This window comes from Microcaecilia unicolor, chromosome 3 (assembly GCF_901765095.1).
Source record: "Microcaecilia unicolor chromosome 3, aMicUni1.1, whole genome shotgun sequence".
Taxonomy (NCBI): Eukaryota; Metazoa; Chordata; class Amphibia; order Gymnophiona; family Siphonopidae; genus Microcaecilia; species Microcaecilia unicolor.
Window position 1 is genome coordinate 223,335,580 of NC_044033.1, and position 72,089 is coordinate 223,407,668.

General features: G+C 42.0%; 1 protein-coding gene across 1 annotated transcript; it reads left to right on the top strand.

Annotated features, from left to right (window-relative positions):
• The first annotated feature begins 222 nt into the window (after positions 1-222).
• LOC115464405 (vomeronasal type-2 receptor 26-like) lies at positions 223-43,151 on the top strand. The gene is made up of 6 exons (XM_030194788.1): positions 223-434; positions 8,353-8,644; positions 16,221-16,994; positions 30,293-30,520; positions 36,969-37,095; positions 42,253-43,151. The coding sequence occupies exons 1-6, from the start codon at positions 223-225 to the stop codon at positions 43,149-43,151; spliced, it is 2,532 nt and encodes an 843-aa protein (XP_030050648.1).
• The last annotated feature ends 28,938 nt before the right edge of the window (positions 43,152-72,089 follow it).

Sequence of the window (72,089 nt, forward strand, 5' to 3'; positions counted from 1 at the left end):
TGTGCAAGATCAGTATAAGACTTTGCTGTCTTTCCTCAACCTCATATGTGTCTTTTACTGATTTACTGGTGTGCAGTTTGAAAATTCTTGGTCATAATATGACTTCTTCTGCATTTTGTTTTAATATCCCAAACCTCTGAAACTTCCTTCCTCATACCACAACTGCAGAGAAGGGCAAGCAGGAGTTTGTTTCATAAGAAAAGCTGCTTTACAACCTGAAAGATGGCAGCAACTCTGGTCTTGATTTTGATACCTTGCTACATCCAATGGAAGACCACTGAGGGCCAGTATACACCAATGAAATATGGACACGTAAAACCAGGATACCACAAGGACGGAGACATCATGATTGGGGGAATTGTTACAATAAGCAATTTAATAATCTCAGAACCACTGTCTTATACAGATTTTCCCACATGGATATATGACTATGTGTAAGTAGCAGAGTGGCTTAGTTTACGATAGCAACATAGTACCATAGTAAATGATGACAGATAAAGATCTGTACGGTCCATCCAGTCTGCCCAACAAGATGAACTCATTTTACATGGTATGTGATACTTTATAGCCAAGTTTGATTTGTCCTTGCTATCTCAGGGCACAGACCGTAGAAGTCTACCCAGCAGAACTACTTGTACTAAGTTCTGAAGCTAACGTCGAAACCCCTTAAAATTTATACTCCAGCCCATCCTTATCTATTCAGTCACAATTAGGGTGTAGACCGTCACAATTAGGGTGCAGACCGTAGAAGTCTGCCCAGCACCGGTTTTGCTTCCCAATTACAGGCATCACCACCTAATCTCTGCTAAGATTCCAGGAATCCATTCCTTCTAAACAGGATTCCTTTGTGTTTATCCCACGCACGTTTGAATTCCATTATTTTATTTATTTATTTTATTTATTGCATTTGTACCCCACATTATCCCACCTTTTTGCGGCTCAATGTGGCTTACAGAGTGTTGTTATGATGCAGTCATTACATGATCTTAAATACAGTCGATAATAAGCTGAAGGTAGGTGATTTAGATGCAAGGTGCTAGGTAAGGTGTTGTGAGAGGTGTTTTTGATGCACCTGAGTAGTTTGAGGAATGATTTATTAAGGATGTCTTTAGTAGGCTTTGTTGAAGAGATGTGTTTTCAAGGATTTGCGAAAGCTGGTTAGATTGTCCATATTCTTCAGGGCCATGGGTAATGCGTTCCAGATCTGTGTGCTTTTATATGCAAAAGTAGTAGCGTATGACTGTTTGTATTTAATTCCTTTACAGCTGGGGAAGTTCAGATTGAGGAATTTGCGGGCCAATCTTTTGGCGTTTCTGGGTGGTAGGTCCACTAGGTTTAACATATAGAGTGGGGCGTCTGCGTGGATGATTTTGTGGACGGTTGTGCAGATCTTGAACTCGATTCGTTCCTTGAGTGGTAGCCAGTGTAGTTTCTCTCTTAGAGGTTTTGCCCTTTCGTATTTAGTTTTTCCAAAGATGAGTCTGACTGCAGTATTCTGGGCTGTTTAGAGATTTTTAATGGTCTGTTCTTTACAGTCTGCGTACAAATTGTTACAGTAGTCCAGATGACTTATTACTAATGACTGTACTAGGGTACGGAAGGTGTTTCTTGGGAAAAAAGGTATTATTCTCTTGAGTTTCCACATCGAGTAGAACATTTTTTTCGTTGTATTCTTCACGTGGGTATCGAGTGTGAGGTATCGATCAATAGTGACTCCAAGAATTTTTAGATTTTCTGAGATAGGGAGTGTGCAGTATGGTGTGGTTATGGTAGGGTAGTTGTTTGTGTTGTATTGGGAAGTGAGAACTAGACATTGAGTTTTTTCTGCGTTCAGTTTTAACTGGAATGAGTCCGCCCAAGAGTGCATGATTTGGAGGCTCTGGTTGATCTCTTTGGTTATTTCGTTTAAGTTACTTTTGAACGGGATGTGGATCGTGACATCATCCGCATATATGTAGGGGTTAAAGTTCTGGTTGGCTAGACGTTTGACTAGTGGTATCATCATAAAGTTGAAAATAGTTGGCGAAAGGGGGGATCCCTGAGGAACTCCACATTCTGGTGTCCAAGGTGGTGATCTATCATTATTCGTTGTTACTTGGTAGAATCTGGTGGTGAGGAATCCTTTGAAGCATTTGAGAACTGGGCCTCCAATTCCAAAGTATTCTAGCAGGTGTAGTAATATTCCATGATCTACCATGTCGAAAGCACTAGACATGTCGAATTGTAGTATGAGTATGTTCTTGCCGGTTGCAATTGTTTTTTTGAATGAATTCACTGCAGACACTAGTACAGTTTCAGTACTATGATTTGATCTAAATCCTGATTGAGACTCATGTAGAATTGAGTGTTTGGTTAGGTATTCCGTGAATTGTTGCGTCACTATCCACCTTATAATTGAAAGAGAAAAACACCTAGATTTCAACCCAAATCGGGAGATAGACGTTTATCTCACAAAAACGAATTAATCGGTATAATGGAAAGCCGATTTTGGACGTTTTCAACTGCACTCCATCGCGGAAGCGTACAAAGTTGACGGGGGCGTGTCGGAGGCTTGGCGAAGGTGGAACTGGGGCGTGGTTATCGGCCGAGGAGAGATGGGCGCCTTTCGCCAATAAAGTATGCGTTTGTAGCTAGAATTTAGGACACTTTTCCTGGACCCTGTTTTTTCACGAATAAGGCCCCAAAAAGTGCCCTAAATGACCAGATTACCACCAGAGGGAATCGGGGATGACCTCCCCTGACTCCCCCAGTGGTCACTAACCCCCTCCCACCACAAAAAATGATGTTTCACAACTTTTTATTTTCACCCTCAAATGTCATACCCACCTCCCTGGCAGCAGTATGCAGGTCCCTGGAGCAGTTGTTAGGGGGTGCAGTGGACCTCAGACAGGTGGACCCAGGCCCATTCCCCCCTACCTGTTACAATTGTGCTGCTTAATGCTTAGTCGTCCAACCCCCCCAAACCCACTGTACCCACATGTAGGTGCCCCCCTTCACCCCTTAGGGCTATAGTAATGGTGTAGACTTGTGGGCAGTGGGTTTTGAGGGGGATTTGGGGGGCTCAACACACAAGGGAAGGGTGCTATACACCTGGGAGCTCTTTTACCTTTTTTTTTGTTTTTGTAAAAGTGCCCCCTAGGGTGCCCGGTTGGTGTCCTGGCATGTGAGGGGGACCAGTGCACTACGAATCCTAGCCCCGCCCACAAACAAATGCCTTGGATTTATTCGTTTTTGAGCTGGGCGCTTTAATTTTCCATTATCACTGAAAAACAAAAACGCCCAGCTCACAAATTGTCGAATAAAACATGGACGTCTATTTTTTTTGGAAAATACGGTTCGGTCCGCCCCTTCACGGACCCGTTCTCGGAGATAAACGCCCATGGAGATAGACTTTTTCGTTCAATTATGCCCCTCCACGCCTTCCATCAGTTTTGTTATGAGTGGGATCGAAGCAACTGGTCGGTAGTTGGTTAGGTCCATTGTGCTTTTCTTGTCATCTTTTGGCAGTGGAGTGAGAAGGATATTTCCTTTGTCCGTGGGGAAGAGACAATTTAGGAGTCTGTAATTTACTTGGTTCGTGAGGTCTTCTGTGAATTGTTTGGGGGCGGCTTTTAATAGGCTAGTAGGGCAGATGTCAAGTTTGCATTGAGATTTGGCATATTTCCCGAGCCAGTGTGTGAGTTCGTCTACTGAAATCAAGTCAAAGCTGGTCCATGATCGATCGGCTGGATATTCCCCAGGTTTCGGGTCTAAGCATTCAAGGATGCTTGTGTACTCAGTGGTATCATGCGGCGGAGCTTTATGATTTTTTCCTTTTGATTTTTTCCTTTTTTTTCCGTTTTCATCTCATGATTCATATGTAAAGGATGGACTATGACTTCAGTTGCAAATTTGATTTGTAGCTTAATGAAGGATCTTTAGATAAGGGAGTCCTTATTGGGATTTTACATTTGTCTATCAGTATTCAATGGGATGCTAGGAATTTAATCTTGATCTGAGGGTTTACAGTTATTAATCAGGGTCTGTCAGAAAATTAATTGCCTTTTCCAAAACACACAGAAGTAGATAGTCAAAATGATTTAAGCAGCTAATGTCTGTTTTAACCACATTAGCAACCTGGTAAATTAGGTCAGATATCTTCTGTGAGTTATATGTATGAAAGGAGATGACAACAGAATTCTTCCCATGGCATAGCTTAAATTCAGCTGGACAGTAGCGATATTCATCCCCTTTAGAACAAATGTAGCTATTTTTAGTAGGATAATAAATAGCTGTCCTAATGTATACAGATAAAATCCATTTAAGTTTAGGACTACATATTCATTAATCCTATATAAATGTATATTATGATTGAAACAAGCAGAAAGGGAAAGGGGATGGGACTGGATATACTGCTTTTCTGTGGTTACTATCAAAGTGGTTTACTATTATATATAGGTCCTCACCTTGTACCTGGGACAACAGAGGGTTAAGTGACTTGCCCAGATTTACAAGGAGCTGCAGTGGGAATGAAACCCAGTTTCCCAGGTTCTCAGACCTGCACTAACCACTAGGCTACTCCTCATCAAGGCAAGTGGATCAGTCATTTGCTTATCTTTATTCAGAGACCACCCTGCTGAATGTCAACTTCACACTGTCCAGTTAGACGGAGGCAAAACTGCTCATTTGAATTCTTACTTAGCTCAAGGTATGAAATGTGCAAAACTAGTGACCTTGAAAATATCATATAAGCAAATTTTGTCAACACCATAAAAATCTAAGAGGTTGGTAATCAAAGTGATTTAAATGGTCATAAAATGGCTCTTGGCCTTTTACATCTCTTGTATTGGGAAATCCGCTGATATTCAGTGGCATCTAACCTTGTTTCTTAGGTATCTTGTACAGATCTGTACACAGAAAGTTTTCAGTTTGGTTTCCTCTTTCATTTGCTTTTGAATCATGAAAGTTCATTTGGTTCCATCAGTGTCCTGGTTAATCCCCTTTTGAAGAAACCTTCACTTGACTTTTCAATTCCAGCAACTTATAGGCCTTCTAAATTGATTGAGAAGTTTTCTACCAACTCCTATGCCATGCTGAAGCCACAAATATTTTCCATCCACGCCTATTTGTCTTTTGTGCAGGCCATATGATGGAGTCCATTCTGACTGGTTCTTGGGTGAAATTTACTCTGTCCTTGATAAGGGTCAAATTATATGCCTCATCTCTTTAGATTTATCATTGGCTTTTGATTTCATGGATCACAAGTTTCTTCTCTGCCATCTTGTAAATTTTGAGCTCCCTGTCACGATATTAAAGTGGTTCAACTCTTTTCTTAGTGATCGTTCTTCTCGGTCTGTGCCCGTTCTCCTCTGTCCACCCCTCCCTCTCACCTGTGGTGTCCCTTGGGATCACCCCTTCTTTTCAACATATTTCTTAATCCTTTCTTTTGAAGCTCCAACCTCTCATGATATTCATATCTGCTTATGAGCATTGCAGAAGTTTAGATAAATCAGGTCTTATCTTAACCAGGTATCATTATGTTCCTGCATGCTCACATCACATCTCTGCTGGATTACTACTGAGTATGTCAGCTTCCCACAGTTACTCCTTCAATGTCTTCAATCAGTACAAAATACCATAATCTGACTTCTTTTTCATACAGATAAGTATGATCACATCTTACCGTTCCTCTGTCACTATCACTGGTTTCCAGTCATTTTTCAAACTCTTGACTGTGGCACATAGAGCTGCCTATACCTGTATCCCTCCCTGTTTGGCTGAATTCATCTTCCCATACTCATCTTCCCATCTTTTATATTCATCATATTCCTTGTTGATTTTCATACCTCTACCTTCATTCATGCATTTTGATACCACTAGACATGTAACACTTTTCTTTTTTGCTTTTACTTTGTGGAGTTTAAGTAAAAGGTATCAATAGGGGCAACCATTAAGACAGGTTATTTTACTGTTAAGCCAGGTTATTTGTTTCTGTTGTATAAAATGGGACAATTGCTCAAACAACAGGAGTTAGCAGTAGAATTACCCATCCTAATGGTAGCCCACATTGATAACTTCCTGCATTCGTATCCATGTAGCCATTGAATGGGGTATTTACCTGCTGAAGAGAGAGAAAGTAAAAGACATCTATTTTGAACTATATAGAGAGTAACATTTCATAAGTACATAAGTATTGCCATACTGGGACAGAACGAAGGTCCATCAAGCCCAGCATCCTGTTTCTAACCGTGGCAAATCCAGGTCACAAGTACCTGGCAAGATCCCCAAAAAGTAGAATGCATTTTATGCTTCTTATCCTAGAAATAAGCAGTGGATTTTCCTCAAGTCCATTTTAATAATGATATATGGACTTTTCCTTTAGGAAGTTATCCAAACCTTTTTTAAACCCCACTAAGCTAACTGCTTTTACTACATTCTCTGGCAGCGAATTCCAGAGTTTAATTACACACTGAGTGAAGAAACATTTTCTCTGATTCATTTTAAATTTCCTGCTTTGTAGCTTCATTGTGTGCCCCCTAGTCCTAGTATTTTCAGAAAGAGCAGACAAACAATTAACAACCTTACTTGTAACCAGATGGAAGGATCTACATATTTCTCTAAAGACTACAATTAATGAATTGTAGATCAATTTTCAGAAGGATTTATTAGACTTCCAATAGCAGGCAAATACATAAGTTCTCTCTCTGTATAATTTCAATACAGCATACAGATAGTAGGTGTTGAATTTTTGACTGATCGGCCTCATGACATCTATATAACCTGGGGGCGAGAGAATGACTGAGCCAGGGCAGTAATAATACTTATCCCTATGCTGGAAAATTCTATAAACAAAGCACCAAGATTTAGGTAACAAATATGCATGTAAGTGATTAGCGTATTGGCATATTGAGTTGTATGTTCATACATAAAAGCCAATATTCTTGTAATTCACTGTTCTATAACGATATGAATATATTTAATAGTGCATTGTTTAAAGGTAGCACATGAGTGGAGTCTGTGTGGGTCACAGGCAGGACTCACATTTATACACAAGGATAGATTCAATATATGATGGGTATTCTATAAGCTGTATCTAAGGTTAGGTATGGTTAATAGAATTAGTGCTTATAGCCGGGAATCATGTCTATTTTTAGGCTTGGCCATTTACACCAACTTTAGGAATACGTAACCCTAGTAACATAGTAGATGACGGCAGAAAAAGAGCTGCACGGTCCATCCAGTCTGCCCAACAAGATAACTCATATTTGCTACTTTTTGTGTATACCCTACTTTGATTTGTACCTGTGCTCTTCAGGGCACAGGCCGTATAAGTCTGCCCAGCACTATCCCCGCCTCCCAAACACCAGCCCCTCCTCCCAACCACCGGCTCTGGCACAGACCGTATAAGTCTGGCCAGCACTATCCTCACCTCCCAACCACCAGCCCTGCCTCCCAACCACCGGCTCTGGCACAGACCATATAAGTCTGCCCAGCACTATCCCCGCCTCCCAACCACCAGCCCCACCTCCCGATCTTGACTAAGCTCCTGAGAATCCATTCCTTCGGCACAGGATTCCTTTATGCTTATCCCACGCATGTTTGAATTCCGTTACCGTTTTCATTTCCACCACCTCCCGCGGGAGGGCATTCCAAGCATCTACTACTCTCTCCGTGAAAAAATACTTCCTGACATTATTATATATTTTACGTGTACATTTTTGGAACGCCACAGAACCAACTATGACCCTCCTATTTCCATACCTCCATGTTAGCATCACATGTTAAATTTAGACATGAATATTTTAATTAAAATCAATTAGCACTACTAATTGCTTCTTAGCATGCCAATTATCCATGTTAATTGGATCATTATTTCGGTAAAATGCGTTTCCAAATTGGATGGATGAATGATTTTTAGCACTTTTTACAGAATTAGGGGGATAACTTATAGTGCATATCTCCACAATTTAGGTGTGAGCATTTACCCCAGCTCTGTCACTGATGCATGTGCACAAATAGATACATTCCCACTTATACTAGTTTTCTACAATGGAGTGCAGGCGACTACCAGTAGCCCTCCAGTCATCTATGTTCAGGGTCTGTTTTATAGAATTGCTCCCATAGTGGTGATATTCATCCTGTAAACAGATAGTCTGTGAATTTAAGTTTAGGCCTAAAACTATAGGGATAATGACTGGCAGCCTGAGATTAATCTGTATATTCAGTGTCACTGCCTATCCATATAGCAGTGCTTAATATCAAACTCTGCAGCTGGCTTTTAAAAACACATACTGACCATTGGCTTTGAAAATAGTTCCTCATCTTTCTTTCCATCTTTCAATGAGTGATTGTTGATCTTCATTGTCCTTACAGATATTATGAAGAAAACTATTTCGACTACCTGGCATTTGTTTCTGCAGTGGAGGAAATTAACAATAGCTCAGAGCTCTTACCCAACATCACCCTAGGGTTTCATCTTTATGAATCTTACCTCAATTCATTCTTTGCATTTGGGGCTGCCATAAATATATTTACTGGTATGGACATCTGGGTTCCTAATTATCGCTGCAAAACATCTGGCACATTGGCCGCTATCATTGAAGGCCTTCAATCAGAGGAATCAAGACAGATGTCCAATATTTTCAGGATATACCACTATCCACAGGTAAAGGGACTGTTCTGTTTTCTTTTACTGTATAATCCATTAGGAAAGAGTGAAGGATGGTGAAGCTGTGATGCATCATTTTGATTTGAAAAGACCATTGGGAAGAGGCAGTGTGGCTAATTGCATTTAGGTCTTTTTTTCAGTGCCTACGTTCGGCTTACCAAGGGGTCCTTTACTAAGTTGTTACAAAGTGGCGTTAGAATGGTCTTGCATGGATTTTTCCTTTGTGCTAAGGTCAATCTCAAAAAAGATATAGTGGAATTAGAAAAGGTGCAGAGAAGGGCGATGAAAATGATAAAGGGGATGGGACGACTTCCCTATGAGGAAAGGCTAAAGCGGCTAGGGCTCTTCAGCTTGGAGAAAAGGCGGCTGAGGGGAGATATGATAGAGGTCTATAAAATAATGAGTGGAGTTGACGGGTAGATGTGAAGCATCTGTTTACTCCTTCCAAAAATACTAGGACTAGGGTGCGTGTGATGAAGCTACAATGTAGTACATTTAAAACGAATAGCAGAAATTTTCTTCACTCAACATGTAATTAAACTCTGCAATTCGTTCTCAGAGAATGTGGTAAAGGCGGTCAGCTTTGCGGTATATAAAAAAGGTGTGGACGGCTTCCTAAAGGAAAAGTCTATATACCATTATTAAATGGACTTAGGAAAATCCACTATTTTTGGTATAAGCAGTATAAAATATTTTGTACCACAGCCATAACATGGCCTTTTTCTAATTTTTGCATTAATGACCAAGCGTTGATGTTGTGATTAGTATGCAGCGTTTAAAAAATTTGGATTTAAGAACTCACATACAACTGGCTTGGCCACTGTTTGGAAAACAGGATACTGGGCTAGATGGACCATTGATCTGACCCAGTATGGCTACTCTTATGTTTTTATGCTATTCCTGCGCTAATCAATAAGGAGGGAATTCAAAAAATAGCACTAAAATTTTGGGGGTGATAAAAGTGAGAACTATGCACAGACAGTGGATAAAGCGATCTCTCAGATTCTCAAACCAGATGTATCCAGGATGCAGGACCCCACACTGGGCCAAGCTGGAACAGGCATCCACCTCAATGCCTGATGTCAGAAAGCAGTGGATAAAGCAGTCTCACAGGTTCTCCCTAATTTTCAGGTCCTTTTACCATGTGCGGTCAAAAAGGCCCAGCACTAGAGGCGGGCCCCAGGTAAAAAAGGCTGAAGATAGCCATGCCATGTGTTAAGACTGCTCTTACTGAGTGGCCATGCGAGGGGAATCATTTCCTGCCACCCACTGAAGTGGCGGTAAGGGCCCCCGCGCTATCCCAGCAGTAACCGAGTACCATGTGTCACTGCCCAATTACTTCTGGGTTAGCGCTGCTAAAAAAATACTGCCCTATTTTCCCCAGCATGGGAAATGGCACACGCTGGGGCTGGGGCTGGAGCTATCGCCGCTGCTCCTGTTGGGCCGGTAGTAGCTCCAAATTTGCATGGGGTAAGCCCATGATGGGCTTACTGCCGCTTTGTAATAGGACTCCTTAGGTTCCTAACATTTTAACCTAGTTTTAGTGAAATATTTTATTTATTTATTGCATTTGTATCCCACATTTTCCCACCTTTTTGCGGGTTCAGTGTGGCTTACAATAAGAAATGAATGATGGAAGTACAATTTGTTACAGATTGGTTATGGATTACATTGTGCAGAATTATGCGATACAATTGAAGTGTCGTTAAGGAGTGCAACAATGGAACACAAACATTGACCATTGGAAGGAGACAATGGGAGCTTGAAGGGCAATATAAAGGCATAAGACATATGGTATACATATTTCTGTGAGTAAAGGTATGAGTGATGTGGGATTACGGGGGATGAGAGTTCAGAAGTGGATTACAGGGGATGAGAGTTCAGAAGTGGATTTATAGTGCATTACTAAACAGTAAGTGTGGATTTTATGTGTTTTGGCTCTTTCCGTAACTTTTTTCAAAAAGATGGGTCTTCAATGATCTGCGGAAGGAAGCTTGCTCGTGGATTGTTCTTAAGTTGCGCGGCAGTGTATTCCAGAACTGCGTGCTCATGTGAGAAAAGGTTGACGCATGTAGCGTCTTGTATTTCAAGCCCTTGCAATTGGAGAAGTGGAGGTTGAGGAAGGTTCAGGATGATCTTTTGGCGTTTCTGGGTGGTAAGTCTATTAGCTCAGACATGTAGGCTGGGGCTTCGCTGTGGATGATTTTGTGAACTAATGTGCATACTTTAAAAGTGACGCGTTCCTTGAGTGGAAGCCAGTGCAGTTTCTCTCGTAATGGTTTTGCACTCTCATATTTTGGCTTTCCAAAGATGAGTCTGGCTGCCGTATTTTAATACTAATGTTTCTGCTGAAAAATCACCTTAATATAGGAGCTTAAAAATGTACAGAAATTATTTAAAATGTGATCTCAACATGGCAAAGATGATGATGCATTAACTATTCTCTTACCTATCTACTGTATATGTTCCATCTTTGCTTATATCCTACGATGTCAATTTTAATGTTCTATTTCGTATTGTGTTGACATTGTAAGTAGTATACTATCTGCCTCATAATCGAAAGTGATGGGTGCCCAGATTTCGACCCAAATCGGGAGATGGGCGCCCATCTCGCAAATGCCCCCAAACCGGTATAATCGAAAGCCGATTTTGGGCACTTTCAACTGCACTCCGTCACGGAAATGGGCAAAGTTGACAGCGGCGTGTCAGAGGCGTGGTGAAGGCAGGACTGGGGCGTGGTTATCGGCCGAGGAGAGATGGGTGTATTCGGCCGAGAATTGAAAAAAAATGGGCGTTTTTAGGCGGAATTTAGGTCACTTTTTGGACCCTTTTTTCTCACGAACAAGTCCCAAGAAAGTGCCCTAAATGACCAGATGACCACCGAAGGGAATTGAGGATGACCTCCCCTGACTCCCCCAGTGGTCACTAACCCCCTCCCACCACAAAAAAAGAAGTTCAAAAAACATTTTTTTCCAGCCTGTATGCCAGCCTCAAATGTCATACCCAGCTCACTGACAGCAGTATGCAGGTCCCTGGAGCAGCTGTTAGTGGGTGCAGTGCACTTCAGAAAGGTGGACTCAGGCCCTTCCCCCCCCCCCCCCCCCCACCTGTTACACTTGTGGTGCTTAATGCTGAGCCCTCCAAAAAAACCCAAAACTCACTGTACCCACATGCAGGTGCCCCCCTTCACCCCTTAGGGCTATGGTAATGGTGTAGACTTGTGGGTAGTGGGTTTTGGGGGGATTTGGGGGGCTCAGCGCACAAAGAAAGGGTGCTATGCACCTGGGAGCTCTTTCAAGGCTTTTTTTTTAGGTTTAAACAATTTTTATTGATGACTGTTCCAATTACATAAATCCAACATTGTAAATAATATGTACAGGCAATCTTCCTATCTATTACAGCAAGTTCTTTTTTAGAAAAAGTCGCCATCAAGTTTTAAACTATAACAGAAGGACCCCCTCTATCCTTGTCCATCTGTGTTATGCATTTAAACTAAAAGTAAAGTTAACAAAAACATCATCAACTAAATCCAAACAAACTATAACACCCTATCCAGCTTATAATCGAAAGAGAAAAACGCCTATATTTCGACCCAAATCGGGAGATGGGCATTTTTCTCACAAAGGCGCCCAAATCGGTATAATCAAAAGCCGATTTTGGGCGTTTCCAACTGCACTCTGTCGCGTAAACGAATAAAGTTGAAGGGGGGGTGTCAGAGGCAGGACTGGGGCGTGGTTATCAGCCAAGGAGAGATGGGTGTCTTTAGCTGATAATCGAAAAAAAGGCATTTTGACCGCAATTTTGGGTCACTTTTTGTGGACCCTTTTTTTCACGAACAAGTCCCAAAAAAGTGCCCCAACTGCCCAGATGACCACTGGAGGGAATCGGTGATGACCTCCCCGGACTCCCCCAGTGGTCACTAACCCCCTCCCACCAAAACACCCCCACTTTAAAAACTTTTTTTCCAGCCTCTATGCCAGCCTCAAATGCCGTACCCACCTCCATGACAGCAGAATGTGTTCGATCCTGTCACAGCCTTTCCCTGGGTCAGATGTGGCTCTCGGGTACAATACAGGGTCACATCAGCATTGCATTGTGGTGGGTGTAGGGTATTGGGCTCCGTGATTTCATTAGCTTGTGTTACAGTCTCACGATGTTGGTAGTTGGTAGGCTGTACTCCCATAGTGCTTTTCCTCCTGCCTACTGGGTCAGAATGTGTCCAGTTTTGTTTCCAGTAGTCCATGGGGTAGTGGCCATTTTTGTAAGCCAGTTTTAGATCCCTTTCATGTGTTAGCCACGTTAGAGAACTTAGTTCTTACCTTGAATGTGGCTGAAAGAGGGCATTGTACATCATTTTGCCAGCTCTGACCTACTGCTAATCTCAGTACCAGGGAGACTCGTTGCCAGTGGGGCACAACCTCTGATCTGCAGTTAACTGTGAGTAAACGTGCTTATTCCAATAAAGGACGTTTTCGGAGAGATTAGTCTTCAGGTGTCAACTAGTGTGCCAATGTTATACAGCAGTAACAAGTCCTAGAGGCCTGCGTGTATGCAGGTCCCTGGAGCACTTTTAGTGGGTACCGCAGTGCAATTCAGCCAGGTGGACCCAGGCCCATCCCCCCCACCTGTAACACTTGTGCTGGTAAATGGGAGGCCTCCAAAATCCACTGTACCCACATGTAGATGGCCCCTTCACCCCTAAGAGCTATGGTAGTGTTGTACATTTGTGGGTCGTGGGTTTTGGGGGAGGGGGTTAGGAGCTCAGCACCCGTGGTAAGGGAGCTATGCATGTGGGAGCTTTTTCTGAAGTCCACCACACTGATCTCTAGGGTGCCCAGTTGGTGTCCTGGCATATCAGGGGGGCCATTGTACTATGAATCCTGGCCCTTCCCACGACCAAATGGCTCGTATTAGGACGTTTTTGAGCTGGGTGTTTTTAGTTTCCATTATCGCTAAAAAAAACAAACGCCCAGCTCAAAAACGTCCATTTTTTCAAAAATACGGTTCGGCCCGCCCCTTCACGGACCCGTTATCGACATGTATGTAACTTTTCCAGGTAAGATATAGCTCTTTTTGTCTTTTGAATTTCAGAGCGACAGCTCGTACTTCCATTAACAACAAGGCATGAAATTTGTTACGCCATTACCAATATGTGGGAGGTTCTTGTTTAACCCAATTGACCAGTATGCATTTTTTACCAACTAAGCAGGCCTTATATACCAACAAATTATGGTGGACAGCACCAGCCCCCAACATGGCATCCATCCCTAATAGGGCGTGTTCCAGTTTCAGTGAGATGTGTTTATTCTCCAAATATCCTAGAAACCCAAAGATTTTGGCCCAGAACTGTTGGATCACCTGGCACTCCCACAAAGCATGATAATATGTACTTGGATTTCTTCCACATCTCCCGCATGTTGGCTCTTCTACCCCTCCCATTTTGAAAAGCCGTAGTTTAGACGTATAGGCCCTAAAAATCACCCTTCCTTGACATTATCTTAATTCTGCGCTTTCTATTCGTCTGGGGATCTGTCGTATACTACTCAGCAACATGTGTGGTGTAACCACTCTCTTAAGATCTGCTGACCATTTCAGTATGAGATGGTTCATAGTCTTGTGTGTTTCACTTTGTAGGAGCCTTTTGTGAAGGAGCGATATTGATATCACTTCCTCAGTAGGCATTTCATATAGCTGATCTATTTTGTTGGGCACATCCATGGCAAGAAACTGTTTGGGGATCCCTATAACATAGTGAGAGATCTGTTGATATGCAAAGGCATCCATCCACGAGATCTCTCCTATCCCCAGTGAATCTACCCCTTTAAGCTTACCAGTGGATTCTACTAGGTCTTGTGTAATATTAAGCCCCTTTTGCCTCCAAATTTTAAATCTGAAATTATCCATTCCTGGAAGGAATTCTCCATTCCCCACTATAGGTAGTAATCCACTCTGATGTGCATTGAATGCCCATTGATGACTTAATTCTCTCCATTCCAGTCTAAGTGGTCGAACCAACAAGCTGTTCCTTACATTTTTCGGCAGTAAGGACTGTTTGGCCTGCAACACATAGTGCAGTTGCAGCGGTTTAACCCACATCTCCTCCACTTCTCGTGTTGTGTAGTAGGATGTGCCCATGAGCCAGTCCCCCAAATGCCTCAACAAACAAGCTCTGTTGTAGCTTAATAGGTTCAATACCCCCACTCCTCCTCTTTCCCAAGTATCCAACATACTTTGCCAATTTATCTGCGGTCGTTTCTGATTCCAGAAAAATTTTGAAAGCATGCTCATCAATTTCCTCCAATCTTTTTTTAAAAGAAAGAGTGGTAAGACCTGAAAACAATACAGCCACTTTGGGAAGAGAATCATATTAAATAAGGAAATTCGGCCCAACAAGGATAGTGGGAGGTTGGACCATCTGTCTAGGAGACGTTTTGTAAACTCAAATAATTTAGCTATGTTCATCTGGTAAAGCTTGGAGGGATCCCCCGGCAATTGTATCCCTAGGTAGCTGAACGAATTGTTTGTGTGCTTTAGTGGGCAGTCTAGCCGAGACTACTCTGCTTCTGTCATATTTATCGGTTGGATCTCAGATTTGTCCAGATTGTCCGAAACCTGAGAAATCACCGAATTCTTTAAAAGTCTCTAGGACCACTGGCAAGGATATGCTGGGCTGTGTGAGAATGACTAATAAGTCATCCACAAAAGCAGATATCTTAAAATGTTCAGAGCTCATATACACCTCCTGTATCTCTGGTGATTCCAAGATATCCCGAATTAGAGGGACTATCACCAGCACAAACAGGAGTGGGGACAAAGGACACCTCTGTCTAGTGCCCCTGGCTATGTCAAATCGTCTGGATGTCAGTCCATTTATCATCACCTCCGCCATGGGACCGTTATATAATGTTTTAATGGCCTCCCCAAAAAACCCAGTGATCCTATATGCCCCCAATACCTCAATCATAAAGTCCCATTGCACTCGATCGAATGCTTTATGAGCATCGAAACTAATCAGTATTGATGGGTCTTTACCCAGTTTTATCTGTTCCAGTGCCAGTAAAATTTTTCTCAGATTTTTTGCTACAAAAGTGCCCCCCCCATGGTGCCCAGTTGGTGTCCTGGCATGTGAGAGGGACCAGTGCACTACGAATCCTGGTCCCTCCCACGACCAAATGCCTTGGGTTTGTTCGTTGTTGAGCTGGACGCCTTCGGTTTCCATTATCGTTGAAAACCGAGGGTGTCCAGCTCAAATCCGCCCAAATCCTAGGCATTTGGCCGGTTCCAACTGTATTTTTGAAAGAAAAGATGGACGCCCATCTTTTTTGAAAATACACTTTGGACTGCCCCATCTCATAGACGCTCCCGGAGATAGGCGTCCTTAGAGATGGGTGGCCCGTTTCGATTATGCCCCTCCACGTCATACTTTGTTATTTGAATATTTTACTGATGTAATTGTCTATTGCTCATGTTTGATTTATTCTTACTGTACACTTGAGTGAATTCCTTGAAAAAGGCGGAAAATAAATCCTACTAAATAAATATTATTATGAATTTTTTTTTTTTTTTTTTACAGATCAGTTTCATCTCACAGAGTCTTTTAATGAGTGACACATTTAAGTTTCATTTTTTCTACCGAACTGTCCCCAGTGAACTGCACCTTTGTGCTGGGATTGTCAGGTTATTGAAGCATTTTGATTGGACCTGGGTTGGTATCATTGCATCTGATGATGAAAACAACCTGAGGATGATTCAAATCCTGAGAGAAGGGATTGAGCAAAATGGTGGCTGCACTGCATTCATAGAAACCTTCAGTCGGAGCAATTTAATAAAAATATATAAAATAGTAATGGACATGCCATCAATTAAAGTGATCATTCTCTGTTCTAATGAAGAACTTTTATTCTATCTACCCCTTCTTGTGTTGAACCCTGGGAAGATATGGATCACCAAAACTGAACTGAATTTTCTCTTGAAAGCTAAAAAAAAACTTTATATAACAAACACCATCTTGTCATTTGCAATTGTAAAGAAAAAGATACCAAGCTTTACAAAATTTATCCAGGAGGTGAACTTTACCTTGCTTCCAAGTGATCATCACACTAAGATGTGGTGGACAGGCCTATGTGACAGCCAGTGTCCAAAAAACATCAAACGATCCTGCAGTCCTGATGTAAAATTGTCATTTGTCCGACCCTGTAACACCAACTACATTGGGAAGAGCATTAGTGTATATAACGCTGTGTATGCCCTGGCACACGCACTGCATGACATGCTCATGTCTGGCTCTAGAAACACCACCACAAGGACTACAGAAATGTGGAAATTATCTGATTACTTGCCATGGAAGGTAACATCATTTGTTGTGTTGTTCAGAAGAAAGAAAAAGTGAGACAAAACAAAATGTGAAAGGAAAGACTTTGAGGAAAAGGAGACTGTATGATCTCAGAAAGGCACTGAAACCCCACGATCACAGAATGTTTTTCATGATACGGTTCTTTATAAGAAGAATAGATAAAGAAGTGGGGAAAGTATACAAAGCATAGCTAATGGAATTCTTTTCACCTTTTCTACACATATATTCCTAATTCTATAAAAGGAGTGCACATCTCAGCCAATTTGCACCAAGAATTGGCTTTTTAACATGCAATTATTGATGCTAATTGGAATCAATCAAGATGTACGCTCATGAATTTAGGTGCATGATCTCTGCCTAAATTTGTATGCACATCCTGGAAAAGGGGTCAGAAAAATGAGAGGTTAATGGGACGTTCAGGGTAGAGCGCAGGTGTGGATTTGGGTTATGCGTTTTATTGTAGAATAAGGGGCTCCATGCCTAAATTTAGGCACTGGCATTTCCACCTCATATAGGGAAATGATTAGCCGACCCGGGCACGGGAGGGGGGCAGGAGAGAGACATGTTAGATAATGGGGGGGGGGGGGGGGAGGGAGGGAGGGAGACTGAAGTATAGGGAAAGCCCAATTCTGTCTGAGGGATAATAAGTTTGGATTTTTCATGACCTCTCTAGGGCGACCCAAGTGAGACAAAAGATGTTTGTGACAATGTGCCAGGCTACTTTCGCTCTTAGAGGCCCTTTTACAAAGGCCTGTGGTACTAGGGGTAGATGTATTGAATGTGCACTGGACCATTTCTCCACCGTGTCTGGAAAAAAGGGAGGGGTTGGGTTGGGAAATGGATGTGCGGCGAAATTAAAACCAGCGTGTGTCTATTTACGCTGGCTGAGCCCTTATCACCACCCATTGACTTAGCAGTAAGGGCTCATCCATTACCCACGTGCTAACCACCCAGCATATGCCAACTGCTGATTCCAGCCGGAAACATGCAGATATCATGTATATTGCAACCTCTGACTTTTTAACTTAACTGTTCACTCTGTGAGAAATTCATGGTTTGACGTGAAATTTTATCTTTTTTTGTAATTTATATCAGCCATTCATGATATACAAAAATCATGACTATTCATTTATGAATGTTAACTCTGTGGGATTTTGATGTTATAGATTTTGATGTTACAGATTTATATGTGACCATATTTTTAATGTGACCTTATTTTTGATTTCCTTTATTTTATAATTTATGCAATTTTTATGTCATTATGATGTTGTTTTTATTATTTAGATGTTAAGATTTACTACTTATCATTTATTATTTTGTCTTTTATCCCCTGAAGCAGCCCAGTTGGGCGAAACACGGCCTGTGTCGGGCTATTGTATGCATATTTTAATTTGTTTACATCAATAAAATATATTTTGGGTTATCAATGATCTGCTTTGTATAGTTTCCATCTTGGAGTTTGCGGATCGTCTGCCCCTTTGCTTTCTTTCACCCTGTATTTGTTCACACCAGAGCCTGGAAATCCTCTCCGGTACTATGTAAGCCACATTGAACCTACAAATAGAAGGGAAAATGTGGGATACAAATGTAACACATAAATAAATAAGTCCAGAAGAGATTATGGTCTGTTAAGTTTGACTGCGAAACCTGCTTACAGTTGGTTTTGTTTTTGTTTTTTTTTTTCTTATTTAGCTCCCTGGCTATTGCATTCTCTGTACTCCCCATTATTTATGCGTTAAATTTATATAGAAAACAGTTCCCCCCCCTGTTTATTAAGCTCCATGTGGCTTAGTAAAAGGGGCCCTACATAACTATAAAGTTGTCTATATAATACAAATAGCAAGCTACATTAATTTAAACCACATTATAAAGAGAAGTATTAGAACATAATTAGACTAGATTTGTTTTTCCTAAGGCACAGATTTAAGTCTAGTGCTAACATAGACAGTATCAGAATGCTGAGTCTATCGCAGTGCAATCCAGCATAGTGGGCAGTAGTTAGAAGATGGAAACGTGAGAAGCTTGATTGTATTCAGTTATGAAATTCATAGATGGTTCTTATAATATCCTATTGATTGTATCAATGAGACCGAATATAAAGTAGAACAATTGAGAAATCAATAGTAGTAATGATAGAGAAGCCAATTATACTAAACTAACCCACTTGGAGAAATTGCTGCAGAGAAATCATTGCAATATAGATGTCATCTAGCACATTACATATTAGGTTTGTCTATATATTTTTGTAGTTTATACAGATCTACATATGAGGTAGTTTTGTTACCATACGTCACGAGCATTCTTGTTGCATAAAGCAACCCAAAATTTGCACCCAGATCCTTTAGATTAGCTCTCATATTTAAAAAAAAAAAAAATGTCTGTTTCAGAGTGATTGTCTTAGCAAGATCAGGTACAATCAATATCTTCTTACCTTGAAACAGCAACAGATTTTTTTATTTTTTAAAATTTTTAGCCATTGTTAAAATCTTTCAAGTGTGCTGGTATTGCAGAACTTTTTTCACTATGGGTCTTCAATGCGACCTGGATAACGGGTGAGACCTTACCGATAAGTGAATGGGTGGCGGCAAGGTCTCAGAACCAAAATGGGCACATGCCAATTTTGATTTTGCAAGCGTCCATTTTTGGAAAAAATAAAGAAAGGCCTTTTTACAGGCGTGCTGAAAAATGGATCTGTGTATGCCCAAAACACATACCTACACTAGCGCAGCCCATTTTTCAGCGTACCTTAGTAAAAGGACCCCTCTATTTCCAGTTCAGGTTCAAAGGAGAGTTCCAGAAATTTCGGTAACCATGTAGTTAGAAATGCAATCATATCATTTCCCTCAGATAATTCTGGTAAACTCAGGATTCTGATGTTACCTCTTCTGCATCTGATTGAAAGCTCTTCCAGGTCTAGTTGTAATTTTCTGATCCCTGTTCTTTTTTTCTTACTGAGTTGCATTGGACTCAATGTTGGCAGTTTTGTGTTGAGAAATATTTAGCTTTGCATTAAAGTTTGTTTTTTTTTAGCTCTTTTCGTATAACTCTGGTGAGCTCTAACTACATTTTAAGAATGTCCTTAAGCATCTGTATCTCAATAAGTCTGGATCTTCACATTCAGAGTTCTTGGAATCAACTATGAAAGAAAAGAAGGGATCTTATTTGTTGATATGTTTGGTGAAAAAAATCCAGCAAATTTTCAAGGAAAATTGTCTCAGTTCAGAGGATCTCTCACACCATACTTCTGTCTGGGTCAAGCTCCCTAGGTCCATCTCATCATGAAGTTCTAGCAAGGCAGAGAGAAGTGATTTTTTTGTTCAGCTATTATACCAAATTAAATTACTATTTATCCTGGTACGTTTGCCTTGACAATAACCCTCAATATCTCTCGCTTGGTCCCTCTCTTTCTTTCCCTTTCTTTCTCTGTTTTTCTTTTTCTTTCATTCTCTCTGTGTTTTTTTCAGACTATGAAATCTGAATAAGCATGCATCTGGTTCTTCTGTAGCCGTATCTCTTTATTTTTTTAAATATTTTTATAATAATAATCATGCTGTCACCTGGTATTGATAGGTCAGTGATTCATATCTGCTTGTTCTTCTTTTCAACCACTCCCCTAAATCACAAAACATTTTTCCAAACAGCATTTTCTAAACGAAAAGATAGACTTTTTTTTTTTTGTAGAAAATGACCTTTCCTGTTCTGATTTTGGAAATTTTACAAAAAATGTCCAAATTCAGACATTATTTAAATTTTTTTTTTTATTACATTTGTATCCCACACTTTCCCACCTATTTGGATATGACTTAGATGTCATATCCAAAAACACCCCTTATACATATGACTTGCCCAAAGTCACAAAGAGCAGCAGTGGGAATTGAACCCATGTTGCCAAGATCAAAGCCCACTGCATTAACCATTAAGCCACTCCTGTTATGTTTAGAACAGCTTGCATGTGGAAGTCTTTTGTTTGAAAATGGACCAAAAAAAGGACATTCAAATCACAAGACGTCCATAGCATTTTCCAACACAAAAGATAGACGTCCATCTTTTTAAAAAATGACCTTCTTTCCTTTTCATAATTTGGACGTCTTTGTAAAACATACAAATTCTGATTTAGATGTTTCTTTCGAAAACGTCCCTCTTGGTGAATGATGTAGAGAGAGGGGAGATCCTCAAGTATCTAGAAATGCAGTCTGAAACTAAGAAAACGTGACAGAAAGATACATATTTCCCATTGTTTTGGGCGACTCCGGCTTGATCAAAAAGAACTTCTAAATGCACCTGATAAGATGCCTATATGTGCCTCGTCTTATGAACTCCAGAAAGAAGCTCTCTTTGGCACAAGGCAGTTATTACAGCAAGCATTAGTAGTAAATCTGAGAGACTGAAATCATACTCCACATGCCCTGGCTAAGCAGTGAGGTTCATTCCTGTCATGGTATATGTAAAACAAATCCATTTAACTAATCCACTTGGAGAAACTGCTGCAGAGAAAGCAGACAAAGCATTGCCATATAGATGTAGCATATTACATCTATACATTTTTGTAGTTCTTCTGGATCTACATACAAGGTATTTTTGTTAGCATAAGTCACAAGCATTCCAAATCCAGCAATTTTCTAGCATAATGGTCTCTGTGAACTTTTAGCAAGGCAGAAAATGGTGATTATTAACTCACCTATTTCACCCAAGTAAATTATTGTTTATCCTGGTAAATTGCTTTGACAATCACCTTCAATATTATTAGATTTTATCCCTCTCTTTCTTTCCTTCTTTCTGTTTTTCTTTTTCTTTCATTCTCTCCATTTTTTCAGACTATGAAATCTAATCAGATTTTAAATATATAATTCTTCTATAGCCCTCTCTCTCTTTTTTTGTAAATATTTTCATAATAACAATCATACGGTTACCTGGTATTGATAAGTCAGTGATTCATACCTGCCTGTACTATTTTTCAAACACTGTTCAGTCTCGTATATTATGTGCTAAGGGATTTTAGGATACAAATGGACAAGTTCCTAGCACATATAAAACATGATTTAACAGTGGTTTTAAGATAAGAAAAAGCAGGTATGAATCGCTGAGTGACAGTAGAGCTGAAGAGAAATGTCTGTAGCAGGGGCGTAGCCACGGGTGGGCCTGGACGGGCACAGGCCCACTCATTTTCCCTCCAGGCCCGCCCATCCTTCGCACGCTGTCGCTGCCTTTTTGTCCTGTGGAGGCAGCGTTCAGCGTTTCCTTCCTGCCCTGTCTTTTCCCCAAGCTCCGCTGCATCGTCCCTGCAAGTGGAATCCTTCTCCTTTTTGGCCATCGCGCTGAGCTGCCATTCACACAGGCAGCTTCGCTCTCCCCCACCGCGTTCATCCGGCCCTAACAGGAAGTGCATCAGAGAGGGCCAGAATGGATGCGGCAGGGAGTAGCGAAGCTGCCTGTGTGAACGGCAGCTCAGCGCGACGGCCAAAAAGGAGAAGGATTCCACTTGCAGGGACGATGCAGCAGAGCTTGGGTAAAAGATAGGGCAGGAAGGAAACGCTGAACGCTGCCTCTGCGGGACAAAAGGGCAGCGACAGCGCGTGAAGGTTGTGGATGGGCGGGCCTGGAGGGAAAATGGCTGAGCTGCTGGGACATGGGAGGGAGAGAGGAGGAAGGGAGAGAGCTACTGGGACATGGGAGGGAGAGGAGGAAGGGACTGGAGGGAAGGGAGAGAGCTGCTGGGACATGGGAGGGAGAAGAAGAAGGGACTAGAAGGAAGGGAGAGAGCTGCTGGACATGGGATGGAGAGGAGGAGAGGATTGGATGGGAGAGAGCTACTGGACATGGGAGGGAGATGAAGAAGGGACTGGAGGGAAGGGAGAGAGATACTGGGACATGGGGGGGAGAGGAGGAAGGGACTTGAGGGAAGGGAGAGAGCTACTGGACATGGGAGGGAGAGGAAGAAGGGACTGGAGGGAAAAGAGAGAGAGAGCTGCTGGACATGGGATGGAGAGGAGGAGGGGATTGGATGGGAGAGAGCTACTGGACATGGGAGGGAGAGGAAGAAGTGACTAAAGGAAGGGAGAGAGCTACTGGGACATGGGAGGGAGAGGAGGAAGGGACTTGAGGGAAGGGCGAGAGCTACTGGACATGGGAGGGAGAGGGAGAGGAAGAAGGGACTGGAGGGAAGGGAAAGAGCTGCTGGACATGGGATGGAGAGGAGGAGGGGATTGGATGGGAGAGAGCTACTGGACATGGGAGGGAGAGGAAGAAGTGACTAAAGGAAGGGAGAGAGCTACTGGGACATGGGAGGGAGAGGAGGAAGGGACTTGAGGGAAGGGCGAGAGCTACTGGACATGGGAGGGAGAGGGAGAGGAAGAAGGAAATGGAGGGAAGGGAGAGAGCTGCTGGGACATGGGATGGAGAGGAGGAGGGGATTGGATGGGAGAGAGCTACTGGACATGGGAGGGAGAGGAAGAAGGGACTGGAGGGAAGGGAGAGAGCTACTGGGACATGGGAAGGAGAGGAGGAAGGGACTTGAGGGAAGGTAGAGAGCTACTGGACATGGGAGGGAGAGGAGGAAGGGACTTGAGGGAAGGGAGAGCTGCTGGGACATGGGAGGGACTGGCGGGAAGGGAGAGAGCTACTGGACATGGGAGGGAGAGGAGGAAGGGGCTGGAGAGCTGCTGGACAAGGGAGGAAGAGGAAGAAGGGACTAGAGGGAAGGGAGAGAGCTGGGAAAATGGCTGAGCTGCTGGGACATGGGAAGGAGAGGAGGAAGGGACTTGAGGGAAGGGAGAGAGCTGGGAAAATGGCTGAGCTGCTGGGACATGGGAGGGAGAGAGGAGGAAGGGAGAGAGCTACTGGGACATGGGAGGGAGAGGAGGAAGGGACTTGAGGGAAGGGAGAGAGCTGCTGGACATGGGATGAGAGGAGGAGGGGATTGGATGGGAGAGAGCTACTGGACAAGGGAGGGAGAGGAAGAAGGGGCTGGAGGGAAGGGAGAGAGCTACTGGGACATGGGAGGGAGAGGAGGAAGGGACTTGAGGGAAGGGAGAGCTGCTGGGACATGGGAGGGACTGGCGGGAAGGGAGAGAGCTACTGGACATGGGAGGGAGAGGAGGAAGGGGCTGGAGAGCTGCTGGACAAGGGAGGAAGAGGAAGAAGGGACTAGAGGGAAGGGAGAGAGCTGGGAAAATGGCTGAGCTGCTGGGACATGGGAAGGAGAGGAGGAAGGGACTTGAGGGAAGGGAGAGAGCTGGGAAAATGGCTGAGCTGCTGGGACATGGGAGGGAGAGAGGAGGAAGGGAGAGAGCTACTGGGACATGGGAGGGAGAGGAGGAAGGGACTTGAGGGAAGGGAGAGAGCTACTGGACATGGGAGGGAGAGGAAGAAGGGACTGGAAGGAAGGGAGAGAGCTGCTGGGACATGGGAGGGAGAGGAAGAAGGGACTAGAGGGAAGCGAGAGAGCTGCTGGACATGGGATGAGAGGAGGAGGGGATTGGATGGGAGAGAGCTACTGGGACATGGGAGGGAGAGGCTGGGACATGGGAGGGACTGGCGGGAAGGGAGAGAGCTACTGGACATGGGAGGGAGAGGGAGGGAGAGGAGGAAGGGGCTGGAGAGCTGCTGGACAAGGGAGGAAGAGGAAGAAGAGACTAGAGGGAAGGGAGAGAGCTGCTGGACATGGGATGGAGAGGAGGAGGGGATTGGATGGAAGGGAGAGAGCTGCTGGACATGGGAGGGAGAGGAGGAAGGGGCTGGAGAGCTGCTGGACAAGGAAGGAAGAGGAAGAAGGGACTAGAGGAAAGAGAGCTGCTGGACATGGGAGGATAGGGAGAGAAAGAGGGGAGATGGATGAAAGGATGCAGAGAGAAAGGGGAGAAACTAGAAGGATGTGGAGAGAGGGAGGAGACTGAACAGAAAAGGGTAGAGAGATAGACACTGGATAGAAGGAGAGGGGAGATAGAGACACTAGATGGAAGGATCAGGAGAGAGGGTAGATGAGTGGAAGGATAAGGAGAGAAAGAGGGAAGACACTGGATGGAAGGATAGGGAGAAAAAGGAGACGCTGAATGCAAAGAAAGAGGGGAGACACTGGAAGGATGGGGAGAGAAAGAAGGGAGCTGCTGGATGGAAAGAGGGAGAGGGCAGAGCAGGGAAAGACTGGAGAATAAGAGGAAGGGGCATGTGGTGAACAAGGGTGAGGAAAAGATGAAAAGCCATAGGTGATGAATGGACAGAAAACCCTGGCAAGAGAAAGACGAAGGAAAGCAGAATCTAGAGACTGGGAGCAACACAATGAGAAAAAGTAAATGGCCATACAACAAAGGTAAAAAAAATAATTTTATTTTTTAATTTAGGATAAAATAATATGGTACCTGTGTTAATAAAGTTTCAGAAACCAATACTTCCTTCCTTAGGTCAGGAGAGGATACCGTAACAGCATTATACTGACCTGAGGCAGGAGGTTTTGGCCTCTGAAAGCTCACTGAAAAGTGTGACTAAATTTTGCTGAAGGAGGGGGATAGAGAGAAAATTTTGTGCCCACCCACTTTGGGTTCAGGCCCACCTAAAATTGGTCTGTAGAGGAAAAAGGCAACAGTAATGCTAATAGTAATCAACACCTTTGGTGCAACCCCCAATAATCTGGACCAGTATCTAAACACATTAGGCAACCACATTCCTCGAGAACCACAACCCAGTTAGGTTTTCAAGATGTCCACAACAGATATGCATATGATATATTTGCATATAGAGGAACCATTACATGCAAATCAAACATATGTATATTCATTGTGGAGATCTTGAGAACCCGACTGGTGTGTGGACCTCGAGGACTGTGGTTGTCCTTCCTTGTGTTATTTATTGATTTATATATTTATTTATTTATTTATTTATGCATTCTTGTATCCCATTATTTTCCAAAAACTGGTTTCAGTTCAAAGTGTCTCTCAGTTTTACGTTCAGATGAAGTTACAGTAGTGTCCACTTCAAATAGCAGCACTACTGATGATACCTAAGAACTGGGTCAGACCAATGGTCCATCTAGTCCAGTATCCTGTTTCCAACAGTGGTCAATTCAGTTCACAAGTACAAGGCATAAACACAAATAGTAGCAACATTCCATGCTACCATTCCTGGGGCAAGCAGTGGCTTCCCCATGTCTGTCTCAGTAGCAGAGTATGAACTTTTCCAAACTTTTTTTAACCCCAGATATCTAACCACTGTGACCACATTCTCTAGCAATGAGTACCAGATCAGGCGACCCTCAGGGGGAGGAATGCTGGCTTCGGCCTAACCCCTGGTAAGCCTTTCCTCAGCTGAGAGGTGCCCAGCTCTACCACCGGCTGCCTTTCAGGTGCTGTGGAAGACTTGCAGCTCATCTGCATATCCTTACAGCCTTCTCCAGGTCCACTCCAATCCACTCAGGGCCTCCGCTCCAGGGGGCATTTTTCTCTTTACATCTAATCTTCTTCTCAGTTGCTAAAGTACCTCAGTCATTTATGGCCCCTATTCACATTCTCTTCCTAGCCCTGTCCCTTCCTAATCTTTTCCCTCTCCCCCTACCTCTCTCCGCTACAGGAACTCACTGCCCATCCATCGACTTCATCACCTCACCTTCTCTCCTACCCTCTTCCTCCCTCTTGGCTTTTAATCTCCGCCTCTTTCTTCCCTCCATTTTGCCTTCCCCATTCCACCTAAATACCTCTCGCCTTCGACGCTTTCGTGGCCACACCTCTCCTACTCTCCTCCGCTCTCTTTTACTCCTCTTACTCTCAGCCGGTGACATCAATCCCAATCCTGGCCCCCCTCACCAACTATTATCTCAACTCTACAGATCTCACCGCGACCTCTCTAACCTCATCTCTATTTCTCTACTCCCCTCCTCTTCTCTGCCCTTCTCTTGTGTCCTATGGAATGCCCACTCTATCTGTAACAAACTCACCTATATCCAGGACCTCTTTATCTCACGTCACCTCCATCTGCTCGCCATAACAGAAACCTGGCTCTGCCCTGATGACTCTGCTTCAGTCGCAGCCCTGTGCCATGGCGGTTATCTATTTTCACATACTCCTCGCCCTGCTGGCCATGGGGGCGGTGTTGGACTACTTCTCTCTCCCTCCTCCAGATTTCAACCCCTTCTTCCACCTCAATCTCACTGTTTTTCCTCCTTTGAAGTCCACTCTATCCGCCTTTTCTCTCCTCTGCCTCTTCGAATAGCGGTCATTTATCGTCCCCCTGATAAGTCCCTTTCATCCTTTCTCAGTGACTTTGACGCCTGGCTTGCCTTCTTCCATGATTCTTCCTCCCCCTCTCTCATCCTTGGTGACTTTAATATTCCTGCTAATGATCCTTCCAACTCTTATATTTCCAAGTTACTCGCTTTAACGTCCTCCTTTAATCTCCAACTATGCTCCACCTCCCCCACTCATCAAAATGGTCACTGTCTTGATCTCATCTTCTCCTCCAACTGTTCACCCTCTAGTTTCCTTGCCTCTGATCTTCCCTCCTCTGATCACCATCTTACAACTTTCACACTTAAATCTCCTCCCTCCCAGTCCCGTCCTATCTTATCTAATTTATCTAGGAATCTTCACGATATTGACCCTTCATCTCTATCCTCCCATGTTTCAAACCTCCTCTCTACTGTGGCACCATCCACGTCTGTCAACGAGGCTGTTTCTTCTTACAACAATACTTTATCTCTGCCTTAGACACTCTTGCACCTTTGATGACCCGCCCTGTAAGGCGTACAAAACCCCAACCTTGGCTGACTTCTAATATCCGCTACCTACGTTCCTGTACCCGCTCCGCCGAACGCCTCTGGTGGAAATCTCGGGCCCTTGCTGATTTCTTACACTTTAAGTTCATGCTGACCTCCTTCCAATCTGCTCTTTTACGTGCCAAACAGGATTATTATATCCAACTGACCAACTCTCTTGGCTCTAATCCTCGACTTCTCTTCACCACATTGAACTCTCTCCTCAAGGTGCCCCCCTCCCCCAACCCCCCCTTTATTATCTCCTCAGACCCTTGCTGAATTCTTTCACAACAAGGTTCAAAAGATAAACCTTGCTTTCTCTACCTCATCACCTCTCCCTCCACTAGTCCGTTCCCCTCTCTCTCCTTCCCCTCATTCCCGTTCCTCCTTTCCTGAAGTTACTATTGAGGAAACTACACTTCTCCTTTCTTCCTCAAAATGTACCACCTGTTCCTCTGATCCCATTCCCACCCACCATCTTAATGCCATCTCTCCTGCTCTTATTCCTTTTATCTGTCACATTCTCAACCTCTCACTTTCCACTGCGACTGTCCCTGCTGCCTTTAAACATGCTGTGGTCACACGTCTCCTTAAGAAGCCTTCACTCGACCCTACTTGTCCCTCTAATTACCGACCCATCTCCCTCCTTCCTTTTCTCTCCAAATTACTTGAGCGTGCTGTTCACCGCCACTGCCTTGATTTTCTCTCCTCACATGCTATTCTTGACCCACTACAATCTGGTTTTCACCCTCTCCACTCAACCGAAACTGCGCTTACTAAAGTCTCCAATGACCTGTTACTGGCTAAATCCAGGTCAATATTCCATCCTCATTCTTCTTGATCTTTCCACTGCTTTTGACACTGTCGATCACAGCATACTTCTCGATACCCTGTCCTCACTTGGATTCCAGGGCTCTGTCCTTTCCTGGTTCTCTTCCTACCTTTCCCTCCGCACCTTTAGTGTTCACTCTGGTGGATCCTCTTCTACTTCTATCCCTCTGCCTGTCGGTGTACCTCAGGGTTCTGTTCTTGGTCCCCTCCTCTTTTCTATCTACACTTCTTCCCTTGGTTCATTAATCTCATCCCATGGCTTTTCCTACCATCTCTATGCTGATGACTCCCAAATCTACCTTTCTACCCCTGATATCTCACCTTGCATCCAAACCAAAGTTTCAGCGTGCTTGTCTGACATTGCTGTCTGGATGTCTCAATGCCACCTGAAATTAAATATGACCAAAACCGAGCTTCTCATTTCCCCCACAAACCCACCTCCCCGCTCCCCCCGTTTTCTATTTCTGTTGATGGCTCTCTCATTCTCCCTGTCTCCTCAGCTCGAAACCTTGGGGTCATCTTTGACTCTTCTCTCTCCTTCTCTGCTCATATCCAGCAGATTGTCAAGACCTGTCGTTTCTTTCTTTACAACATCCGTAAAATCTGCCTCTTTCTTTCCGAGCACTCTACCAAAACCCTCATCCACACCCTTGTCACCTCTCGTTTAGACTACTGCAATCTGCTTCTTGCTGGCCTCCCACTTAGTCACCTCTCCCCTCTCCAGTCGGTTCAAAACTCTGCTGCCCGTCTCATCTTCCGCCAGGGTCGCTTTACTCATACTACCCCTCTCCTCAAGACCCTTTCACTGGCTCCCTATCTGTTTTCGCATCCTGTTCAAACTTCTTCTACTAACCTATAAATGTACTCACTCTGCTGCTCCCCAGTATCTCTCCACACTCGTCCTTCCCTACACCCCTTCCCGTGCACTCCGCTGCATGGATAAATCCTTCTTATCTGTTCCCTTCTCCACTACTGCCAACTCCAGACTTCGCGCCTTCTGCCTCGCTGCACCCTACGCCTGGAATAAACTTCCTGAGCCCCTACGTCTTGCCCCATCCTTGGCCACCTTTAAATTTAGACTGAAAGCCCACCTCTTTAACATTGCTTTTGACTCGTAACCACTTGTAACCACTCGCCTCCACCTACCCTCCTCTCTTCCTTCCCGTTCACATTAATTGATTTGATTTGCTTACTTTATTTATTTTTTGTCTATTAGATTGTAAGCTCTTTGAGCAGAGACTGTCTTTCTTCTATGTTTGTGCAGCACTGCGTACGCTTTGTAGCGCTATAGAAATGCTAAATAGTAGTAGTAGTAGTTAACTATCTGCCAAGTGAAAAAATATTTCCATGTAACTTCATTGAGTGTCCCCTAGTCTTTGTACTTTTTGAAAGAGTAAAAAAATCAATTCACTTCTACTAGTTCAACACTACTCACGATTTTGTAGACGTCAATCATATCTTCCCTCAGCTGTCTCTATTTCAAACTGAAGAGTCCTAACGTTTGTAGCCTTTCCTCATATGAGAGGGTTCCATCCCCTTTATCATTTTCGTTGCTCTTCTTTGAACCAATACCTAGAGATCTACATCCAATCTCTAAAATCTGGTAGCTTGTGTATATAATTATATAATAATATTAATAATACTAATAACAATAAAGTTGAGCAGAAATATGTTGTTGGAAGTTAACGACAAATAAGTTCACTATTGAAATTCTAATTTTTAGCTTCATCATTATCTGAGGAACGTCCACTTTAAGAACAATCTGGATGAAGAGATCTTTTTTAATAAGAATAGGGAACTGAACACTGACTACAATATTATAAATGTGGCCTATTTACCCAATGGAGAGCAGCATCGTGAAATTGTTGGAAGTTATAATACTTATGCTTCCCAAGGGCAGGATTTCATCATCAATGAGAAGGCAATTCTATGGGACAGTAAATCCAACCAGGTCAGATTTAAGAAATATTAGAGAATGAAGGAAGACACTGGACCATGTTGCATCATACATGTTGTTAACTGTATTATCACAATTTTACCTGGTGCAAAAATAATAGAGCATTAGACCTTGCAATTAGTTTTTGAATTGATAATGAACAACTCTGGATGAGGATATTAGAAAAGTTCAAAAAGAGACTAGTTTAGAGAGGAGAAAATCAGTTTTCAACTGATTTATTTGTCTAAGTAAAGATTTAGCTAGATAGACAAAAGTCTATGAAAATTGCACCAGATATGGCGGTCTTTGTTGGATCTAAGGGGTAAGGTTCTGAATGTTTAAAGTGGTATAGAAGAAGGGTCTGGACTAAAGGGGGTAGATTCACAAAGCACTGACGTGGCTTTAACTCATTTTTAATATCCAAGCAATGGGTTTCACTACAGGCATTAACATTTAAAAATATGCTAATGTGGTCAATTTCCCTAGCCAAGGGAAACTTTTCACCAGGTGTGGGGCAGCATAGAAGAGTTGGTTGAGAAGATCATTGTCTAACAGCACCCCTTCTTTCTGTTCAACCTAACTACCATTCTCTGGACTGCTTCATATACCAGTCAAAACCCTATCTAAACAATCCCCCTCCCCAGCTTAACAATGACTCCAACCTGACCTAACCCTCCTTCCACTAACATTAAAAAAATGCCCTGGTGGTCTAATGGCCCCAATCCCTCCCATCTTCCACCTCCCCACACACAAATTTTCTGGTAGTCCATGAGAGAGTAGCCCATTGTGCCGTGGCAGTTGCAGTGGCTAGTTGAACTCTTAGAAAGATTGCACATTTTTTTCCTATAACATAGACTTGGGACTGTTCTGAATTATTGAAAGGAAGAAGGGTGCAGCATGAGTGGATGTGAACAGCTTAGTAAGGAGGGGCTTCAATTTTAAATGTCACAAAATGCCTAGCCACCCACCTGGGGTTACAACACTGCCACTTACATAAGAACATAAGAGTAGCCATTCTGGATCAGACCAATGGTCCGTCTAGCCCAGTATTCTGTTTTCCAAACAGTGGCCAAGCCAGGTCACAAGTACCTGGCAGAAACTCAAATCGTGGCAACACTCCATACTACAAATCCCAGGCAAGCAGTTGCTTTCCCATGTCTGTCTCAATAGCAGACTATGGACTTTTTCTCCAGGAATTTGTCCAAACCTTTTTCAAACCCAGGTAGGATAACCACTGTTACCACCTCCTCTGGCAAAGAGTTCCAGAGCTTAACTATTCGTTGAGTGAAAAAATATTTCCTCCTATTTGTTTTAAAAGTATTTCCATGTACCTTCCTTGAGTGTCCCCTAGTCTTTGTACTTTTGGAACAAGTAAAAAAATCAATTTACTTCTTGTTCTACGCCACTCAGGATTTTAAACACCTCAATCAAATCTCTCCTCAGCTGTGTCTTTTCCAAGCTGTAGAGCCCTAACCTAACTTGAGAGGAGTTCCATCCCCTTTATCATTTTAGTCACTCTTCTTTGAACCTTTTCTAATTTTGCGATATCTTTTTTGAGATACGGCGATCTGAACTGAACACAATTCTCAAGGTGCAGACGCACCATGGAGGAATACTAAGGCATTATAGTATTTTTGGTCTTATTCATCATCCCTTTCCTAATAATTCCTAGCATCCTGTTTGCTTTTTTGGCCATTGCTGCACACCGAGCAGAAGATTTCAGCGTATTATCTACAATGACACACGGACCTTTTTCTTAAGCGCTGACCCCCAAGGTGGACCCTAGCATCAGGTAACTGTAATTTGGATTATTCTTTTGCAATGTGCATCACCTTGCATTTGTCACATTAAATTTCATCTGCCATTTGGACACCCAGTCTTCCAGTTTCCTAAGGTCTTCCTGCAATATTTCACAGTCCGCACAAGTTTTAACAACCTTGAATAGTTTTACGTCATCTGCAAATTTGATCACCTCACTCGTCGTTCCGATTTCTATATCATTTATAAATATGTTAAATAGTATTGGTCCCAGCACAGATCCCTGCTGCACTCCACTCTCCTCCACTGAAATAAATGGCCATTTAACCCTATCCTGTGTTTTCTGTCCAACAACCAATTGCTAATCCACACCAGAATCTTGCCTCCTATCCCATGACTGTTTAATTTTCTCAGGAGTCTCTCATGAGGAACTTTATCATTAGCGTTATGAAAATCTAGATACACTACATCCACTGTCTCACCTTAATCCACATGTTTATTCATGCCTTCAAAGAAAAGAAGCTAATTGGTGAGGCAAGACTTCCCTTGGCTGAACTCATGCTGACTCTGTCCCATTAAACCATGTTTGTCTACGTGTTCTATAATTTTATTCTTTATAATGGTTTTAACTATATTGCCCGGCACCAACATCAGGCTTACCGGTCTATAATTTCCCAGATCACCCCTAGAACCCTTTTTAAAAATTGTTGCTATATTGGCCAACCTCCAATCTTCAAGTACTATGGATGATTTTAACGAGAGGTTACATATTTCTAACAGCAAATCAGCAATTACATGCTTGAATTCTTTGAATACCCTTGGATGTATGACATCCAGTCCAGATGATTTACTACTCTTTAATTTTTCAATTTGGCTCAGTACATCTTCAAGGTTCACTGAGATTTCTTTCAATTCCTCCTCATCATCACCCTTGAGAACTATTTCCGGTACAGGCAGATTTCTTACATCTTCTTCCATAAAGACAGAAGCAAAGAATTCATTCAGTTTCTCTGCTATGGCCTTGTCTTCCCTGAGCGCCCCTTTTGTTCCTTCGTTATCTAACGGTCACACGGATTCCCTCATAGACTTTCTCCTTCTGATGTACCTGAAAAAGTTGTTACTGTGAGATTTAGCCTTTGTGGCAAGTTTCTCTTCATATTCTCTTTTAGCCTTCTTTATTAATGCATTGCATCTGACTTGCCAGTGCTTATGTTGCTTCTTATTTTCTTCATTTGGGTCCTTTTTCCATTCTTTCAAGGACAGTGTTTTGGCTGTAATGTACTCTCTTACTTCACCTTTTAACAATGCAGGCTGACGTTGTCTCTTCTTTCCACCTTTGCAAATACCTGAAATGCATCTGGACTGGGCTTCCAAGATAGTGAAGTTGAATAATGTCATTGCCTGATGTGGAGGGGCATAATCAAACGCAAACGCCTATCTCCATGGGCATTTATCTTCGAGAACGGGTCAGTGAAGGGGCGGGCCGAACCGTATTTTCGAAAAAAAATGGTTTTTTTTAGCGATAATTGAAACTAAAAACGCCCAGCTCAAAACGTCCTAATCCGAGCCATTTGATCATGGGAGGGGCCAGGATTCATAGTACACTGGCCCCCTTGATATGCCAGGACACCAACTGGGCACCCTAGAGGTCAGTGTGGTGGACTTCAGAAAAAGCTCCCACATGCATAGCTCCCTTACCACAGGTGCTGAGCACCCAACCCCCTCCCCCTAAACCCACTACCCACAAATGTACAACACTACCATAGCTCTTAGGGGTGAAGGGGGCACCTACATGTGGGTACAGTGGGTTTTGGAGGCCTCCCATTTACCAGCACAAGTGTTACAGGTAGGGTGGGTGGGCCTGGGTCCACCTGGCTGAAGTGCACTGCGGTACCCACTAAAAGTGCTCCAGGGACCTGCATACACGCAGGCCTCTAGGACTTGTTGCTACTGTATAACATTGGCACACCAGTTGACACCTGAAGACTAATCTCTCCGAAAACGTCCTTTGTTGGAATAAGCATGCTTACTCACAGTTAACTGCAGATCAGAGGTTGTGCCCCACTGGCAACGAGTCTCCCTGGTACTGAGATTAGCAGTAGGTCAGAGCTGGCAGAATGCTGCATAATGCCCTCTTTCAGCCACATTCAAGGTAAGAACTAAGTTCTCTAATGTGGCTAACACATGAAAGGGATCTAAATTTGGCTTACAAAAATGGCCACTACCTCATGGACTACCGGAAACAAAACTGGACACCCTCTGACCCAGTTAGCAGGGGAAAAAGCACTCTGGGAGTACAGCCTACCAACTACCAACATCGTGAGCATTTGCCACAAGCTCGTGGAATTATGGAGCCCAATACCCTACACCCACCACAATGCACTGCTGATGTGATTCTGCAGTGCGCATAACAGAAAAGGTGTTTTTAAAGTGGCGTTTTTTTGGTGGGAGGGGGTTAGTGACCACTGGGGGAGTCCAGGGAGGTCATTCCTGATTCCCTCCAGTGGTCATCTGGGCAGTTGGGGCACTCTTTTGGGACTTGTTCGTGAAAAAGAAGGGTCCAAAAAAAGTGATCCAAATTTTTTTTTGATTATCAGCTAAAGACGCCCATCTCTCCTTGGCTGATAACCACGCCCCAGCCCCGCCTCCACCACACCTCCAACACGCCCCCGTCAACTTTATTCGTTCCTGCGACGGATTGCAGTTGGAAATGCCCAAAATCGGCTTTCGATTATACCGATTTGGGCGCCCACGGGAGAAAGACGCCCATCTCCCGATTTGGGTCTCAATATAGGCGTTTTTCTCTTTCGATTATAAGCAGGTTAGTGTCCTAACATTTGTAGCCAATCCTTTTAGTTTCACTTTAACCATTTTCTTCATTTTATTATAGTCACCCTTTCGAAAATTAAATGCAGCTACAGTACATTTCTTTTGCGGGTTCATCCCAGATAGTACTCAAATTTGATCATGTTATGATCACTGTTTCCCAGGGGACCCAACACTGCCACCTCTCACACAATGCGCTGCACGCCACCAAGGACCAGATGCAAAATGGCTCCCCCTTTCATCGGTTCCTGGACCAGTTGCTCCAAAAAGTAGTCATTTATTACATATCCCTGGCACTCCCTGACGTAACATTTATCTAGTCAATTTCAGGGTAATTGAAATCACCCATTATTATAGCATTGCCCAATTTGCCAACTTTCCTAATCTCTGTAAATAGTTCTTCATCCGTCTGTTCGTTCTGTCTCAGCGGACGGTACTACAGCCCTAGAAGAATACTCTTTCCCTTCACACATGGAATTTTTATCTATAATTATTCCACACTGCTATCTGCGTCATGTGGAATGTTTATTTTATTTGACTCAATTCCCTCTTTAACATATAGTGCCACCCCCCCCCCTCCAATTTGATCCTCTCTATCATTGCGATACATTTTGTACCCTGTTAACACAGTGACCCATTGATTGTCCTCTTTCCACCAAGTCTCTGAGATGCCTATTATATCTACCTCAGCATTTAGTGCTATATATGCTAACTCTCCCATCTTATTTTTTCGGCTTTTAGCATTTTTATTCAGGTGTTTTTTCCTTTGATCTAAAAGCTGCTTAGGAGTTGAAGGGGACAATGTGCATTTTTTTTCCTGCTCTCTCTCATTAAGCTCAGGTCCACCTGCAGCTGTCACTTATACTCTACACTAGCACCCTCCTTCCACCGACTGGGTCACAATCACATTTGGGCGAGTCTCCCACTCTCAAATTATCCCCAGTGATTTATAGGTTCCTGAAGCTTCAGTCCTAGTGGTCCCACAGTTCCCAGAAAGCACTCACAGATCCAACACACAAACCAACATGATTCTTTATCAGTCCAGGCAAGCAGGGTGAAGAAACAATTGTGTTTATTTAATCACTGAAGACTTATCTCGTCAACAAGGCATACCACAATGATCCATAATGGGAATTGTAATGCATTACTATTTACCTGATATTTTGAATGTTTTCTCCCTATACCTGATTGCTTAATTTTATTATGTTATCCATGTTTTTTGTAATATCAATTGTATCTTTTACTCTGGATTGGGGAATGCCATTACGGAACATTGTAAGCCACATTGAGCCTGCAAATAGGTGGGAAAATGTTGGATACAAAAGCAACAAATAAATAAATAATATTTTTAGAAAGTACTTGGGGAGATCAGGATATATAGCTGCTCACCAGTTATCAAATATAGCAGTTTTACAGGGCTTCAGCAAACAGCCTTCTCTCTCTCTTCTCCAGAGTTGAGACGGAGGAAAAAGCACTACAGTCCAAATGAAAAAAGCTTCTGGGCCAGTCAGAGCCCAGTCAGGAAGTTTTAAAAGTATACTGCAGACTGCCCTTCCAAAAGGCTTAAACAAAAAGATTAGTCGTGGATCTGCAGCAGCTTCGAAACATAAACATGCACCACCTGCTGGACAAACTAGAGAAATACACTGCAGGAAATACCCAGTACATTTTACAAGCATTTTACACACTGTTCTGTCACAGAAACCTGTAAAATAAGAAAGATCAGTACACATGACATTGCCATTTCAAGCGAAATTTCAGATTCCTGATGCTTGAAAGCATGAATTGTTCCATAGGTGGACAGATATAGCAAACTGCATTTTAACAATCATTGGTGAAGGTTATGTCAAATTACCCAGATTTTTCTTTCATTATTCAGACACCTCCTCAAGCCAAATGCAGTGAGAGTTGCCCTCCTGGCTTCATGAAATTAACCAGGAAAGGAGAGCCCATCTGCTGCTTTGACTGTATTCCATGTCCACAGGGAGAAATCTCAAACCAAAGCGGTGAGTGGTATCATGTGACATGCCAGTGAATGTGGATTAGTTGCTATAGTGCTTATTTTCAAAAGAGAAAAACTTCTCAAAAGTGGCACAAAGTGATAGATGGACCCTTTTCTCACCAAAATACCTAACTCATGATTTTCAAAACTCAGAATTGGGATGTTTCATTCTGCAGTTCATCTAAATTGCATGGGGGCATCTTGTAGGTATGCTTTAGGTGAGACTTGGTTTGACTTTAGATCTGGATGTTTTTCTGCTATAATGGCACAGAAAAAAAAGGTCCAGGGCAGAATAGAAATACGTTTTTATCTAGACTTTTTCTAGTCATGAATAAGTCTGAAAAAGTTGCCTTAAATGATCAACTGAACATTGTAGGGATGAAGGCATGACTCCCCCTAAATCCTCCAATAGTCACTGACCCCTCCCATCCCCCAAAGATGTGACAATAAATACATGGCTCTGCGACAGCTGGGCGAGTTTTCCTGGAACACAGAAATACTACATTAACCATACCTCAATCCTTCCCCCACTTCTATTCCCCCCACATCTCTTCTTCTTATCCTTCTCTATACAATTGTGTTATCTCTGTGATACTTTTCACACATACATTGTACCACCAATACATTGTAAGTCGCACTGAACCTGCTATTGAGCGGGAAAGAGCGGGGTATAAATGCTACAAATATATATATATTAGGGACACCCATCGCTTAAAATTTCTAATCGCACAATTTGGATTTAGCTGGCATCTTTCTCAGTAGTAGCTATAGGTGAGCTACATTCAGGTACATTATGTATTTCCCTGTCCCCTGGCAGCTCTGAGTAGCAGCACTAATTGTGCAGCCTTACCAAAATAATATGTATTTTTTAGTACCTTTATTATCTGGTGATTTTATTTTATCATCTTCCCTTCCCTGCCCTCCTCTCCATTCTATGGGCACCATGTCCTCCCTTCCCATGAACTAAGTCCAGATTTAATGTGTCAGTAATTAGAGCTTTTAAATATATATTAGGGCTGTACATCAATTAAAAGTTTCAATCGTACAATTGAGTGCAAATAAATTTTTTATTTGCACAATTTATCGCATGATATGAATGGGCACCATATCCCTTCCTCCCCTCTCCCTCCCTGGGCACCATCTCATCCTTTCCCTTCCCTTCCTCTCCACTCCATAGGCATCATCTCCTTCCCCTCCCCTCCATGGGCACCAAATCATCCCTTCCCTTACCCTCTACTCACCTAAATAGGCGCCATCTCCTCCCTTCCCTTCTTTCATTATCACCATTGTTTTCCTTCCCTTTGCTTCCCTCCCCTATTTACAGCATCCTTCCCTGCCCCCCCCACATCTCTCTCTTTCCTCTTTCTCCCCCCCCCCCTCCCCGGGTCACATATTTCTCTCTGTCATCTTTTTCTGCTTCCTCTTTCTCCCATGACACCTGCTGTGGTCTCCATCTTTCTGTCTGTCTTTTCTTTTTTCTGCTTCATCTTTCTTCTGTGCCCCCTCCCCACCCTGTCTGAATCTTTCTCTTTCTTCTTTTCTTTTTCTGCTTCCTCTTTCTCCCATGTCCCCCGCCCCGGTCTGCATATTTCTCTCTGTCTTTTATCTGCTTCCTGTTTCTTCTATGCCCCCTGCTGTAGTCGCATTCTCCCAGCATGGTACTCCAGCGGGCCCCCCTCTCCTATGCAGCTCCTCACCATTGCAGGCTGCACTGAAAACAGTGCTGCTTCTCACCCAGCCCAAAGCATCTCTCTGCAACAGGAAGAGCTGGGGCGGAACTTCCTATTACAGAGAGACACTGTGGGCAGGGTGAGAAGCAGAACTATTTTCACTGCAGCGGTGAGGAAGTGGTGGACCTTTAAGTACAGTAGGTTTTCTCTGTTCCTGGAAGGTTCACTATACAATATGAAAAGGCTTATGTGGGAATTGTACCTGGATCCCTTATGTGAAGCTCACTGCGCTGAACACTAGGTTGCCTCTCTGCACTGCTGGGATGTCTGTGTGGTCAGTTCAGTGGGAGTTTTGCCAGACAGACCTCTCTATGGCTTGTTTATCTCTGTTTTTTTCCTGGGACCTTTTTTTTTTCTCCAAAAATGGTATTTACAGATGAAATTTAGATGCTTTTCTCGTTTGATTATGCCTGTGTGTTAGACCGTTAGATTGAAATATTTTCAGAAAAACGTCTGGATTCGGACATGGATGTTATATCGAAAATGACCCTCCACAGCTCCTGCTGTGTGAAACTCAGACATATGTAAACCATTATGGAAAATAAAAAATCTGTATTGGTCATACTCATCCATTTTTCTTGATGAGATCATTCTTATTTTGTAGTTTGAGGAAAATTGCCCTGAATAATAATTCCCACAACACAGGACTTAACAAAGATCTGTTTTTTTTAAAAAAAATTCCATTATAAACATTGAAATTCTTCTGCTATGTTATCCTCTTATCAACCATCCATCTCTCCTTGTCTCTCCCGATGGGAATGAAAAATGAGTGTCTGCATCAGAGGATTAAAAGCAGGCAAATGCTAACAAATCTGAAACCCTGTCAACAATAGCAAGAGGCAGTCACTGTATTTTGAGTTGTATATTGTTTAGTCAAAGAAGCTTCTAATGCCAGAGAACTCAAACAGTAATATTGAACGGTACAGTTTAAAATCATTAGCAATACTCAGTTTTATTTATTTTTAATTTATGTATTTATAATCATATATTTCATACTGTACGAATTTTACTGTACGAATTTTACCACTCCACTTATAAGTAAATGTACTTCTACCCTTATCCTACTCTGTATTGCTCACTAGAAGCTGTAGTTCCATCCCAGGAGACTTAGCAGCCTCATTGGGATTACTTTTCTCTATATGCTACTATATATTTGTCCTTTTCTGGGATCTTATCAGCTTCCTTGCACCTACTGTTACTTTGTTTTTCCATTGTTTTTCCACTCTGTATATATTCCCAGAGTTGGTACTCTCCTCTCCGGACCCTGTAAGCCACATTGAGCCTACTGCTATGCAGGAAAATGTGGGATACAAATCTAATAAATAAATTAAAATAAATAAATAAAACTATGTTCCATGGAAAGGTCAATGCAGTTTACAGCCAAAAACATAATCGGTCATCAATTTAAATCACTCCACCATGAACATCCCTTCACATTTAGCCCCAAAATACTTAATAAACCCCAAAACTCCCAGAATTTACAAAAAAGGCCTTATCCGCCAAAACCTCAATAACTGCGTGATAGGATCAAAATGCCTTCTGGCTAATCAAATGATTTTGTTCCTAGAAAAGCTCCAGTGGAAAGTTTTCTAATTGCACAGCAACCACACAATTGAAGGCCCTTTATACTCCAGCTGAATCACCGGGAGGAATGGTTCAGCTAGATGATTCTGCTGTGAGGAATGCAGATAGCATCCTATTGACCACTACCATTCAGGTGGTCTTTTAACGTTTTTATCGCATGCTAGATGCTAGAGATGCCCATAGGAATATATGTGTGTCTCTAGTATTTAGCGCATGTTAATCATTAGCGTGTGCTAAAAACACTGCCACAGTTGAGTAAAAGACTCCCCCTCAAACCCTTCCAGCCAAAAACTGAAAGTTTAAACTGTTTCCTCCATTTTTTCTAAAGCCAATTCAAATCCTCAGCCTTCTTGCCCACCAATTTTTGGTTGAATTCTGCAACAGCTGCAACTGACATAAGATGCTCAATGGTAATCCTTAGTACAAAGAATTAGAGTTATCCAGCCTGGGGGTAATTGACACTTGCAAACTGCAGCTATATATTTCTAAATAGAAAAAGACAGGGGTGCTAAATCAATCCTAGGCTTCCATAAGTTGGCTGAACTACAGAGAAGATTGGGTTGTACCGTCAAATCAAGCTGTACTTCTTTGGGAACCAACGCCTGATTATCAATGTGAGAGGCCACTGAAAACACTCTATCATATTTAACATTTCCAATTTATCTGGATTCATTTTTTGTCTAGCCTTAGCCAATCATAAGTGGCAGAAGTGACAGGCTTAAAAAAATCAGTGCTGAAAGAAATAGCACTTACTGCCAGATTTTATATATGGCGCGCAGAGTAGCACGTGTAAATTTGTGCAAGCATCCAATTTACACTTGCTACTAAATTGTTTAATGAGTCACCTTATCATGGTAAGTGGTCGATGATGACCACTTCTCATCTCTAATTGGACTTAATTGGAATTTACGCATGCTTCTTTCTAGGCGTATTCTATAAAAAAGGCATGCATAAAATCTAATAGGTGCAGCACACATGGGGGGTGTGGTCAGAGAAGGAGCTTTGGATGTGTCTGTTCCATCAATTAAATCTATGTGTGTTGTTATATTATTCAGGGCTATGCCCAAAGTGCAGGCATTTACACCAGCTTTGCACTAGTGTAAAAGCCGCACATAAATCTATACACATCCACTCAGCCTAAGCATATTCTATAAACCGCATCCAAACATTAGACGTGCCTAGGTATAATGTGTCACATATGGGTCCAGTGCTTAGTTAGGTGCCATTTAGAGAATAGCGCTTTGTGGAAAGATAAACAAATACATTTAGGCGTGATCATTTACACCAATAAAAACTTGCTATAAATCCCTTTGCCTAAATTAGGTATGGACCCTCTTTAATGCATAATAATGCATATAAATTAAAGGAACACCCCTGATCCTCCCATGACCCTCCTATAGCTGTGCCCCCTTTTTGAACCCACTAACCAGCCAGTGCCACTGAATATCAGCAGATAGCCCTGCACAAATGAATTAACCAACCAGAAGCCTTTTACGGCTGGTTAAATCATTTTGGATATCAATCTTACAGTGTTAATGTTGCTCACTTTCTAGAAAATAGATGCAAAACAAAAGAAAAAAAAGGAGTAAGATAGCAGCTATGTAGTTTTTATTTAGTGAGATGAGTTGAAATTATTCTTAGAAAAGTGTCTGTCTACAGTACATACCGATTCCGATTTGTAACTGGTTGATGTGCAATAAAACTGCTTCACCATTCTAAACATCAGGATATTATAGAACAACATTATCTGCTGTAGCCTGAAGTATAGAGAATTAATTTAATGTTCATGCACTATCCCAAAACCAATGATGTTTATGAGATATTGAGACAATATTAATCTTCCTCAGATATGGACAACTGTATGAAATGTCGAGAAGACCATTGGTCCAATCATAAGAGAGATACCTGTATCCCCAAATTGATAATTTTTCTGTCCTATGAAGAAGCTCTGGGGTTGGCTTTGACTACCAGCAGCATTTTCTTCTCTTTTATCAATGCAATCATTCTGGGAATCCTCATTCATTACCGAAACACATCTATTGTGAGAGCCAATAACCGGGGCATCAGCTATATCCTCCTCATCTCCCTTATGATCTGCTTTCTATGCTCTTTGATTTTCATTGGCCGTCCTGAACCCGTGACCTGCATTCTCCGTCAGACTACCTTTGGGATGATTTTCTCAATCTCTCTCTCATCTATTCTGGCAAAAACCATCACTGTGGTTATGGCCTTTCATGCAACCAAGCCTGGAAGTAAGCTTCGGAAATGGATGGGTTCCAGAATCTCCTATACTATAATACTTTCCTGCTCTCTTTTTCAATTTACTCTCTGTCTCATCTGGTTGTTTACTGCTCCCCCATTCCCATATCATAATATGCAATCAGAAACTGGGGCAATAGCAATAGAATGTAATGAAGGATCAATGATTGCATTTTACTGTGTTCTTGGTTTTCTGGGATTTCTGACTGGTATCAGCTTCATCACTGCGTTCTTATCAAGAAATCTACCCCACAGTTTCAATGAGGCCAAGTACATTACTTTCAGCATGTTGGTGTTCTGCAGTGTTTGGTTGACTTTTATCCCAACATATTTGAGCACAAGAGGAAAATACATGGTAGCAGTGGAGATATTTGCCATACAAGCTTCCAGTGCTGGACTGCTGGGATGTATCTTTATGCCCAAATGTTGCATTATCCTATTGAGGCCCGATATGAATAGCAGGAAATATCTTACAAAAAAGAACTGAAATGAATGTTTTTTTGACATTCTTTGGAAGATATGCTGTGTTCATTCAAATTTGTGGGTGTCTTTAATAGTCAATGCTATCACCCTCATTGCTTAGTGGCCTAATTTAGGCCAGCTCAAAAGCTGTCATATATTAGGCCACTAACGGGGCTCATTTTCAAAGCACTTAGACTTACAAAGTTCTACAGGTTACTATTGTAACTTTGTAAGTCTAAGTATTTTGAAAGTACGTCTCCACGAGATGAAGGTGTCAGCACTGAATATTGACCAGCACCCGATTAAATTTTTTAATGTGCTTTTATTGCCATGATCCCCCTCCCAGCCTCCCTCTCCCTCTAGCCCAAGCCATGTAGAAACCAAGTGCTCCCCTCCGAGCAGCCACAATGGATCATGGCAGGTGGAAGCAGACCTTTATAAGTTTAACTTATAAAATGACATGTATATTGTCTGTATTTGGTTATAGATCATTAAATAAAGTTGTAAAGAGTTCTTTTTGTTGACAAAATTATGAGCAGTACAAAGAAATTTGTTTCTTTCCAAGTTAGATTATTGCAACATTGTATATATAGGATGTACAGTATGATTTTGAAAAAACTTCAGACAGTTCAAAATTTAGCAATTAGACTAATTTTTTTCACTATGTTGTGATAAACCAATATCTCCATATTTTCTTAAACGTCATTCATTATCTGTGGTAGCGAGGTCTTATTTTAAATTATACTCTACGGTCTTTCAGTCCTTTTATGAGGTACTCCATCCCACTTTATTGGGTTCTTCTCTCTTTTAAATATACAACTAGCATAAAGTCCAGTTGGAGTGGAGGAGTAGCCTGGTGGTTAGTGCAGTAGACTTTGATCCTTGGGACCTGAGTTCAGTTCCCACTGCAGCTCTTGGTGACTCTGGGCAAGTCACTTAACTCTCCACGGCATCTGGTTCAAAATAAGTATCTGAATATTTGTAAACTGCTTTGAATGTAGTTGTAAAAACCTCAGAAAGGCAATATATCAAGATTCCTTTCCCTTAAAATTTCCTTCAGTTGGTTCATTTAAGTCTATTAAACAGTTAGGCAGCATTATAAAACATGGATGCACATAAGTTTGGAATTCCTTTCCTATTTCAGTCCATGCTCTTAGAGACTACTTAAGTTTTTAAAAAGATCTACAAACTTTTAAATTTAAGAATGATGTATAACTCTTCACAATGTAATCCATAACCAAGTTGTAACAAATTGTATTTCCATCATTCATATCGTATTGTAAGCCACACTGAGCCCGCAAAAAGGTGGGAAAATGTGGGATACAAATGCAATAAATAAATAAATAAAATGTGGGCTAATGTATATCTCTCATAATGATGTAGATTGTAATTCCTGGATTATTGTTTGGGCTCTTGTTATTGTGATCCACCTAGAAGTATACAGGCTTTTCAGAAGAATAAATCTGATACTTATTTATTTGTTGCACTTGTATCCCACATTTCTCCTCCTTTTTGCAGGGTGAATGTGGCTTACATTATGCCGTAATGGTGATCACCATTTCCGGAATGAAAAATACAAAGTGGTTTTGCATTAAAGTTCATAAATGATAGAGTAAATTATAGAGTAAGTTAGATAATGCAATGTACTATAAACTCTCCTGGAAGGGATTTCCATAATTCAGCCTCTATACCAAATAATGTCCATTGTTCTGTACCTACCAATCGACAGACATTTCTTGATGGTCTAATTAGTTTCAAATCATGAACTGAGCATACATTTCTGTGAGTGGTCTATATTGCCATAAAATCTTTCAGTTAGCCCTGACTTAAACCATAAAGAATTTTAAAAATAAAAATTAAAACTTGAAATTCATAGGATTTCTGTGATGCCAGGCCTTGAGTAAGCTTTGTCATTGAATTTCCTGTTTTTGTAATGCCAGCAAGCAAATGACCAGTTAAGACAATATTCAGACTTAACCGGTCATGGGTTAGCAGATAAAGATAGGACTGCTATTTATGCGGTACTATTTATCCACTTATCCTAGTTAGTTAGTTAAGTTCTGAATATTCTACTTTAACCAGTCACACCCACAAAACTACCCCAGAATGCCCATGACATAGCCTTCTTTAAGATCGCTAAACACATATTTTCAGCAGTGATAAGCAGTTAAGTGCTTCTGAAAATAACCAGTTAGCCACAGAATGGCAGTATAACAAATGCATTACCCTCACCCTTATCATTACATATACCTGGTTCAACTATATTCAGTCTGGAAGCTGTATTCTGCAACAACTGTAGTTTGGATAAAAATTTAACCTAAATCTCACTACACAACAAATTACAATAATTGAAAGGGGGATAGGAACAGCCTGAGTCACAATTCTAAAGTTGTCTTGGGTCAGAGATGATCGAATACTGCTTGACTGACACAGCTTAAATCTTTTAAAGATTATTTTGGCCTCAGAAGTCAAATTAGAATCTAGTATAATACCAAGGACCCTCGATTGGGAGTCTATTGAAAGAATCTTATCTTTCTAATACATTATTATTCAAATTTGCCATGAGCTAACCACTTTCCCTGATCTGCTCATAATTTGCTCAACTAAATTTAACTAGGAAAAATAGATGCAAGTGCACCACAGGAAAATATGATTAAAACAGAGTGCAAACAGAAGAAATCAACTGAGCTCTGTGTTTCTATAGTGAAAACCATTTATTCTGGGACAAAAACATAACATGTTTCGCAAACAGTCTGATTCAGGGGTTATTGAATTATACACAAAAGCTGTAGAAACATAGGAACGTGACTGCAGATAAAGGCCATATGACCCATCCAGTCTGCCCATTCTCTGTAACCCCTAATTCTTCCTGTTCCTAAGCGATCCCACATGTTTATCTCATGCCTTTTTAAATTCTGGAACAGTCCTCGACTCCACCACCTCCACCGGGAGGCCATTCCACGCGTCCACCACCCTTTCTGTGAAATAATACTTCCTTAGGTTACTCCTAAGCCTATTCCCTCTTAACTTTGTCGTATGCCCCCTCATTCCAGAGCTCTCCTTCATTTGAAAAAGGCTCTCTTCCTGTACATAAATGCCCTTGAGATATTTAAACGTTTCTATCATGTCTCCTCTCTCCCTCCTCTCTTCCAGCATATACATGTTGAGGTTTATAAGCCTGTCCCTATAATGTTTGCATTCAAGACCCAGTGGCGTCGCGAGGGCAGCTGACACCTGGGGTGGGTCGCCGCTGTGCACCCCCCCTGGGTGCAGCGTGGCACATCCTCCCCCCTCCGGAGCGCAACACCCCCCCCCCCCCCGAGAACATACCTGGAAGGCGGTGAGAGGCGGGCGGGAGAGCCAATCCGCCGAGTGCACGCTGCTGGGGGGTGTTGGCACCTTGCTGGTTCCCTGCTCTCTTTGCCCCGGAACAGGAAGTAACCTGTTCCGGGGCAGAGAGAGCAAGGAACCAGTGAGGCGCCGACACCCCCCAGCGGTGTGCACCCGGGGCGGACTGCCCCACCGCCCCCCCTTCCTACGCCGCTGTCAAGACCACTTACTAATTTCATAGCCGCCCTCTGGACTGACTCCATCCTGTTTATATCTTTCCTTATGTGCAGTCTCCAGAACTGCATGCAGTACTCCAAATGAGGCCTCACCAGAGACTTATACAATGGCTCTATCACCTCCTTTTTCCTGCTGGTAATGCCTCTCTTTATACACCCAAGCATCCGTCTGGCTTTGGCAGTTGCCTTTTCTACCTGTTTGAAAGCTTTAAGATCGTCAGACACATTCACCCCCAAGTCCCGCTCTTCCTTCACACACTGAAGCACTACACCCCCTATACTGTACCGTTCCCTCGGATTTTTGCGACCCAAGTGCATGACCCTGCATTTTTGGGGATTAAACCTTAGTTTCCAAATATCGGTCCATTCCTCTAGCTTCGCTAGGTCCTTCCTCATATCATTCACACCCTCCAGGGTGTCCACCCTGTTGCAGAGTTTAGTATCATCCGCAAAGAGACAAACCTTACCTCACAAAGAAGTTAAAAAGAGGCGGCCCTAGGACCGATCCCTGCGGTACTCCACTGACGACATCCTTTTCCTCAGAGCAAGCTCCATTTACCACCACCCTCTGTCTCCTACCATTCAACCAATTTTTTACCCAATCAGTTACTCTAGGTCCCACACCGAGGGCACTCAATTTATTTATCAGTCGCCTGTGCCCAACTGTGTCAAAGGCTTTGCTGAAATCCAAGTATACCACATCAAGCGCCCCTCCCACATCCAACTGTTTGGTCACCCAGTCGAAGAAGTCAGATTCATCTGACACAACCTGCCACTAGTGAAGCCATGCTGCCTCGTGTCTCGCATTCCATGTAGTTCAAGAAATGTCACAATCCTCTTTTTTTAGAAGCGTTTTCATTAGCTTACTCACCAGCGAGGTCAGACTGACAGGTCTGTAATTCCCAACCTCTTCCTTACTTCCACTCTTGTGCAAAGGAACCACATCCGCCCTTCTCTAGTCCACCGGGACCACTCCAGTTTCTAAGGAAGCATTGAAGAGGTCCACCAGCAGATCCGACAGAACTTCTCCGAGTTCCTTAAGCATCCTCGGGTGTATCCCATCAGGCCCCATCGCTCTGTCAACTTTTAGCTTGGCAAGCTCCTCACGAACACAGTCCTCCATAAACAGGTCTTGGTCTACCATCCATCCATCCCCTTTAACCTTTGTTTTCTGCAGCCCTACCCCCCCCCCCCCCCCCCGGTTTTTCATTGGGGGAACACAAAACTAAAATAATCATTAAGCAGTTCAGCTTTTTCCTTATCATCTTCCACATATTTCTCTCCCTCAGCTTTTAGCCTCACAATGCTATTATGGCACTTCCTCTTGTCACTTACATATCTGAAAAAGGTCTTGTCCCCCAATTTTACCGTATTAGCTATCTTTTCCTCCATTTGCTGCTTCACTTTCCTGATAGCTTTTCCAGCTTCTCTTCGCTTATTTAGATATTCTCTCCTGTCTTCATCTTTTTGAGTTGTCTTACAATGTGCAAAGGCTAGCCTCCTTTCCCTTATCTTTTCAGCTACTACATTTGAGTACCAGAGAGTACCAGAGGAGTAGCCTAATGGTTAGTGCAGTGGACGTTGATCCTGGGGAACTGAGTTCAATTCCCATTGCAGCTCCTTGTGACTCTGGGCAAGTCACTTAAGCCTCCATTGCCCCCTGTACAAAATATGTACCTAAATATATGTTGTGACAAAGCTAGCACTCTGGGCCCCACAGAGAAGCAGCTAATCCCTGGACTATGGTTCCCAGAAGCCCTTGCAAGCAGGAGAGAGGAGGGTAGCCCAAAAGGGTGGAATGGATTTCCAACCCCAGCAGGGGGAGCAGTGGCTCAGTGCTAGGGGAGCCAGTTACTCCCTTCCCCACTAGGGGGAGAAGGGGAGGTGAAGCTCAGTTCCTTAGCTGCATCACCAGTATATAATTCACTTCAGCTGTGAGAGGAGAGAGAGATTTCCAGGTGGCTCTCAGCCACCAGGAGGGAGAGGAAACTGATTGAGAGAGAAGCTGCCATGGAGTAGGTGGAGGATGGAAAGGGCCTGCCACTGGAGCTTCCCTGGGGGGGGGGGGGGGGGGGGGGGGGGGGGGAAGTAAGCTGCCATGGAATGTGAGAATGTAGATGTAACCCTGACCAGCACATGAAGGCAGTGTGAGAGGCCACAGGGGTGTCTTGCTGTGAGGTAGGAGGAAAGCCGCCAGCCCTGTTTGGTACAGGGTCCTCTGGGATGCTGTGAAGAGGCAGCCATTTTTTTCGATATGCGTTTACAAGTTTTCAGATGCGAACCTCTTCCCTGATGAAGATTTTCGAAACCTGGCCATATTGGCGGGGGTTTGACTCAGGAGAAAAATCGCTGCTGAACGTTATTTAAAAGCTTAAGTGTCATGATCATTATATATTTGTAAAAAATCTAAAATAAGAAAGTAAAAAAATATTTTTTAGGGGAACAAGATGGAGTTTTTGAAAAAAATAGATCGTTAAGGATTTGAAGAAAAATTTAAAATGGTGGATCAATGAGGATGTGATTAATGAACACCAAAAATGTTGGAACAAGTTTCCTAGGTGTATGCTGCTAGTTCAAGATCCACATTTATCACATGGTGTTGTGTTATGAATACATATTGGAGAGAGAAGAGAAATGCCACTGACTAATTTTGAAAATTTTTTTTAGATAAAATTCTTAGCTATAGTGTTTGAGATATTTACAGAAGGGTTGATGTATAATCTCCACATGTTTGACTAGAGGTCTCTTTAATTTGATTGAAGAGGACAGGGGCATTAAGTAGTGGTTTCCTTTGAAGAGACTGTTTGTGAAAGGGTTGAATTATTGGGATGTAAAGAACAGCAGGCTGAACTTTGACTGAGCCCTTCTGAGGGAGAGGGGAAGGTAGTGCAAAGGAAGTGGGCCTGAACTGTTAAGGAACTGAATGTTGGCTGGAGTTTGGAACCCAGCCTGAACCCTGTTTGTGAACTGCATTTCAATTTTGAGAGTGGAACTGAATTGAGAATAAAGCACTTTGGTCTTAAGTCCGTATGGCAGTCTGGTTCTTTGCTGGAAACCTGTGAGCCTAACAGAGCTGCCAGCCCCAAACCAGTGTGGAGGAAGCAGACCCCTATACAATGTAAACTGCTTTGAATGTAGTTGCAAAAACCTCAGAAAGGCGGTATATCAAGTCCCATTTTCCTTTCCCTCTTTCTTTTATGTAATTTTCTAACATAAAGGTTAGTCGCCTTTAATATAGCTCCTTTCAGTCTTGTCCATTGCTATTCTACATCCTTCAGCTGTTCCCATCCCACTAACTGTTCCTTGAGAAATTCCCCCATCTCGACAAAGTTAGTTCCTTTGAAATCCAGGACCTTCAATCTCGAGCGAGCCCTTTCTTCTGTTTTAATATCAAACCATACCATACGATGATCACTAGATGCCAAATGGTCCACCACCTTGACGACAGAAACGTACTCACCATTCGTAAGCACCAGGTCCAGAACAGCTCCATCCTGCATCGGTTCCAATACCCACTGCCAGAACAATTCTTCCTGTAGGGAATCTAAGATCTCTTTGCTTCTAGATGACCCCGCAGCCGGGACACCCTAATCAACATCCGGCATATTGAAGACATCTGCTATCTTCCGGATGTCTTCAATTAAGTCTCTGACCATTTCTTCTGACTGTGTGGCAGTTCTTTTGCTAACAGAACATTGCTGTTGATTTTATAGAATTTCTTGTACATGTTTGAAAGGACAATTATATCATTTATTGATTTATGTTACAAGAACCCTTGAAGCAGCCTTGATTCATTTGCATGAGATTTGCATGGACAAATTATATGAGGAACATTGAGGGTTGACAAAAGAATCTGGGAGTTTCAGCGAAAGATGCCAGAAGTCAGAGAAACTGTTGGGACCCTTGGGGGTTTCTCCCCTGGAAAGTACATGAGGAACTTTTGGATTGTATCTCCCTCACTCTGAGAGGAAAGGCAGTGGTGATACAGGACTCTCTGGCAGAAGGAAGCCAAAAGAGAACACAATCTCTTTTGGGGTTCAAATTGGCTTGCATTTTGGCAAGTACATCTGTGGATTAGATTTGGATTGCATTTTCAGCAAGTGGGGCTGGAATTGAAATCAGTATTAATTCTGCAAGCAAAACTGTGGACATGGCATTCCTCTGCCTACAATTTCAAGTAAGCAGTGCAGGACAACATACAATATGCCCCCTGATATATTAAAATCCATCAATATCTTTAATTTTGGATGTAAAAGAGCAACATGTAATAACAATCCGTTACTTACTGAACTGAACTATAGCCAGTAATTTATTTTTTTTAGAACAGCTTTTATCAGTTTTACCTGAGCTGATCTTTAACTCATTCTTGGAATTCTTTTTTTGTTCCATTTGGGGTTATATTGACTAACTTCCAGCCATTAGATATTGCCACTGTTTTAAATAATAGGTTGCTACTAATATATTTGAATTCTTTCAGAACTCTGAAGTCAATACCATCTGGTCCTGATGATAAACACTTATATAGAGGTGTATTTTCAGAGCACATAGACTTACAAAGTTACATAGAGAGGCATTTTCGAAGGAAACGTCCAAGTTGCAATTTGGTCGTCTTTGTAAAATGTCCAAATCTGGGGGCAGGGAAAACCGTATTGTCGAATAAGATGGACATCCATCTTTCATTTTGAAAATACTGTCAAAGACGTTCAAATCCAAGGACATCCTTAAATTTGGACGTCCCTAGATTTGGATGTCCTTGGATTTGGACGCTTTTGACTTTCGGCGATTTTTGAAACCAAAGACGTCCAAGTCAAAAATGTCCAAATGCGAGCCATTTGGATGTGGGAGGAGCCAGCATTTCTAGTGCACTGGTACCCCTGACATGTCAGGAAACCAACTGAGCAACCTAGGGGGCACTGCAGTGGAGTTCATAAAATACTCCCAGGAACATAGCTCCCTTACCTTGTGTGCGAAGCCCCCCCCCCCCCCAAACCCACTGCCCACAACTGTACACCACTACCATAGACCGTACGGGTGAAGAGGCACCTATATGTTGGTACAGTGGGTTTGTGATGGGTTTTGGAGGGATCGCTGTTTCCTCCTTAAAATTTACACTCCAGCCCATCTATATATATTCAGTTACAATAAGGGCGTAGACCATAGAAGTCTGCCCAGCACTGGTTTAGCTTCCCAATCACCGGCGTTGCCACCCAATCTCCACTAAGATTCCATGGATCCATTCATTCTAAACATGATTCCTTTGTGTTTATCCCACGCATGTTTGAATTCCATTACCATTTTCATCCCCACCACCTCCCGAGTAAATCAGCGCTGTTAATAGGATGTTATTAAACAATTATCAGTAGTAATAGCCATTAATTGAGATTTATGTGCACAACTCGCTTAAGTGTATTCTATAACGTGATGCACCTAAATTCTAATTTGCATAGTTAAAAAGGGGCCATTGCCATGTGCGGGGCATGGGCATTGCTAAAATCTATTCATGCTGTTATAGAATACACCCGATCTGCACCTAGTTTAGGCATTGAGGTTTACACCAAGTAAAGCATGGCCTAAATGGAAGTAACCAAATATAGTAGCCTAGTGAGCCGCTCAGTGTATTCTAAATACAACATGGAAATTTAAGTCTATTCTATAAAATTTAGGCGTACATTAGAGAATGCGCATAGGCATAACTATTTTCTATGCGGAGTTTTCAGGTGCCATATAAAGAATCTAGCCCATAGTGGCTAACCAGCTATATTACGTGATATTACTGGATAGCAGCGAATATTCAGCACTTGGCCAGCTAAGTTTGGCAGCCAAATAGGGCCACCTAAATAGCAGGCCTATCTTTGGCCACTATAATCGTAACCACCCAGCGCTGAATATCGACATGGCCAGTTAAGTTTAAGTCAGCCAAAAAAAACCAGATATTTAATGCTGGTCACTGAAAATGACCCGACATTGAATATCCTGGCTCAGCGCTGATTCTGGTTCTTAGCTGGCCTGCCTCCCGCAAGTCAATTTGTTTTTATTTGCATTATTTTAAATTAAATTGAATTGTGAACTGTGATAGTCCATTTGCTTGCATTGTATTCCAAAACATGGCAGACCTTGCTATCTTGGACTTTGTTTTGTGAATCCTCCCTATCCCTTAAAATACCTTTGGGACTGCATCATCCAGTCCCTCCCAGTTCTAGGCCCTCCTCCCTCCCTCCCTTCGAGTTCCAGGCCCCCCAACCTCCCTGTTCCAGGCCTCCCTCCCTCCACGTTCCAGGCCCCCTCCTCCCTCTATCCGAGTTCCAGACCTGTCCCTCTAAGTTCCAGAGGCCCGTTCCTCTGAGTTCCAGGGCTGGCCCCCATCCCTCCAAGTTCCAGGGTCCCTCCAAGTTCCAGGGCCCTCTCTCCCTCCTTCCAGGGCCCCCTCCCTCCCTTCCTTCGAGTTCCGGGCCACCTCCCTCCAAATTTTAAAACTCATCTTACCTCGTCGGGGTTACCAATGACATCAGAGATTACAATGTCGTGGCTGTTTGCACCATGTGGGCATTTTTGAAAGGGACGTTCAAGTTTTGATTTGGACGTCCTTGCAAAAAGTCCCAATCCAGGGGCAGGGAAACCCATATTATAGAAACAAGATGGATGTTCACCTTTTGTTTCGAAAATACCGTCAGGGACGTCCAAATTCTTAAATTTCTGATTTTCAGCGATTTTCAAAACCAAAGACATCCATCTCAGAAACGACAAAATGGAAGTCATTTGCTTATGGGAGGAGCCAGCATTTGTAGTGCACTGGTCCCTCTGACATGCCAGGACACCAACCGGGCACCCTAGGGGGGCACTGCAGTGGACTTAATAAAATGTTCCCAGGAACATAGCTCCCTTACCTTCTGTACTGAACCCCCAACCCCCCCCCCAAAAAAAAACCTACTATCCCCAACTGTACACCACTACCATGGCCCTTACGGTTGAAGGGGGGCACCTAGATGTGAGTACAGTGGGTTTGTTGTGGGTTTTGGAGGGCTCGCTGTTTTCTCCACAAACATAACAGGTAGGGGGGAATGGAGCTGGGTCCACCTGTCTGAAGTGCACTCACCCATTAAAACTGCTCCAGGGACCTGCATACTGCTGTGATGGACCTGAGTATGACTTCTGAGGCTGGCATAGATGCTGACACAACATATTTTTACAGATGTTTTTATAAGGGTGGGAGGGGGTTAATGACTACTGGGGGAGTAACGGGAGGTCATCCCAGATTCTTTCCGGTGGTCATCTGGTCATTTCGGGCACCTTTTTGTGCCTTTGTCGTAATAAAAACAGATCCGGGTGAAAACGTCCAAGTGCTCGTCTCGGACGTCCTTTTTTTTTATTATGGGTCAAGGACGTCCAAACGTTAGGCATGCCCAAGTCCCACCTTTGCTATGCCTCCGACACGCCCCTTTGAACTTTGGCCGTCCCTGCAATGGAGTGCTGTTGGGGATGTCCAAAATCGGCTTTCGAATACACCGATTTGGACGTTTCTGGGAGAAGGACGTCCATCTTCTGTATTATGTCGAAAGATGGGCATCCTTCTCTTTTGAAAGTGAGCCCAATAGAGGCTGTAAAGGGGTTCTAATATGTCAGACTGCATGCCAATTTGATGCTGACTAAGGGACCTGACACTTTAAAGATAAGTAAAAGATAACCAGTTTATTCACCAGATGAGCCATTCAAAGAATAGAGACCTCCTGTGATCAGATCTGAACCTGCCTTAACACTTACCTGGTCAATAGCAAGCCCATGCTGACAACCTCCTTAGTCTGGCCCAAGACCAGATGGGCACAAGGTTGTTTTGGTTTGGTTTGCAGAAAAGTTGTGATTTCTATTTCTGTCTGAATCTCTCTTTGTAGTTGTCAAGTATATTGTTTTATCCATCATGAAGTTTACATGACAACCACACTACTTTATAAAAACAATATGAAAGAATATGTAAAAGAAGAAAAATGCCAAAAAACCACTATGATTGATTATAATTATTTCTTCTCACAAAGACTTTCTATATAATTAATAATTGTTTTCTAATTAATGTGCAATTTATATTAATTATATTAAGAAAGAAAAAAAACACAAAATACAACCTATATTTAATGCTAAACACACATAACTGGAGAAAATATCCCTTGAGGCTGAATCTTTCAGGAGCTGGACTCTATAAAGATTTAACAGTGCCTTCATGACTTGCTGAATCACAGCTAATAATACAGAGATCTGTGCAACATCAGTATAAGACTTTGCTTTCTTTCTTCAACCTCATATGTGTCTTTCACTGATTTACTGGTGTGCAGTTTGAAAATTCTTGGTCATAATATGACTTTTTCTGCACTTTATTTTAATATCCAAGACCTCTGAAACTTCCTCCCTCATACCACAACTGCAGAGAAGGGCAAGCAGGAGTTTGTTTCATAAGAAAAGCTGCATTACAACCTGAAAGATGGCAGCAACTCTGGTCTTGATTTTGATACCTTGCTACATCCAATGGAAGATCACTGAGGGCCAGTGTACACCAATGAAATATGGACACGTAAAACCAGGATACCATAAGGATGGAGACTTCATGATTGGGGGAATTGTTACAATAAGCAATTTAATAATCTTAGAACCACTGTCTTATACAGCTTTTCCCATATGGAGAAATAAGTATGTGTAAGTAGCAGAGTGGCATAGTTTACATGGCGACATAGTAACAAAGTAAATGATGGCAGATAAAGACCTGTACGGTCCATCCAATCTGCCCAACAAGATAAACTCATTTTACTTGGTATGTGATACTTTATACCCGAGTTTGATTTTTCCTTGCTATCTCAGGGTACAGACCTAGAAGTCTACCCAGCAAAACTACTTGTACTAAGTTCTGAAGCTAACGTTGAAACCCCTTAAAATTTACACTCCAGCCCATCCTTATCTATTCAGTCACAATCAGGACATAGACCGTAGAAGTCTGTCCAGCACTGGTTTTGCTTCCCAATTACCGGCGTCACCACCTAATCTCCGCTAAGATTCCATGGATCCATTCCTTCTAAACAAGATTCCTTTGTGTTTATCCCACGCACGTTTGAATTCCATTACTATTTTCATCTCATGATTCATATGTTTAGGATGGACTCTGACTTCAATTGCAAATTTGATTTGTAGCTTAATGAAGGATCTTTAGATAAGGGAGTCCTTATTGGGATTTTACATTTGTCTATCAGTATTCAATGGGGTGCTAGGAATTTAATCATGATCTGAGGGTTTCCAGTTATTAATCAGGGTCTGTCAGAAAATTAATTGCCTTTTCCAAAACACACAGAACTGGATATTCAAAATGATTTTAGCAGCTAATGTCTGTTTTAACCACATTAGTCTTTTTTTTTTAATTTGGGGATAGCAAACTGGTAAATTAGGTCAGATATCAAGATATCTTCTCTGAGTTATATGTATAAAAGGACATGACAAGAGAATTCTTCCCATGGCTTAGCTTAAATTCAACTGGACAGTAGCGATATTCATCCCCTTTAGAACAAATGTAGCTATTTTAGTAGGATAATAAATAGCTGTCCTAATGTATACAGATTAAATCCATTTAAGTTTAGGACTACATATGGATAGTGTGATTGAAACCAGTGGAAAGGGAGAGGTGATGGAACATGAAATTCTGCTTTTCTGTGGTTACTATCAAAATGGTTTACTATTATATACAGGTCCTCACTTTGTACCTAGGACAACAGAGGGTTAAGTGACTTGCCCAGATTTACAAGCAGCTGCAGTGGGAATTAAACCCAGTTTCCCAGGTTCTCAGACCTGCACTAACCACTAGGCTACTCCTCATCAAGGCAAGTGGCTCAGTCATTTGCTTATCTTTATCCAGAGACCACCCTGCTGAATGTCAACTTCACATTGTCCAGGTAGATCGAGGAAAAACTGCTCATTTAAATTCTTAATTAGATCAAGGTATGAAATGTGCAACACTAATGACCTTGAAAATGTCATATAAGCAAATTTTGTCAACCCCATAAAAATCTAAGAGGTCGGTAATCAAAGTGATTTAAATGGTTATAAAATGGCTCTTGGCCCTTTACATTTCTTGTAATGGGAAATCCGCTGATATTCATAGGCATCTAACCTTGTTTCTTAGGTACCTTGTACAGATCTGTACACAGAAAATATTCAGTTTGGTTTCCTCTTTCATTTGCTTTTGAATCATGAAAATTCATTTGATTCCAACAGTGTCCTGGTTAATCCCCTTTTGAAGAAACCTTCAATTGACTTTTCAATTCCAGCAAATTATAGGCCTTCTAAACTGATTGAGAAGTTTTCTACCAACTCCTATGCCATGCTGAAGCCACAAATATTTTCCATCCATGCCTATTTGTCTTCTGTGCAGACCATATCATGGAGTCCATTCTGACTGATTCTTGAGTGAGATTTATTCTGTCCTAGATAAGGATCAAATTATGTACCTCATCTCTTTAGATTTATCATTGGCTTTTGCTCTCATGGATCACAAGCTTCCTATCTGCCATCTTGTGAATTATGAGCTCCCTGTCACGATATTAAAGTGGTTCAACTCTTTTCTTAGTGATCGTTCTTCTCGGTCTGTGCCCATTCTACTCTGTCCACCCCTCCCTCTCACCTGTGGTGTCCCTTGGGGTCACCCCTTCTTTTCAACATATTTCTTAATCCTCTTTTTTGAAGCTCAGATCTCTCATGCTATTTATATCTGCTCATGAGCATTTCAGCAGTTTAGATAAATCAGGTCTTATCTTGACCAGGAATCTCAGATTATGTTCCTGCATGCTCACATCATATCTCAGCTGGATTACTATAACACTGAGCATGTCATCTTCCCACAGTTACTCCTTCAATCAGTACAAGATACCATAATCTAACTTCTTTTTCGTACAGATAGGTATGATCACATCTCACCACTCCTCTGCGGCTATCTCTGGTTTCCAGTCATTTTTCAAACTCTTGACTCTGGCCCATAGAGCTGCCTATACCTGTATCCCTCCCTATTTGGCTGAATTCATCATCCCATACTCATCTTCCCATCTTTTATATTCATCATATTCCTTGTTGCTTTTCATACCTCTACCTTCATTCATGCATTTTGATACCACTAGACATGTAACACTTTTCTTGTTTGCTTTTACTTTGTGGAATTTAAGTAAAAGGTATCAATAGGGGCTACCATTAAGACAGGTTATTTTACTGTTAAGCCAGGTTATTTGTTTCTGTTGTATAAAATGGGACAATTGCTCAAATAACAGGAGTTAGCAGTAGAATTACCCATCTTAATGGTAGCCCACATTGAAAACTTCCTTCGTTAGTATCCATGTAGCCATTGAGTGGAGTATTTACCTGCTGAAGAGAGAGAAAGTAAAATACATCTATTTTGAACTATATAGAGAGTAACATTTCATAAGTACATAAGTATTGCCATACTGGGACAGACTGAAGGTACATCAAGCCCAGCATCCTGTTTCTAACCGTGGCAAATCCAGGTCACAAGTACCTGGCAAGATCCCAAAAAAAGTAAAATGCATTTTATGCTTCTTATCCTAGAAATAAGCAGTGGATTTTCCTCAAGTCCATTTTAATAATGATATAAGGAATTTTCCTTTAGGAAGTCATCCAAACCTTTTTTAAACCCAACTAAGCTAACTGCTTTTACTATATTCTGTGGCAACGAATTCCAGAGTTCAATTACACACTGAGTGAAGTAAACTTTTCTCCGATTCATTTTAAATTTACTACTTTGTAGCTTCATTGTGTGCTCCCTAGTTCTAGTATTTTCGGAAAGAGCAAACAAGCGATTCACAACTTGTTACTTGTTATCAGATGGAAGGATCTACATATTTTTCTAAAGACTACAATTAATGACTTGTAGATCAATTTTCAGAAGGATTTATGTGACTTTCAATAGCAGGCAACCACATAAATTCTCTCTCCGTATAATTTCAATACAGCATATAGATAGTAGGTGTTGGAATTTTTGACTGATCGGCCTCATGACATCTACATAACCTGGGGGCGAGAGAAGGACTGAGCCAGGGCAATAATAATATTTATCCCTATGCTGGACAATTCTATAAACAAAGCGCCAAGATTTAGCTAACAAATATGCATGTAAGTGATTAGCGTATTGGCATATTCAGTCGTATGTTCATTCATAAATGCCAATATTCTGGTTATTCACTTTTCTGTAACTATATGAATATTTTTAATACTGCATTGTTTAAAGGTAGCACATGAGTGGAGTCTGGGTGGGTCACATGCAGGGCTCACATTTATACATAGGGATAGATTCAATATATGATAGATAGTCTATAAGCTGCATCTACGGTTAGGTATGATTAATAGAATTAGTGCTTATAGCCGGGAATCATGTCTATTTTTAGGCGTGGCCATTTACACCAACTTTAGGAATACGTAACCCTTATTATATATTTTACGTGTACATTTTAGGAACGCCCCAGAACCACCTATGACCCTCTTATTTCCATACCTCCATTTTAGCATTGCATGTTAAATTCAGGCATGAACATTTTAATTAAAACCAATTAGCACTACTAATTGCTTGTTAGCATGCCAATTATCCACGTTAATTGGATCATTATTTCTGTAAAATACGTGTCCGAATTGGATGGATGAATAATTTTTAGCACTTTTTACAGAATTAGGAGGATGACTTATAAACTACAGTGCATATCTCCACAATTTAGGTGTGAGCATTTACCCCAGCTCAGTCACTGATGCATGTGCACAAATAGATACATTCCCACTTATACTAGTTTTCTACAATGGAGTGCAGGCGACTACCAGTAGCCCTCCAGTCATCTATGTTCAGGTTCTGTTTTATAGAATTGCTCCCATAGTGGTGATATTCATGCTGTATACAGATAGTCTGTGCATTTAAGTTTAGGCCTAAAAGTATAGGGATAATGGCTGACAGCCTGAGATTAATCTGTATATTCAGTGTTACTGCCTATCCATATAGCAGTACTTAATATATTTATTTTTCAAACTCTGCAGCTGGCTTTTAAAAACACACACTGACCACTGGCTTTGAAAATAGTTCCACAGCTTTCTTTCCATCTTTCAGTGAGTGATTAATTGTCTGATCTTCATTGTCCTTACAGATATTATGAAGAAAACTATTTTGACTACCTGGCCTTTGTTTCTGCAGTGGAGGAGATTAACAATAGCTCAGAGCTCTTACCCAACATCACCCTAGGGTTTCATCTTTATGAATCTTACCGCAATTCATTCTTTGCTTTTGGGGCTGCCATGAATATATTTACTGGTATGGACATATGGGTTCCTAATTATCGCTGCAAAACATCTGGCACATTGGCCGCTATCATTGAAGGCCTTACATCAGAGGAATCAAGACAGATGTCCAATATGTTCAGGATGTACCACTATCCACAGGTAAAGGGCCTGTTCTGTTTTCTTTTACTGTGTAATCCATTAGGAAAGAGTGAAGGATGCTGAACCTGTGATGCATCATTTTGAATTAAAAAGACCATTGGGAAGAGGCAGTGTGGCTAATTGCATTTAGGTCTTCTTTTCAGTGCCTACGTTTGGCTTACCAAGGGGCCCTTTACTAAGCTGTGTTACAAAGTGGCATTAGAATGCTCTTGCATGAATTTTTCCTGTGTGCTAAGGTCAATTCTGGTCACCACATCTCAAAAAAGATATAGTGGAATTAGAGAAGGTGCAGAGAAGGGCGACAAAAATGATAAAGGGGATAGGATGACTTTCCTACGAGGAAAGGCTAAAGCGGCTAGGGCTCTTCAGCTTGGAGAAAAGGCGGCTGAGGGGAGATATGATAGAGGTCTATAAAATAATGAGTGGAGTTGATGGGTAGATGTGAAGCGTCTGTTTACTCCTTCCAAAAATACTAGGACTAGGGGGCATGCGATGAAGCTACAATGTAGTAAATTTAAAACGAATAGCAGAAAACGTTTCTTCACTCAATGGATAATTCAACTCTGGAATTCATTGCCAGAGAATGCGGTAAAGGCAGTCAGCTTTGCAGTGTTTAAAAAAGGCGTGGACGGCTTCCTAAAGGAAAAGTCTATAGACCATTATTAAATGGACTTGGGGAAAATCCACTATTTCTGGCATAAGCAGTATAAAATATTTTGTACTTTTTTGGGATCTTGCCAGGTATTTGTGACCTAGACTGGCCACTGTTGGAAACAGGATGCTGGGCTTGATGGACTTTTACCACAGTCATAAAATGGGCTTTTTCTAATTTTTGCAATAATGACCATGCGTTGATGTAGTCATTAGTGTGCAGCGTTTAAAAAATTAGGATTTAAGAACTCACATGCAACTGGCTTGGTCACTGTTTGGAAAACAGGATACTGGGCTAGATGGATCATTGATCTGACCCAGTATGGCTACTCTTATGTTCTTATACTATTCCTGAACTAATCAATAAGGAGGGAATTCAAAAAATAGCACTAAAAATTTGGGGCTGATAAAAGTGAGAACTATGCACAGACAGTGGATAAAGCGGTCTCTCAGATTCTCAAACCAGATGTACCCAGGATGCAGGACCCCACACCGTGGCAAGCTGGAACATGCATCCACATCAATGTCTGATGTCAGAAGGCAGTGGATAAAGCGGTCTCACAGGTTCTCCCTAATTTGCAGGTCCTTTTACCATGCTGCGGTAAAAAAGGCCCAGTACTAGAGGTAAAAAAGGCTGAAGATAGCCATGGCCATGTGTTAAGACTGCTCTTACCGTGTGGCCATGCGAGGGGAATCATTTCCTGCCACCCAATGAAGTGCCAGTAAGGGCCCTCGCGATATCCCAGCAGTAACCGAGTACCATGTGGCACTGCCCAATTTCTTCTGGGTTAGCGCTGCTAAAAAATACTGCCCTGTTTTCCCCAGCGTGGGAAATGGCATACGCTGGGCTAGAGCTATTGCTGCTGCTCCCGTTGGGCCGGCAGTAGCTCCAAATTTGCATGGGGTAAGGCCATGGTGGGCTTTCTGCCGCTTTGTGAAAGGACTCATTAGGTTCGTAACATTTTAACCTAGTTTTAGTGAAATATAGAATCCTAAGTTTTCTGCTGAAAAATCACCTAAATATAGGAGCTTAAAAACTTAAAGAAATTATTTAAAATGTGATATCAACATGGCAAAGATGATGTTGCATTAATTATTCTCTTTCCTATCTATATGTTCCATCTTTGCTTATATCCTACGATGTCAATTTTAATGTTCTATTTCGTATTGTGTTGACATTGTAAGCAGTATACTATGCCATACTTTGTTATTTGAATATTTTTACTGCTGTAATTGTCTATTGCTCATGTTTGATTTATTCTTACTGTACACTGCCTTGAGTGAATTCTTTCAAAAAAGCGGAAAATAAATCATAATAAATAAATAAATATCATTATTAATTTATTTTTATTTACAGATCAGTTTCATCTCACAGAGTCTTTTAATGAGTGACACATTTAAGTTTCCTTTTTTCTACCGAACTGTCCCCAGTGAACTGCACCTTTGTGCTGGGATTGTCAGCTTATTGAAGCATTTTGGATGGACCTGGGTTGGTATCATTGCATCCGATGATGAAAACAGCCAGAGGATGATTCAAATCCTGAGAGAAGGGATTGAGCAAAATGGTGGCTGCACTGCATTCATAGAAACCTTCAGTGGGAGCAATTTAATGACATTGAAGAAAATACATAAAATAGTAATGGGCATGCCATCAATTAAAGTGATCATTCTCTGTTCTAATGAAGACAATTTATTCTATCTACCCCTTCTTGGGTTGAACCCTGGGAAGATATGGATCAGCAAAACTGAGCTGAATTTTCTCTTGAAAGCTATAGAAAATTTTAATATAACGAACACCATCTTGTCATTTGCAATTGTAAAGAAAAAGATACCAAGCTTTACAAAATTTATCCAGGAGGTGAACTTTACCTTGCTTCCAAGTGATCATCACACTAAGATGTGGTGGACAGGCCTACAGTGGGGGAAATAAGTATTTGATCCCTTGCTGATTTTGTAAGTTTGCCCACTGACAAAGACATGAGCAGCCCATAATTGAAGGGTAGGTTATTGGTAACAGTGAGAGATAGCACATCACAAATTAAATCCGGAAAATCACATTGTGGAAAGTATATGAATTTATTTGCATTCTGCAGAGGGAAATAAGTATTTGATCCCCCACCAACCAGTAAGAGATCTGGCCCCTACAGACCAGGTAGATGCTCCAAATCAACTCGTTACCTGCATGACAGACAGCTGTCGGCAATGGTCACCTGTATGAAAGACACCTGTCCACAGACTCAGTGAATCAGTCAGACTCTAACCTCTACAAAATGGCCAAGAGCAAGGAGCTGTCTAAGGATGTCAGGGACAAGATCATACACCTGCACAAGGCTGGAATGGGCTACAAAACCATCAGTAAGACGCTGGGCGAGAAGGAGACAACTGTTGGTGCCATAGTAAGAAAATGGAAGAAGTACAAAATGACTGTCAATCGACAAAGATCTGGGGCTCCACGCAAAATCTCACCTCGTGGGGTATCCTTGATCATGAGGAAGGTTAGAAATCAGCCTACAACTACAAGGGGGGAACTTGTCAATGATCTCAAGGCAGCTGGGACCACTGTCACCACGAAAACCATTGGTAACACATTACGACATAACGGATTGCAATCCTGCAGTGCCCGCAAGGTCCCCCTGCTCCGGAAGGCACATGTGACGGCCCGTCTGAAGTTTGCCAGTGAACACCTGGATGATGCCGAGAGTGATTGGGAGAAGGTGCTGTGGTCAGATGAGACAAAAATTGAGCTCTTTGGCATGAACTCAACTCGCCGTGTTTGGAGGAAGAGAAATGCTGCCTATGACCCAAAGAACACCGTCCCCACTGTCAAGCATGGAGGTGGAAATGTTATGTTTTGGGGGTGTTTCTCTGCTAAGGGCACAGGACTACTTCACCGCATCAATGGGAGAATGGATGGGGCCATGTACCGTACAATTCTGAGTGACAACCTCCTTCCCTCCGCCAGGGCCTTAAAAATGGGTCGTGGCTGGGTCTTCCAGCACGACAATGACCCAAAACATACAGCCAAGGCAACAAAGGAGTGGCTCAGGAAGAAGCACATTAGGGTCATGGAGTGGCCTAGCCAGTCACCAGACCTTAATCCCATTGAAAACTTATGGAGGGAGCTGAAGCTGCGAGTTGCCAAGCGACAGCCCAGAACTCTTAATGATTTAGAGATGATCTGCAAAGAGGAGTGGACCAAAATTCCTCCTGACATGTGTGCAAACCTCATCATCAACTACAGAAGACGTCTGACCGCTGTGCTTGCCAACAAGGGTTTTGCCACCAAGTATTAGGTCTTGTTTGCCAGAGGGATCAAATACTTATTTCCCTCTGCAGAATGCAAATAAATTCATATACTTTCCACAATGTGATTTTACGGATTTAATTTGTGATGTGCTATCTCTCACTGTTACCAATAACCTACCCTTCAATTATGGGCTGCTCATGTCTTTGTCAGTGGGCAAACTTACAAAATCAGCAAGGGATCAAATACTTATTTCCCCCACTGTATGTGACAGCCAGTGTCCAAAAAACATCAAAAGATCCTGCAGTCCTGATGTAAAATTGTCATATGTTCTACCCTGTAACACCAACTACGTTGGGATGAGCAATAGTGTATATAATGCTGTGTATTCCCTGGCACACGCACTGCATGACATGCTCATGTCTGGCTCTAGAAACAACACCACAAGGACTACAGAAATGTGGAAATTATCTGATTACTTGCCATGGAAGGTAACATCATTTGCATAGGCGCCCCATATAAGAGGCTTGGACTAGGGCCGTGCCTAGGGTCTCTGGTGCCTCCCTGCAGACTATCAGTTGGCGCGCCCCCCCCCTCCATCTAGCAGAGCAGGAACAGAAGGGAGCAGGCAAGTAAGCCGGACCTCAGGAAAAAATAGCACTGTATGTATCCCTCATTGATAAGTCTCTGACTCTAAAGTTTAGCAATTTCATTAAAGCAAAATGTATTTTCATAACACTTCACAGATTTCCAACTCAAAATAGGAATGCTAATTCAAAATGTGAGCAAAGTCCTCTTAGTTTCCAAAGATTCTTTTTCTAATCTCCTTTGCACCAAAGGATATAATTCAGATCAAACATTTGTCTCTGATCAACTATCTCAGATCAAATATTTATTTCCTTGCTTACAGTCACTTAAATCTACCTAGCCTTTATATAGCTTATAGGATTTAAACACTCTTAAACTGAAATTCACCCTTTTCTATTCTTCATAAACTTCAAGTAATCCATATTCAGATCCTTTTTCACTAGAGAAACCTCAAACTTCAATCTCCACCAACCTCTTTTCATTCATATTTTCTCATTTACCACATAATCTGGCAGTCTTTTATAATTTCAGTCAACACACACAGGAACTCACAGCTGCATGTCTCTCTTGGCCAAACCGGGCAGATTTCTAACAGAAGCTGATCATCCAATCAGAGAGCTGTATTTGAATGCAGATTAACATACAGCCACTGTAATGGGAATTTTTAGTGAAAAACACTAGATAAACCCTTTCGGTTTTGGACCAAACTTCACACTTTTGATCAGAGCCATGCCCTAACATTAAGGCTGTAAACACATCCATCATTTTTATTCATAAATATGCAAATGAGAACCTCCCAAAAACGGACTAATTTGCATATGATTTAAACAAATCTGAGCATATGACAACCAAGTACAGACTCCCAGCACCTGAATTCTGCAATTAGATTTAATACAAATACGTTTAAAACTTATTTTTAGCACTTTTAAAATTTCAGGTTCTCTTTAATTTGAATGCTGGTCAAGCTCTGAAGCTCACCCTGAGTGTGGAGTTAGCCACAAACCACAGCATATATAGCAATTTGGTTGCATTCTCTCAAATAACTTGAAGAGCCTGCCTGCCTGCCTGCCTGCCTGGGTGAATACTGCTGCGTCACTTCCGGTTTGCCATGAAAAGGAGGGCAGCGGCAAGTTCAACTTCAGGTAAAAGAGTTTGCAAGTGAGTGGAAGGCAGGGACTGCAGGGCAGCAGTGCCCCTCGGAGGCAGGTGCCCCCCTGCCTTGCTTAGCCCACTTACTGCATTGGCACGGCCCTGGCTTGGACAGACTAAGGCCCAGATGCACTAAACATTTTTCATCGTTAAATGAGCCCTTAAGGAAGAATTTCCTATCCTTTCCATGCACTAAAGCCTACTTTTCTAGGGCAGTAGCAGCTAACGAAACTGGAATGCAAATGAGAAACTACCATTGAAATGTAGATAATTCGGAATGCACTAACCATACGGACGATAGCAACGATTCACTTACCGACAGAAATTTAACGTCAGCTCAGACCTGTCGTTAAAGCCTGAGCTGTCATCTCCCCACTGCCCCCTGCACGATGAAAAACCAAATTGCTGGCATGTTTTAAAAGAAAAGTGGCTCCCTGCTTCCCTGTGCCTAAAATAAAAAAGGAAACTAAATTAAAAAAGGATCGGCAGGGGGCAAAGGCGCTCATCAGCAGCGTCCTGTATGGACGGCCTTGCCTTGCCTTGCCTTGCCCCCCCCCCCCCCCCCCGAAGTCCCCGCTGCTCCGTTTGTGAAATAAAAGCTTTTAAAAATGAAACCTAAGTAGATAGCTGACGTCAGAGGAGGGCGGACACAGGAAGAAAAAGGAGACATCGGAGGAGACAGAAGAGCTCAACAATAGCTGATCCATCCTGTGCAGCGCCTTCAAACATAGGTGAGAGGTGCTGCACCGGCCATTATGGTGGAGGGGGGGTCCGGTGGGGGGGGGGGGAGTGGCGGGGACGAAATCGGGGGGCGGGGCACGGAGGTGGAGGAGGGCAGGAGGTGGAGCATTGCCGACTAAAGAAGAGAGACACAGGAAGGGAGGGGGAGCCCAGCAACTGCAAAGGTTTCATTTTTAAAAGCTTTTATTTCACAAACGGAGCAGCGGGGAGCAGCGGGGACTTCGGGGGGGGGCAAGGCAAGGCAAGGCTGATGAGCGCCTTTGCCCCCTCCCGATCCTTTAATGTTTGTGGAGACATGCAGGGGAAAGTGGGGAGCCACGTGTTTGTGTTTTCTTTTTTCTCTTACTTCTGGCATGCGCAGAGCAGCCAGCATAACGCTTGGCTGCTTTGCGCATGCTTTATGAGCCGATTACCGACGGGGATTAGTGCATCGTTCTTTACAATACCATACCAAACTTTTTGGGGCTGTGTTTTTGGAGCATGCTTCTTTATTTCAGATTCGGTAAAGGTTTTTACGTTTCTGATTTTTTTACGTTTGCTTGATGCATCTATCCCTTTGCCTCCCCTGCTGTGCTCTGAGAGGTTTAAATTGTTGATTTACCTCCATCCTCACAGCAGGAGCTGCAATGAAAACCCTCTAGCCTTGTGTAACCAGTTGTAGAAATTGGTTTATGGTTTCTTTACTTTACTGCTGGGAGAGCTGGGGGGGGGGGGGGGGTGCTGGGTTGCCAGGCAGATATTTAATGAGGATGACTTCCTGACCTGCACTGAGAACAGATAGCAGCAGAATTCGACAAACAGACAACAAAGGTAGAAAAGATCATTTTATTTTCATTATAGTGTTTGGAATATGTCCACTTTGAGAATCAGGTGCTCAACATTAAAAGTTTATATTTATTTACTTATTTATGGCATTTTATCCCACATTAAACATGAATTAGGGTGTTTTGTGGCTCTACATGAGAATTGTGATGATATTATCCCTTGTTTCATATTGTTGACGGTCTGCATTTTCCGTATGGGTGGTATATTGGTGTTTTAGGTTCTGCCCAGTGTAATATTTATGGTACAGTAAGGTTCTGAGTGTGTTTTTGCACAAAGTTGTGCATAGTGTTTTGCAGCTGAGCGATTGTGCTTAGAATATGCTTTGAGCAACCACTTTATTCTTTGACATATGATACATATCTAATATCTAAATTTAATAAAAGGCATTAATTGTGAATTTTATTTTTATTTATTTATTTTTTTCTGTGTGTTATCAGACAATTATGGATTTAAGCTCCACCCCTGGCCCCACCCCTAACCCCACCCCCCTTTAGCCTCCCCAAACAGTTGGGCCACCGACCGCCTATGATCATTTGTTGTGTTGTTCAGAAGAAAGAAAAAGTGAGACAAAACAAAATGTGAAAGGAAAGACTTTGAGGAAAAGGAGACTCTATGATCTCAGAAAGGCACTGAAACCCCACGATCACAGAATGTTTTTCATGATATGGTTCTTTATAAGAATAGATAAAGAACTGGGGAAAGTATAAAAAGCATGGCTAATGGAATTCTTTTCACCTTTTCTACACATATATCCCTAATTCTATAAAAGGAGTGCACATCTCAGCCAATTTGCAGCAAGAATTGGCTTTTTAACATGCAATTATTGGTGCTAATTGGAATCAATCAAGATGTACGCTCATGAATTTAGGTGCATGATCTCTGCCTAAATTTTATGCACATCCTAGAAAAGGGGTCACAAAAATCGGAGGTTAATGGGAGGTTCAGGGTAGAGCGTGGGTGTGGATTTGGGTTATGCGTTTAATTATAGAAAATGCTATGAATTGGACAGACCTCACACACACAGACACACTAGGAAACAAGTCTTCCTTCATCAGGATCTTCCGTTGCTATCCTCTAACTGTCACTAAGCAGATCTCTAACAAAAGCAGTGCAACCAATCAGAAAGCTCTATTCAAGCTCAGATTTCCATAAAGAGATTCTATTAGGTATTTTAGGATAATAAACATATATAAAACCTTTGTTTTGGATTCAAACTTCACAGTATAGATTATAGTCATGCCCTGATGTTTACTCTATAAAACTTTTCATGAAAATTGAACCTCAACTGCCCAAACTAGAACCTTTCAAAAACGGACTGATTTGCATGCCTACTAAGCTTCAATAACCTTATAGCAAACAAGTATCAGTATCAGGCAGCTAACTTCCACCATTAAAACCCATGCAAATAATTTTAAAATGCATTTTCAGTACTTTTAAACTTGCTAGTGTCAGTGCAGGTCTCCATTGACACTGCTGCGCATGCGTCCGAATTCGCACCATTTTCCCCATTATCATGGCAACTAAGGGTGCTTCAAACACCCCCCTGCACTCCCATGGTTCTTTAGGACATTTTTAATTAAAATTGCACAACATGCATGAGTGTCGTGCATGCGCAATTACAAACATTCCCCAATTCCATCCGCTGTTTTGCTTTTTATATCTGACCCTTTTTAAGGGATATCCCAAACTTCACAACACTATTTTTATTAAAACATTTGTGGTTGAGTGTTTCCCATTTCTCCAAATTATAAACGGGATCATTGGTATACAACAGAATGTCACTCCTATGCGATTGACGTCACCGATGACATCATTGCGCATCCGCACGCTGCAGACCTGATTTCAGCGGCCTCCTACGTCCCCAAGAATCTCAGAGCTTTTCCTTCAGGCCTGTCCTGTTTCTTGCTCACCAAAGGCGATCTCAGAATGATGCGGATTGAGACGAAATCGCGATCCCGTGACAGACCCGCCCCCTGGCACAAAATGCAGCCCAGAGCCTTTCCCCAGCTCAATGGCTCTACTGCCAGGTAAAAATAACTTTTTTTTCCATACTGGTTACATTAAGTCTCCTGTTTTGTATAATTGGCTAACTCTATCATTGCTGCCATTGACTTTTCAATTGTTCTACTTTATATTCCGTTTCATCGATATAATTAAACAGATACTGTAAGAATCATCTATGTATTTCATAACTGAATACAATTAAGCTTCTCATGTTTTCATCTTCTATCTACTGGCCACTATGATGGACTGCACTGTGTTAGACTCAGCAATCTGTTACTATGTTAACACTAAAAAAAATATAGAGAGAGGGCTACAGAAGAAACAGAGAGAATTAACAAAAAAGAAAAACAGAAATGAGAAAGCAAGGGAAAGAAAAAGAGGGATCAATCTGGAGATATTGATGGTGATTGTCAAAGCAATTTACCAGGATAAATAGTCATTTACTTTGGTATAATAGCTCAACAAAAAATCACTCTGCTTTGCCTTGCTAGGTAGCTTGACCCAGACATTGTTGTGAGAGATCCACTGAACAGAGACAATTGTCCTAGAAAAAATGCTGGATTTTTTTCACCAAACGTACAAACAAATAAGATCCCTTCTTTTCTATCATGATTGAGTCCAAGAACTCTAAATCTGAAGATCCAGTCCTTATGGAGATACAGATGCTAAAGAACATTCTTAAATGTAGTTAGAGCTCACCAGAGATATACAAAAAGAGCTAAAAAAAAATAAACAAAAAAATAGTTTAATGCAAAACTAAATATTTCTCATCATATATTAGATGACCTGGAACACAAAACTGCCAAGTTCAGCATGCAACTCATTAAGAAAAAAAAGAACATTGATCAGAAAATTACAACTAGACCTGGAAGAGCTTTTAATCAGAAGTAGAAGAGGTAGCATCAGAATCTTGAGTTTACCAGCATTATCTGAGGGAAATGATATGATTACATTTCTAATCGCATAGTTACCGAAAATTCTGGAACTCTCCTTTGAACCTGAACTGGAAATAGAAAGAGCACATTTAGTTCCCTATAGGTTGCTTACAGGAAATAGACATCGAAGATCCATAGTGAAAAAAGTCCTGCAATACCAGCACACTTGAAGGATTTTAACAATGGCTAAAAATAAAAAAAAAACAAAAATCTGTTGCTGTTTCAAGATAAGACGATATTGATTGTACCTGATCTTGCTAAGACAATCACTCTGAATCGGAAATCTTTTTTATATATGAGAGCTAATCTAAAGGATCTGGGTGCAAATTTTGGGTTGCTTTATCCAATGAGAATGCTTGTGACTACTTTATATTCGGTTTCATTGATACAATCAATAGGATATTATAAGAACCATCGATGAATTTCATAACTGAATACAATCAAGCTTCTCACGTTTCCATCTTCTAAGTACTGCCCACTATGCTGGATTGCACTGCAATAGACTCGGCATTCTGATACTCTCTATGTTAACACTAGACTTAAATCTGGGCCTTAGAAAAAACAAATCTAGTCTAATTTATGTTCTAATACTTCTCTTTATAATATGATTTAAATTAATGTAGCTTGCTATTTGTATTATATACACAACTTTATAGTTATGTGTCAACAGCTCACTTAACTTTTCTCATAACTTGTTCCTTTCTACCAACAAATGAGAAAAGGCAAATGTAAATGAACTTGGTGGTTTTGATAAAGTAACCTACTGCTACAATTATTTTCATGGGCCTCTTTCTATGATCTCTAATATTCATACTGAACTGCCACATTTGAATATTTTTCTTGACAGATTTAAAGTTAACTTTGTAGCTTTGTATTAACATTGTATTTTTCATGTTATCCAGCACCTGGTTTCTCTTTATAATTTAGAGACTCTTTTCATAACTATTCTTTCACATTGGGGTAAATTCTATAAGGAGCACCTAAAAATCAGTGCCGATAATGTGACACACATTTGCGTGATTATTTTTGTACTTACTAATTTTCAAAATAATTACAAGGTAACTGATGCACAAGAAATATAGGGGTCCTTTTACTAAGGTGTGCCGAAAAATGGGCTGCGCTAATGTAGGCGAGTGTTTCAGGTTTGCGCAGATTCATTTTTCAGCACGCCTGTAAAAAAGGCCTTTTTGTTTTTGTTGAAAATTGACGTGTGGCAAAATAAAAACTGGCGTGCTTCCATTTGGGTCTGAGACCTTACCACCAGCTATAACGGTAAGGTCTCATACGTTAACTGTCCAGTAATCATCTATGCGTTTAGAATGGCATTTACCGCATGGTTTCTGCCACATGCCAAAAAATAAAAATTATTTTCCTGTGCGCGTAGCGAATGCGCATCAAAAATGAAATTACCACAAGGGCCACATGGTAGTTGAGTGGTAAGTCCAAATTGATGCACGTTGGACATGCTTAGGTGCCTATGCAGCTTAGTAAAAGGGGCCCTTAGTGAAGAAAAAACATATTAGAAATATATAAAAAAAGAAAACGTATATATTATTATAAACAAAAACAATACTATCCCCCCTCTCCCATTTACTAAGCTGCATTACATGAATGGGCTGTGTCAGCATTAGCATAGTACGAGCCACTAGTGCAGCTTAATAAACAGGGGGGTACTGTTTTCTATATAAATTTAGCGTATAAATAATGGGGAGTACAGAGAATGCAATAGCCAGGGAGCTAAATAAGGAGAAAAAACAAAACAAAAACAAAACCAACTGCAAGCAGGTTTCGCAGTCAAACAACAGACCATA

What these genes read in the sequence shown, in the direction of transcription:
- LOC115464405 (XM_030194788.1), top strand. Translation starts at nt 223, where the DNA reads ATGGCAGCAACTCTGGTCTTGATTTTGATACCTTGCTACATCCAATGG. An exon ending in CTGATTACTTGCCATGGAAG is followed by an intron (nt 16,995 to 30,292) that starts GTAACATCATTT and finishes TCTAATTTTTAG; the next exon opens with CTTCATCATTATCTGAGGAA. An exon ending in AGAAATCTCAAACCAAAGCG is followed by an intron (nt 37,096 to 42,252) that starts GTGAGTGGTATC and finishes AATCTTCCTCAG; the next exon opens with ATATGGACAACTGTATGAAA.